This window comes from Temnothorax nylanderi, unplaced genomic scaffold, assembly GCF_030848795.1.
Source record: "Temnothorax nylanderi isolate EJ_2023f unplaced genomic scaffold, tnyl_v1.0 TNYL_tig0316_pilon, whole genome shotgun sequence".
Lineage (NCBI taxonomy): Eukaryota > Metazoa > Arthropoda > Insecta > Hymenoptera > Formicidae > Temnothorax > Temnothorax nylanderi.
Genome location: NW_027249378.1, coordinates 2,701 through 74,789, shown reverse-complemented (window position 1 = coordinate 74,789; position 72,089 = coordinate 2,701). Strand labels below are relative to the sequence as shown.

The 72,089-nt window shown below is 38.5% G+C and overlaps 3 protein-coding genes and 1 long non-coding RNA gene across 7 annotated transcripts; 2 read left to right on the top strand and 2 right to left on the bottom strand.

Annotated features, from left to right (window-relative positions):
- Positions 1-27,280: 27,280 nt before the first annotated feature.
- On the top strand, positions 27,281-31,501 carry LOC139781101 (venom carboxylesterase-6-like). The gene is made up of 8 exons (XM_071719918.1): positions 27,281-27,556; positions 27,843-28,146; positions 28,555-28,752; positions 28,848-29,026; positions 29,129-29,297; positions 29,380-29,715; positions 30,782-30,908; positions 30,993-31,501. The coding sequence occupies exons 1-8, from the start codon at positions 27,296-27,298 to the stop codon at positions 31,189-31,191; spliced, it is 1,773 nt and encodes a 590-aa protein (XP_071576019.1). The 5' UTR covers positions 27,281-27,295; the 3' UTR covers positions 31,192-31,501.
- Positions 31,502-41,939: 10,438 nt separating this feature from the next.
- Positions 41,940-46,728, top strand: LOC139781116 (venom carboxylesterase-6-like). 2 transcript variants are annotated; one of them, XM_071719939.1, is made up of 8 exons: positions 41,940-42,197; positions 44,374-44,677; positions 44,884-45,081; positions 45,177-45,355; positions 45,457-45,625; positions 45,690-46,025; positions 46,122-46,248; positions 46,329-46,728. In XM_071719939.1, exons 1-8 carry the CDS (start codon positions 42,000-42,002, stop codon positions 46,525-46,527), a joined length of 1,710 nt encoding a protein of 569 aa, XP_071576040.1. In that variant the 5' UTR covers positions 41,940-41,999; the 3' UTR covers positions 46,528-46,728. The 2 variants fall into 2 exon arrangements, with proteins under 2 accessions (XP_071576040.1, XP_071576041.1); XM_071719940.1 differs by lacking the exon at positions 41,940-42,197 and adding an exon at positions 43,799-43,918.
- Positions 46,729-48,427: 1,699 nt separating this feature from the next.
- Mu2 (mutator 2) lies at positions 48,428-56,164 on the bottom strand. Of its 3 annotated transcripts, none has more exons than XM_071719936.1 (7): positions 55,765-56,164; positions 55,394-55,492; positions 54,912-55,010; positions 54,408-54,590; positions 49,651-54,325; positions 49,252-49,563; positions 48,428-48,928 (listed from the first exon to the last, which is right to left on the bottom strand). In XM_071719936.1, exons 1-7 carry the CDS (start codon positions 55,855-55,857, stop codon positions 48,714-48,716), a joined length of 5,676 nt encoding a protein of 1,891 aa, XP_071576037.1. In that variant the 5' UTR covers positions 55,858-56,164; the 3' UTR covers positions 48,428-48,713. The 3 variants fall into 3 exon arrangements, with proteins under 3 accessions (XP_071576037.1, XP_071576038.1, XP_071576039.1); XM_071719937.1 differs by lacking the exon at positions 55,765-56,164 and adding an exon at positions 55,656-55,753; XM_071719938.1 differs by lacking the exon at positions 55,394-55,492.
- Positions 56,165-68,666: 12,502 nt separating this feature from the next.
- LOC139781100 (uncharacterized) lies at positions 68,667-70,526 on the bottom strand. Its single transcript, XR_011720428.1, has 3 exons — positions 70,181-70,526; positions 69,440-69,756; positions 68,667-69,349 (listed from the first exon to the last, which is right to left on the bottom strand). It is a non-coding gene; the product is annotated as an uncharacterized lncRNA (long non-coding RNA).
- Between the last annotated feature and the right edge of the window lie 1,563 nt (positions 70,527-72,089).

Below are 72,089 nucleotides of genomic sequence, written 5' to 3'. Positions count from 1 at the left end.
TAATAAGTCAACATACAGTGTCGATTACATCATAAGCTCCGTCTTATTAAAGAATTTCGCAGACATACATTGATTCCTGACTACTAACTTTGGTTTCGAGATGTATTTTTGATAGGTAGGGGAGACCGGGGCTAGACCGTTAGTTTTTTTTCGGTGCCGATTTTTAACAACAAAATAAATAATTGTAGTTAAATGTAGTATACCACTGTAAAGAGTGAACCTTTAGCTACAAAATTTATACAGAAAATTTTTATCTACGTCGCTTTGTTTAACCGGTAGAGGAGACCGGGGCTAAAACGTCTACGGGGTAAATACGTCTAATCAAATATCTCGGAACCTGTATATTGTGCGAACTCGCTATTAACATTGTAAACGCTGCTTATAGTACCCATGTGACCAACGGAGTTTCGGCAGGTTACCTGCCGTGTTATGATTTTTACGAGGGCAAACGTGTTTTCGAAAGGTGAAAGTTACATTTTCTGCGCGTGGAAATTTTGTAATATCTGCAATAATATTTGCTTTCCAAATCTCGAGGTACGTGATTATAAAGAGTAATGCATGCTGAACACGAATCCAGTGTAGTTTTTTCATTATCGTTGATGTCTAATATTTCGTGGGCGATCAAACCTGAAACTTGTGTTTGGGGCTAATCGGTCAGTAAGCAGTCCGGGTGCATTTCCAAGGCATTTTCGGGCTCACTGCATATGGAATATGGATGAGACGGGAATTACAACCGTTCAGACACCGAATAGAGTCATCGGACGTCGAGGAGTGAAACAAGTCGGGCGAGTGACTTCTGCGGAAAGAGGAACCCTCGTAACTATTTTTTAATAATGTTTCGCATAAAAATTTTAAATAAATTTTTATATTTTTCTCTTAAAAAACAATTATTGCATATATCCTATTATTTTTTAGAATTAGATGTACGTATATGTATTGAAAATGCAGTGCAGACTGTTATACCCCGGCATTTTTGAGATTTCAATTTTTCCACCGTTGTCGTTTTTGCTCTATACCGGTTAAACAAAGCGACGTAGACAAAAATTTCCTATATAAATTTTGTAGCTAAAGGTTTACTCTTTACAGTGGTATACCACATTTAACTACAATTATTTATTTTGTTGTTAAAAATCGGCACCGAAAAAAAACGGACTGTTTAGCCCCGGTCTCCCCTATGTCAAATTAAGGGGATGCTGGAGCCGCAGGCGAACTCGATCAGCGTCGATAAAGAAGTGCTCACCGACTATATCTGTCCTTGTATAGACAAAGATATAGACAAGGATAGCACGCTACATTGCACGCACACATACGTACGATACACATCGAAATTATACTTTTATATTACGCTTCCAAATCTTGATTTGGGGGGTTTATCGATGTTTTTATTGTTGTACAATTCAGGGGAACTTGTTTTCGCGTTCGTACCAATGGTATATCTCTTATATGAAATACATCTTGTGACGAGCTGACAGCTCGCCGCAACTCGAGACGCCATATTGGGATAAAAGTAGATAAGGAAATCTGTACTTCTGTAATTTTTTCTCGTTTTCTATATAAAATCGGAGTTCCCCTGAAACTCCAAATGATTGATCCTCTTATTGATTTTCCAATATACAGAATGTTCTAAATCTAGATATTTCGTGATAGTTATTAACAAGGCACGCCTACTTGAAAGCGTTAAGGAAACATGCACTTGTGGGATGTTTTATGTAAAAAATTGTAAACTTTATTTGATAAATGTTTTCTTATTTTAAAAAATACATTTTTTAGAAATAGTAAGAATTTTTTTATTAAAACACAAAATTTCGTCGGCCTAACTGGCAATAATTTTAATCTCAATAAAACAACGTTTCGACCTCTACTTTAGGTCCTTATCAAGTTATAAGTTATTTAGCATTGCTGGAACAACACAAAAAGTCGGTATTACACAAAAATTAATACGCATTGGTGCAAGTATAAATGCAAAACTTACAATAATCTGCGCGTCAAGTTTTGAAACATATTATCATCGTTACACTATGTGGTCAGGAGATATAACAGAGCGAACGTTAGAGACATGACCGTGCCGTGCAAAGCCCGGAGAACGACTGGTAAATACATAATAAACAATCGCAAACTACCGTGAATTATCTATACTATTATTATAAAGCAACAGAGTTTGCAGCCTTTTTTGTTCGCTATGATCTCGGAAATTATTTGACCGAATTTTTACCAAAAGTATATGAAATAGGGGTAGAATTTTCCGGGGAATGTTATAGAGTGTATATTTTTGCGTTACCGATTTTCTGGAAACCGGTTTTTTTAATTTTTCTAATTTTTTGAGAAATAATTGACCGAATTTTAAAGAATTGTACATAAAACAGGGGTAGAATTTTCCGGGGAGTGCCATAAAGTGTATAATTTTTTGTTACCGATCTTTTTGGAAACCGGTATCAGAAGTTTTTCGAATTAGCCTTTTTTTTGTTCGCTATGATCTCGGAAACCAATGGACCGAATTTTTACTAAAAGTATATGAAATAGGGGTAGAATTTCCCGGGGAGTGTTATAGAGTGTATAGTTTTTTGTTACCGATTTTCTGGAAACCGGTTTTTTTAATTTTTCTAATTTTTCGAGAAATAATTGACCGAATTTTAAAGAATTGTATATAAAATAGGGGTAGAATTTCCCGGGGAGTGCTATAAACTGTATAGTTTTTCGTTACCGATCTTTTTAGGAACCGGTATCTTTTTGGAAATTGGTTATGAAATTTTTCCAATGTTTTAGGAAATAATTGAGTGAATCTCAAAGTATTGTATACGACGGAATTGCATTTCAGTCGATAAAAAAGTAATATTTTTCAATTTATAGCATTTTAGAGAGAGAGAGAGGGGGGAAGAGGAGAGAGAGGGAGAGAGAGGGAGAGGGGGAGAGAAAGAGAGAAAGGGAAAGAGAGAGGGAGAGAGAGGAAGAGAGAGAGAGAGAGAGAGAGAGAGAGAGAGAGAGGGGGGGAAGAGAGGGAGAGAGAGAGAGAGAGGGGGGGAAGAGAGAGGGGGGAGAGGGCGAGAGGGAGAGGGAGAGGGAGAAAGAGAGAGGGAGAGGGCGAGAGGGAGAGGGAGGGGGAGGGGGAAAAGGAGAGAGAGAGTCTTATTACATATGTCCTCCGGGGCGAAGCCCGGGTAACCAGCTAGTATATAATAAAGGTAAAGTCTAAAGCGAAACTATAATTCGGTCGTAGACTAATGGTAGATTTTCGGTATCTTTCTGCGAATTGATGGCATCAGTATGCTTTTTAATGAACAACATTTCCGCAATTTCACGTTTTTTAAGGTTTTGTTCTTTGTGTAAAATTTTGGCATCTTGCCATTTAAAGTTATGGTCGAAATCTAATCTATGCTTGCTAACGACGGAGTGCTGGTTGGAGCGCCTGCTAATGTCAGCGCAATGCTCTTTTACACGGGTTTCCAAGTGTCTTTTGGTCTGACCAATATAACAAGCGCTACAATCAGCACACTCGAGTTTGTAGACAACACCCGTACATTTCTTGTTCTCCAGTCTGTCCTTCCCTTTTTTAATTAATGTGTCTAATTTCTTAGGAACGGTGTATAGGGTGCTTACGCCGTAATTACTGAAGGTCCTTCGCAAGCCTAAAGGTTTTTAGATAGGGAATTGGCACGTAACTTCTAAGATCTGAGAAGTTATGTTCTCTATCGTCATTGTTAACGCTGTCGTCATTATTCGACCGCTTGTTAATTTCCGCAAGTCTTTTTCGAATATGTTTGTTCATGAACGCGTCAGGGAAACAATTGTTCGATAAAATGGATTTTACCAGGTTAATGTTTTCGTCATGAAAACGCTCGTCTGACAAGAGTATTGCGTGGTCAACTAAATTCAAAATGGTATTAATCTTGTATTTCAACTAATTTTTTTATTAAAAAAATAATAAAGAATATAAAAAATGTATGCCCGTTTTCACCAACGTCGTTTAACTTTAACCTTAGTTTAACTCACTCTTTCTAATGCCCATTTCTACCAATGTAAATTAACTTTAATCTTGGTTTAACTGACTTTCTATCTTTTTCTAACTTTTACAACTAGGAAAAGATGACAGCTGGTAAGTTAAACCAAGATTAAAATTAACCTGCGTTGATAGAAATGGACATAAGGGGGACTATTAGAAAGAGACAAAGAGAGAATTAAACTAAGGTTAAAGTTAAACGACGTTGGTGAAAACGTGCATTAGTCTATCTTTTGTTCTTTAGAAGCATTTTGTGGAGCTGAATTATCTAAAATCAAAAAGAAGACGATTTTTAGATAAATATACTCTGTTAAATTCGTAGTTTTAAATTATATTCAATTTGAGTCATTTTTAACCATTCCTATAGGTTGCCACTGCTACTCAACATGTCGTTAATTTAACTAAAACAATGTTAATTTAACTAAATCAATAAAATTAAAATAATGTTAAAATAATAAATTTTGATATGGTAGTTAAAAATAATAAAATGTTATTTAACTCAAGGTATTGATTTAAATTTCATCCTTTAATATTTAACAGTGTCTATATAGGCCGGTATTCATAGGCGGTTCTTATTTCAAGACCGTCTTAAGTAATGTCTTAAGATGCTAATACGGCTCTGTGATTGGTTCATGACGTCTTAAGATTATACTTAAGACGGTCTTAAATATAAGAACCGACTATGAATACCGGCCCTAGTCTCTATCATAAGCGTTTTTGAAAAAGTTAATTTTTAACAAAATGTTAGCTGAAATTTTAAGTAACGCTTTTTGGCCGAAAAATTGTACGTAGAAAGAAAAAAAGAAGAAAACAAATTCTATGATAAAGACTAGATATATTTATAAATAAAATAAAATGCCACAGAGCCACAACAAGATGTTCGTGTCGTAATCTGTAATAAATATAAAAACTTAAAAAACATTTCGGCCTATCATTAGACCATCCTCAGTGTGAGAAATTAAGGAAAATACATGTATTAAAAATTAAACATTAGAACCGTAGTATATATGTATACATAATATACATATGCCTTGGTTGCACTAGAAGAGAATATTTTAGAGATGGTTGAGAAAGATCCTACGACTAGCACACGTATGATAGGCGGCGCATTAAATATTAGTCACGTAACTGTTCATAGGGTATTGAAAATTGTTATACCCGTTTTATCGTACAAAAGTACAAGAATTACATGTGAGAGAACATCGTGCTAGAGAAAATTTCTGTCGTTGGCTTCTACGTAATAATGAAGCCGGCGAAAATCTGGCAAATATTATGTGGACCGACGAATCATTATTTACGCACACGGGTATGTTTAACTGTCATAATGAGCATTATTATGACGTTATTAACCCACGCGTAACCCGCACGCGTATAACTTTCAACATAGATGGAAGCTGAACTACTGAGCAGGCATTTTGGATGATAGAGTTATCGGTCCTACTCTTCTACCAGATATTTTGACAGTAAAAATGTTTTAAAAACCTCCTGATCTATTTGCAATATGTATCGATAAGTTATACAGATATTTCTTTTATAAAGAAGAAGTTACGCGGATTATATAATGCAACAGCTTCTTCCAGATCTTCTGAAAGAAATTCCTTTCCTGCAAAGAAGAGTTATGTTTTTCCAGCATGACGGGGCACCACCGCATGCATACAAAGCTGTTACCAATTTTTTAAATAAACGTTTTCCCGGTCGTTGGATAGCGCAACATGGACCAATCAGATGGCGGTATGAGAAGATTTTAATTTAGAAAAATAGGAAAAGGAGAAAGATGTGGAAAAAAGTGCTTCAATATTTTTCATATTGATTCTTAACAGTTCACCCGAGCTGACATCGTGAGATTTTTTCTTTAGGGTCATTTGAAGAAAATTTTATACGCAACAGAGCCCGCGCTTTACCCGAAGAAGTTCGCAAGAATACAACAGCTGTCCAAACTGTCGATGGACCAATACTTCGACGCATACGAGAGAAAATATAATTATTCGTGCGGAAGCATGCATATCAAGGCTCATGGGGCTCATTTTGAAAACATTCCTCATTTAACAAGTCCTTTTAGGACTAAAAAAACAGTTTTTTTTTAAGCTAACAATTTCATGCATAACAGTCCTTTTCAGGGCTAAATAACGGCTCTTTTCAAAGCTAGCAGTTTACTGCAAAACAGTCCTTTTCAGGACTACTAATATTTCAAAACGTCAGGAAATTTCTCATTCGTAAAAATAAATAAAACATTCCTTCCCTACCTTCCCCTAATTTGTAAAATATTAAACGGAAAATTTTCATTCTCTCATATTCAATCTTATATAAAGAGGATAAATCTTTTCGAAACTTAAGGCAAATGAGAGCAAAACGTCGATTTTATAGCGAATAAATAATAACACATTTAATAACTTGAAACAAAATACAATACAAATGTTTCGATCTTAGTTTAGACTTTCTTCAGTGTAATATTTCGCAATTATCTTAAATCTAATCGTAAAAAACGCATAAATAAAAATGAAAGTCATGTGAAATGTAGTCATATTCGTAAAACAAAGGTCGGAATAGTTTAGTTATTAGAAAAGGTTTTATTTATTAACTTAATTTTATTTATTTACTAGTGTTATTTTATTATACATATAATGTTTCATGATATTTGTCTGTACTCATTTAACCTTGCACTTGAGTCTAGGCCTTCCCCAGTGAGAAATAAGAAGTCAAAATAATATCGAAATGATATCGAAATATGGTCATCGAAATCCAACATCGATTCGAGATTCAGACGGGTTTGGTTTCGAGAAATTTTCGAAATCAGCTCGATTTTCGACATATCACGGTGCAGATGCTGTAGATGGGCCTCTCAATTGCAGATTAATGTGGGGACTGTAAAACTTGGAAAAATTTGCAGCATTTCCAGAAATCCATTAATTTTTTAGTTTCCATACAGTACAGAAAGATTGCAGAAATATTTCATTGCAAGATTGCAAAAAAAAAGAATGTTATAGCAAAGGAGTGGCTGTCTATCATTTTATGTCAGTTTATTTAAGACTACTCGAAAATATGTCGAAGGTCAAACGAACGTCGAGTTTTTTATCTTTGCCAGCGTTATCGAACTAATTTCGACGTTTAAGCTAATTTCGACGTCGTTTCAACATCGTTTCGATCAGTCCGTGCGTTGATGTTAACTCATAAGCATTGTTTCGTTACTGAAACCAGACTATCACAAGATTGATCGTCTGCAATAGTAAGTGAATTTTACATCTTCATGAAAAAACTTATACGCATTGCAGCTAATTTTGTAATCTCATTTTATTTAAAAGGCAGCAGTTAGTCACGTAATTTACCTTATGTTCAACCTTTTCTAACAACTACACCGCCGACCAGCTATGTTTTACGAATATGACTACATTTCATTTTTATTTATGCGTTGTTGGCGATTAGATTTAAGATAATTGCGAAATATTACACTGAAGAAGGTCTAGACTAACACAAGACCAAAACATTTATATTGTATTTTAATGTGTTATTATTTATTATTCGCTATAAAATCGGCGTTTTGCTCTCATTTGCCTTAAGTTTCAAACTAATTGTACATTAAAAAAACGTTATTCTTGACTTAAGATAAATCTTTTTCTCATAAAGAAAGAAATCTTTTTTTATTTTTTAATACGCTTTACGTATTTTCTTTTAAGCAGGTAGTCCTTTCGCAGCAGCACCTAGTCAAGTAACAGTCCGTCATGAGGTAATTGAAAACAAACATTGCAACATCCCAATAATTATAATAATATAAAATATGATTTTACACGCACGATTTAATTGTATTTAATTATTTACTAATTTAAAAAATATCACAATAGTAGTTCGGTTGGACTCGATTTAGGCTCGATTTAGGTTAGGTTGTAGCCGGACGGGACTACAGGGGCCTCTAATTCCAATGAATGTCCTAGATTCAACGGTCGCCACTCGGTTTAACCTCGAATAACCGAGAAGGTAAGCATGTATGTTTCCTCGAATTGGCAATTTCAGAACAATTACAACGCGTCACCGAATTAATTAATCCTTCTTTCTTTTCAGGTTTCCGCCACGGATGGACGATCTCCAGCATCAATCCTCGGATCACCGCTAGCAATCACCACTCTACATCAACGCCGGACGAAGATGGCCGGCCACCGCCTCACTGGGTAAGTATCAGAACAACGGCCAAATAAGTCAATTAATTTATTAATTTTTTCAGGTTCCCGCACCGGATGGATCATCTGCACCGCCGCCCCGTGGATCATAGACGACAATCACCGACCGGGATCAACGTATGAGCAAGATGGCTGACCGTCACGCACCTCAGGTAAGTATACGTATCGCGGTAAAATAACTTATTAACGACTGCACGTTAATAAGTGCAGTCGTTAATAATCCTGTTAATAATACGACTGCACGTCGATTTTTAGGTTCCCGCTACGAATGGCTCCTCTCCGTCTCCCACTGATGCATCATCGATGATAATCTTCGATCCGGATCAACGGCTGTTCAAGATGGCGGGCATCCGCTTGATCAGGTAAGTAGAAGGTAAGTAACCGATAACTCCTTATATATTTTACAAATAATTGTTTATTCATAGGCTTGGTATCACACAGGTGGTTGTTTAACAATATCCAAATTGCACAATTTGTTGGTCACAAGTAACGCTGGGCACAAGCGCCAGTTCGCCTAACGGCGGACAATTATCTTTGGCAATGCAATGCCGTTCGCTATTATATTAACGAAAGTTAACGCGTTTCGCGGGCGTTCCCGGTTGTTATGGATGTCGAAAAATTATTAACTGCGCACTCGATAACGTTCGCGGGACTTACGTGGTGGGACGTACGTGTGGTTTCTCCAACGATCCCCGAGAGACTGCCTCGAGCGCCGTGGCTCGCAGTGGCTCCCCACTTTCGGCCGCTACCCCCACTACCGCGTTACGGCCGCTTTCTCCTTCGGAATGCCGCTTTCTCCTTCCGGAATGTTCGCCGCGACGCAATAACAAGTTGTTTTTCTGCTTGCGAACGTTCCAGAGGCTTCCCGTGGAAAATTCCAACGGCCCCCCCCTTCCGGATGAGGTACTCTATTCGCGCCCAGGTAGTGGTTTTTCACCTTTTTTGTTTATCGACTTTTCACGGCGCCGACCTGCGCGCACGTCTTCTATTACGCCCTCGTATAAGCTTCCGGACCGACTTCCCGGAGAAGACGTCCGGGTCTACCTCGCGGTACTCGCCGTTGACGGCGACCTCCCTGACTTACGTTCGGGACCTAGTACGCTCGTTCCCCGAGAATCTCCACGCGGAAAATGCTTAGTTTTCAAGATCGTGGGCGGTTCCCTATCTTCTCTCCCGGTCGTCGGATTTCGACGCCGACCGGTCCTGCACCCTTCTCGGGTGGCGCGCTCGCGTTATGGGTGGTTTGTTCCCGCGAGTGACGCACGGTTTACAAGATGGCGGGCGGCCCCGCACTTTGCGCCTGCGCTATCGGATCGGGGTTACGACCCCCGGTGCCTTGTTATTTGACCTCGCCCTTTCGTCGGGGATATCTACTTTCCGCGGATGACTCGTATTTACGCGTCCCTCGGGCGGCCCTCGACCTCGCGATCTATCGTTCGGATTTCGGCAATGCTTTGTCCCGACCGTCTATTCGGGCGCGGTGGTCCGTCATGTTATCACCTCCTCTTCCGGGCGGTGCTATTTGTCCTACTCTTCGCGCGCGCGCGCCTACTCTTCGTCATGCATTGGTTACTACGCCAAGCCCCGCATGTCCGATTAAAGAAAATGATATAGCTGCCTGAGCCGTCAAACGAAAAGAAAATAAACTGAAAATGGACTCGGCGGTGATACTTAATATTAACCTAATTTTGCCGCTATTCGGCGTGCCTTAACGCTATCTTAAACTAATCAATGCGCCGGATGGGACCGCTACACAGGGGCTCGTCCCCTCCATCCTCGGAACGCCTCCCCTTATCCGACTACTCGAACTCCTTCTGGTCCATGCCTCCGTCGTCGGACGTCTCGGTCGCGTGACTATGGAACCCCTTGGGCGCCAGCCCGCTGCTCTCCGCCGTTGCCGGCATCGCCTCCTGGGTGCCCGCCCGCTCCCTTTCGAGTTCTGCTGCCAGGGCTTGCACAGCTAGGAGCCCGTCCCACGCTTCCCTGACCGGCGTTTGGGCCGCCTGCTCATCGGCAGCCTCGGATACTACGCTCGACCCAGTTTCTGACTTCGGCGTCTCCGTCGCTCCCCCCGGTGTTTCACTGGAATCACCGGCGGCCGCTCCCGAGCCTCCGCCCGGCATGCCCCTGTCGTCGACATTCCTGGCCGGATTCGTTGTCGCTCCTTCCCATCGCTCTTCCGCCGGCTCCGTCAGTCGGCATATTGGCTGCGCCGCCCCCTTTGACAAGCGGCACAGGACCACCCTGGGCGATCCGACCAACGCTGGGTGCGGGGACTTAGTGAGCGGCTTCAAGGTTGTGACCGAACGGTACCTCAGGGGGCCACGGATCGCGTTGAATGTCCTCTTAGTTCAACTGTCGCCACTCGGTTTCACCTTTAATCACCGAGAAGGTAAGTATGTATGATTCCGCGGATTCTCAATCTAATTAATTTTCTCCCTTTTCAGGTCCCACCATGGATGTATCATCGCCGTCGCCGACACTAGGATCACCGTTATTCTCGCCGTCCAGGATCAACGAGGGACTTCGATGAATGACCGCCGATGGATCAGGTAAGTGTAAGGTAAGTCAATCAGATAAATCCGGGAATATTTTATACTTTGATTGAACAATTTATTCAATGCTCTCATTTCCCACAGATGGTGTTTCACAATATGTCGATTTACGCAAGATGGTGTTCGCACGCTTCGTCAAATCGCACGCAAGTCACTATTGGTATCACAATACCGTTCGCCTTTTGTATCGACGACAATTAACGCGTTTCGCGGGCGTTCCCGATTGTTATGGATGTCGGGGTACTATAATCTAGACACTCGAATTATGTTCGCGGGACTTAACGCGATCACGGGTGCTGCTAGTAAAGTCAAGTTACCGCTCCGACGATCCTCGAGAGACTGCCACGAGTATCGTCATTCGCTGTGGCTCCCCACTTTCGGTATCTACCCCCACTACGACGTCACGGCCGCTTTCTCTTTCTGGAATGTTCGCCGCGACGCAATAACACATGTTGTTTTCTATTGGCGAACGTTCCAGATGTTTATCACGAAAAATTCCGCTGGCCACGCCCTCCGGACGACGCACTTTCTCCTCGCCCGGGTAGTGGTTTTCCACCCCTTTGATTTCTCGGTTTTTTATGGCGCCGACCTACGCGCACGTCCTATCCTACGCCCCGATCTACGCTTCCGGACAGACTTCCTAGAGAAGATGTCCAGGTATACCTCGCGGTATCCGCCGTTGACGTCGACCCCCCCCTGATCACTTCGGGTGACCTTCTTAGCTTAGTTTCGCGCCCTGTTCCAGGCAAAGATGCTCGGGTAGCGAGATCGTGGACGGTCCCGCTATTCTGCCTCCACGTTGCCGGGCTTTATCGCCGACCTGATTTGAGTCATGGGTGACTCTGCTTCGCGTGGGGCCTACGGTCTCCGAACTCGCTGCTACTACCGCGCTCTGGTGTGGTAACGGTATGGTCGTTACCTCCGGGCTCCTTGATTGCTAGCGCGACGCATACGGCTGCATACTCCCCGTCAGCCCTGAGTTTCGAGTCGCGCCTCGCTCAGGGTTCTGCTCCTCATGCAGTCGTGGGTGTCCTTGAGGATTATGTAGAGTTGCTGGTCGATCATTTCGCCCTCGTCGCTCGTCCAATTTCTTTCCTCTTCGTGTCGGAAGAAATTTCGATTACGCTCTCGCGTTCCCCTCGGTCCTCGTCCGTCGTTGTTTGAAGATACCGGTCGACTATCTCGCGCCATCGCCGATCCTCCCCTATTTCTGGTGGTTCGTCCGCCTGTTGCCGGTCTCGGTTTCTACCATCGGTCTCCTCGTCGTCAGATTGCATCCATCGTTCCATTATTCTCCGCCACGGTTCTCCGTCAGGTTCCGATTGATCGGGACCCGTGCTTCGTCGGTTCTCGTCCTCATCCGTGGTTGTTTCGAGGTAGCGGTTGATTATTTCGCGCCACGGCTCTTTGCCGCGTTCCTCCCCATCGGGTTGCGGCTCTTCCCCGTTCTCGTCTTCTTCCGATCTTGTCGCGTCGCTTATCTCAATTATTTCGCCTAGGCGCTCTCGTCGGCTGGGCGAAACGTGGATTTCGTCTTCGCTTGGTTCGCGCACTTCCAATCCCCCTGGTGATCGTTCCAGGTCCTCCTCGACGTCCTCTCTTTCGTCATCCGCGTCGGGGTCGTACTCGTTTGTCTCTTCGACCCCTCCGCTCGGGTCCGTGTCTACATCGCTGGACTCATGCGCCTCCCCGTCATCCCCGGCTTCCTCCCTTTCGCTAATTTCCGCCTCAGCGTCGCTGGGCAGGTTTTCTTCTCCTTCCGCAGTCCCCTCGCGGTCAGGTTGCTCCCCGTCATTCCTATTATTTTCCCCGTCGTTACTCTCCATTTCGACGTCACTGATCGGGTTTTCATCCTCTTCCGCGCTCCACTCGTGGTCGGGTTGCTCCCCGTCATTCTCTCCCCTTTGCATCTCTGGGTTTTTCAGGCCTTAGGACACCTGCGTTATTCTTTGACAGATGTACCGCCCCAGTCAAACTCCCCGCCTGGCAGTGTCCTCGAATCGGATCACGCGGGAGTATTAACCGCGATCGGCCGCGAGGCCTCACGCCACTCTGACACGCTTGGCTCTAGAACACCGTGACCGCCGGGGCACGAAGCCCTCGGGGCACGCGCTCCGCCTAACCGAGTAAGTAAGGAAACGATGAAAGTAGTGGTATTTCACCGGCGATGTTGCCATCTCCCACTTATGCTACACCTCTCATGTCTCCTTACAGTGTCAGACTAGAGTCAAGCTCAACAGGGTCTTCTTTCCCCGCTAATTTTTCCAAGCCCGTCCCCTTCCGAGTCCGGTTCCTCCTCGGGCCGTTCCTCGTTCTCCGGCAACTCGTCCGCTTCCTCGTTCAGCAGCGCCCTCCGGTTAGGTTTAATTTGCCTAGCACTGAATACCCCTCGCGCATGTCCTTCGAGGGTCTCAAGGAGGTACGCGTTGGGCCGCACGACCCGCTGGACTCGGTATGGTCCATCGTATACGAGGTGAATTTTCCTCGTTAGTCGTCTATTTGCGTCGGACCGCCGGTGTAGTTTCACCCACACCTCTTGCCCTACTTGGTATTCTGCCGTGCCGTGTTTCTCGGCCTGTCTTCTCCGTTTGACCGCGGCTTCCCTCAGCTTTTCTCGGGCGATGTCAATTTTTTCCTCCCAGGGCAGCTCTTCCGTCACGAGTGGCTGTAGTCGTGGGTCGATGTTCAGGCGTCCGACCTCCCCGTCATTCAACTCGCACGGCGCGTATCCTGTTGACGCATGCGTCGTATTGTTGATTACGGATTCGGCCCTAGGTATGATCCGGGACCAGGTATATTGCCGGTCGCTGGCATAGGTTCTCACGATCCTCCCCAGTTTGCGCATCACCCGCTCCATCGGGTTGGATTGCGGGTTGTATGGGGACGTTCGGCGGACCCCGAATCCCTTTTCACGGGCAAACTCTCTCCATCTCTCCGTGAGGAATTGTCCTCCATTGTCCGTCAGGATCATTTGTGGTATTCCGATTTCGGCGAAGAAACCGTTCTCCAGCGCCTCGGCAATTGTATCCAATTTTTGGTCTCTCAGGGGGTATAACTTCACGTATTTGGAGAACTGGTCCATTACCACCAACACGTATTTCTCCCCCCCCCCCCCCCGAGCGGTCCGTGGCAGTGGTCCAAAAATGTCGAGCGACAATATCTCTCCCGGTGCGTCCGGAAGTTCATAGTACTCACTTCCCACGGTGGCCCTGGTGTAATATTTAGTGGCCTGGCACACCTCACACGAGGCCACCACGTCTCTGGCTATCCGGGCAAAGTTTGGCCCGTGGAAGTGTTTCTTCAGGAAATCATGTACCTTGTCTGTGCCAAAGTGGATTAGTAGCTTGTGCGCCCCCTGTGTGATTCTCCAGACTGCCCTCTGAGGCAGGGCGATTCGATCCCCATCGGGGTATTTGATCCTTATCATTCCTTCCCTCTCATATACGTTTTGTGGGTCCTCCCGCTTCGCCTCCTGCAATGTGTTTTCGGTTTCCTGCGCATTTTTTATTATCTCGATCCACGGAGTCGTTTCCGCCCCTTCTCTTGCATCATGGATGACCGCAATGCGCTTGTCCTCCGCTTCTCCATCCCCGGACGCTCCCCTCCTCGAGAGGGTATCCGCAATCACGTTCTCCTTGCCCGGTAAATGGTGAATCTCGAGGTCAAACTCTTGGAGGAACGCGAACCACCTGGCGATTCTGCCATTGTTCTGTACACACGTGCTCAGGAATTTTAGTGCCTGGTGATCCGTGTAGACCTTGACATGCCGCCCCAGCAGCAGCGTGTGCCACTTCCGGAGTGCCCACACCAACGCCAGGCATTCCAACTCCGTTACCGTGTAGTTGATCTCAGCGCCTTTCAGGCTTCGGCTCACGTATCCTACTGTCTGCTTCTCGTCCGACCCCTCGACGTATTGAAATAGTCGGGCTCCGAGTCCCGACCTTGCAGCATCTACGTAAATGCCGAAGCGCCATCCCGGTCGAATCAGGTAAAGGTCCGGTGCCTCTCTGAACGCTAATTTTATCTCGTTGAAGGCGTTCTGTTGTTCCGCCGCCCATTCGAACTTTCGCCCCTTTTTTAGCAGGACTTCCAGCGGCTTAGTCATGCGCGCCATGTTTTTGATGAACCGCCGATCCCAGTTCACCAGCCCTAGAAACGATTGAATTTGCCTTTTGTTTCTTGGGCGTTCAAAGTCCGCTATTGCATTGCGGGTTTCTTCATTAATCTCCGCCTTAATTTCATTGAAGGTGTGTCCCAAGAACTTGATCTCCTCACGCAGGAACTCACACTTGTCACGGTTTAACTTGAACCCGACGGCCTCCATTCTTTCCAACACCCAGTCGATATGGTCAAGGTGTTCCTCGAGGGTATCTGACGCGATCAGCACGTCGTCCAGGTACTGGATTATAAAGTCCATTGGGGCGAGTGCTCCGTCCATCGCTCGTGTAAATGATGCGCCGGCCGTCTTGAGGCCGAACGGCATCCGTTTAAACACATAGGTCTGCCCGTCGAACAGGAACCCGGTGTACTGTTGGGATTCCTCGTCCAATGGGACTTGCCAAAACGCATTGGTCACGTCCAACGTGGTAAAGTATTTCTTGCGGCCGATGCGCCGGAACACCTCCTCTATGGTTGGTGGCTGCGCATGGTCGTTGGTCATGTATTTATTCAGCTCGCGGGCATCAAGGCACAGGCGAATGTCCCCATTTTTCTTGATAACCACGACCAGCGGGTTTATATATTGTGTGGCTTGCTTCGCGATGATTCCCTTTTTCTCCAGTTCGTGTAGGTAATCTCTCACCCGCTCTTTATGTATCTCTGGGATAGGGTAGGTCTTCTTCTTGTACGGTTTTGCCGTATTCATCTCGATTTTGTGTTTGTAGTGTTTCACCCTTCCAATCTGTCCGTCAAAGACTTTCGCGTGCTTCGCTATGATCTCCTGGAGTTTCTCTGTGGCTTCCTCCATGGTAATTGCGTTCATGATTCTGGTGGGTTCGGTAGGTTCTTGAAATTGTATCGTTACTCCCCGCTCGCATTCCATCCGCATTCGGTGCTTGATCTGGAAATCAATCCCCAGGACAATATCGTACGCCAGGGTATCCACGATACAATATTCGTGTGTGAACTCTTCTTTCTTGTAGCGTCCCGTGATACGGGCCTTACTCGTCACGGCTGTGCCCCTTTCCGCGAACGCTCCCCTCAGTCGGAAACGTTTGATTGGCACCATCTCGATTTCCTCGCCGGCGCACAGTGGGACATTTTGACGATCTAGGCGCTCAAAAGTCCAAAAATGAACTTTTTTTAAAACATTTAGCGCTATAACAAATGTTATTATTAAGGTTCAACATTTGCAAAAACAAATTTCTTTACGCTTTATGACGCCTACAGCGGATATGAGAGAGGTTCAAACTGTTCACTATCGAGCGAGTGAACCGGAGGCTCGGCGCGTCATAAGTATTAGTTGCTTTTATTCGCCGATTTTAAGCAAACAGCTGTGACCATAATTATTACACCTGACACCATGTATACTCCATGATTAAAGGTAACTAAACATATATATAAAGTTTAGTTTTAGTAATCCTGATGGTTCGTTTTTTATAGATCAAGATACAGTTCAGAAAATGAAAAATTGATATATATCTTGCCTAAATGTAAACTTTTATATTGTTATAGCACAAAATAGCGGATTAATCTTTTCATAGATCGAAAGTAGAAGTATTTAGGTCTTCAAAACATTAAAGACATTTTGCGATTTTTTGCGATCTTTCAAATAGTGCGTGTTTTTGTAAATGTATGTGCTTACGATCTGGCAGGCGCGCGCCGAGGCGCACCGTGTAGACTTTTACTTTGTTATACCATAAAATAACGGATTGATTTTTCATATATCGAAAGTATGTAGAAGTATTTAAGTTTTCAAAACATTAAATTTTACGTTATGGCTGAACTAGCTGGAGCTGTACTGCTGCTGTACGGACAGCTCTGCCGCGGAGTGCGACTTAACGATATTAGTACCGTGATCGGTGTTTCGATGTCTTCAACTATTTCGTCGTATCTACGTTATAATTGTAGGGCCCGGATGTTCGGTCGAACTTTCCGTAAAGATATTGTGAAAAATATCGTGTGCACCTCGGGGCGAAAGCTTTTTCAGACTCGTGTGATTTGCCGCCCTGCCTCGCCTTCGCGCTTCGGCTCGGGCGGCAAACTTCACACTTGTCTGAAAAACGCTACTTTCGCCCCTTGCACAAGTATGTACACGCACGCACACAACTCGCATGTAGCGGTGCTCCACACGCGACCCGAGAAATCGCTTAAACATCCGGGCCCTAATTATAACGTAACAGCTAAATAAGTTATTATACGATATAAGTTATTATACGGCAATAGTGGCTTTTCGTCCTTAAAACGTGAGTGTTCGTGAAATTTGTAACGCCATAAATTCCAGAAGATTTCACCGATACACGACGCGACATTCTTGTAATCTACAATTTTAGTATCTGATTTATTGGCCGAATTCCTGTGTAGTAGGCAACAGGTAATGAAATCTGCATTTGGCGTCTAATATTAGTAATGCGATTTTATATCGCGCGGACTTAGTACTTCGCGAAATTGCACATCAAAACATCCATTTCTTTCCTTCTGAACAGGATGAGTAACAGCTTGAAGCGGAGAACAATTTTTAACATTTGGGTTGAGAATGACGGTAGTAAGAAGTTTGATGCTGTTTTGACATACGTGTTGCAGCAGATTGGAAATCCAGATTCCCATGAACAATGTAATAAGATCAAAATGACATTGAGAGCTCTTTGCCAATCCTTTGAAAGGCGTTGGGCGAAGATTGGACGACATCGTGAGCGCTTTGTAAACGCTAATGTGACGTGGCTTGAAGGATCTCAAAATTTTCCAAATACTGCAAGTGGGACAAGTTCATCGCCAAGTGTTGAAGATGTCAACAAAGGAAGACCATTGAAGGAATTCGCGAAGTGTAGTTCCTATACACAGAGGCGAAAAACGGATGATTTGGTGACGTTTAAATCTCAAGAAGAGCTAACTACTGCGCTTGTACGAAAACTTCACCAGTCTGGAAAAAGAAATTCAGCTTCTTTAGTCAAAGAGCTTTCATTTGCTTCTCCAGATCTTGGAACCAAGATGAAAAAAGCACGTTATCAAAAAATGCCGCAAAGCCTTTCTAGTGACCAAGCTCTTGCTTTGATGATTGATACTAGCCTTTCGAGACACAAATACAACGCAATGCGATTTCATATCTATCACATCAATTCCAAACTGTACCCACCTTATTATCTTGTACGCGAGGCCAAAAAAAAGTGCTACCCACTTGAGGCCATCGTCACTGAAAGTTCCGCGGAAATAGACTTACAGTCACTAATTGACCATACGGTTCGACGTTTATGTTTAGCCCAGAACGAAGTTTTTCTATTTTTGCCTGCTCTGTCAGATGGAATCATCAAGATGATATTTAAGTGGGGATGTGACGGATCTGATCAAAATAGATACAAACAGAGGTTAAGTGACGACATCGACAATTTTACTGATGAAAGTCTGTTCAGTTTATCTATAGTTCCCATTGAAATGTATTTCCAATCCAATAATGGTACTAAGAGCATGATTTGGAAAAACCCAGCTCCGTCTTCCACAAGGTATTGCCGCCCCATAAAGTTTGCTTTCGTAAAAGAAACCCAAGACGTAATTAACAGAGAGGTAAATAACGTTAAGGATAAGATTGAGACCCTTACTCCTACTACAGTAATTGTCAATGGCATCGACGTACTTGTTGAATCTTCCCTAATTTTGTGTATGATAGATGGGAAAGTATGCAATGCTTTGGCATCATGTTCATCGACACAAAGTTGTTATATATGTGGCGCTACTCCACGAGAAATGAATCAACCAAGTATTATTTCCCGTAAGACAGTTGACAAGAACTATTTGTCGTTTGGACTATCCCCCTTACATGCTTGGATTCGTTTTCTAGAATGTGTCTTACACATAGCGTACAAACTTGATATAAAAATGTGGCAGGCGCGCGGTCCTGAAAATAAGAGTAAAGTTGCACAGAGGAAAAAATACTTGCAAGATAAATTTAAAAACGACATGGGTCTGTTGATAGATATGCCGAAACAAAAATCCGGCAATTGTAATGACGGGAATACAGCTCGTAGGTTTTTCAGAAATGCAGAAAAATCTGCTGCAATAACAGGAATTAATGTTGAAATTATAAAGCGTTTTTGTGTAATCTTAGAATGTTTCGGTTCTGGCTTTGAAATTAATTGTGACGAATTTGAAAAGTACGCTAAGGAAACACGTGAACTGTACCTGAGGGAATATCCGTGGTACAACATGCCAGTTACTGTGCACAAAGTGTTGTTCCACGGAACAGAAATAATTGCCTCTTGTATTATTCCAATAGGTCAAATGTCGGAAGAAGCACAAGAAGCCAGAAACAAAGACAATAGACGCTATAGAGAATTATTCACTCGTAAAAATTCCAGAATAAACACAAATACAGACTTGTTGCATAGATTGCTAGTTACATCTGATCCGTTTATAGCGAGTTTGAGGAAGCCAGTTTTAACAAAACAAAACGTGCTCTCATCCGAAATATTGCCGTTATTACGATCACCCTCTCTCTCTCGGGAAAACGTCGAGAGTGAGGCGAATTCTAATGAAAGCTGTGATTCAGATTCAGAGTAATATGCAAATATTATGTCAAAGTTTATGTTTATGTTTACATTTAGTTTATGTTTAGGTTTAGGTTTATTTCAATTTTTTTCTTCAGAAAATCACCTTTGTTCATAAAATCGTTTTTTTATCCATAAATAACTAGTAAACACACTACTTTCTCATTCAAAAACGTTTTCTAGTATCATTCCACGTCAGCTTGAACGAAAAAAAATACAAACTGGAGTAGATATTTTGTTTGAGACTTTTGAGCGCCTAGATCGTCAAAATGTCCCACTGTGCGGCGGCTATCAATCGCTGGTAGCACTCCCGTGTGATCGCAGTTATTTGCGACCCTGTGTCGACTAGTGCTTTCACTCTGCATACCCCGAACTCCATTGTTATCATCGGCACATCGGGACAGTTCACATCCGCCTGTTGTGATTGCTCGATGTCTCGGTCGATTTCTTCAATGATCTCCCGGGTTCTCATGATGTTGCATGGCCTCTCCATATTTTTCTTCTCTTCCCCCGCGCGTGTCATCACACAGCATCCTCGCCCGTCTCTCTCCCTTATGGTGCTGTCAGCAGTTGTCTCCGCGCGTTTTCTCTTTCTTCCTTGGCCAGTGCGTTCGGTTACCTGATTGTTTATCCTTAGCGGGCCTCTGCTCGCCTCGTTCCCGCGTTCCGGTGTGATTGCGAAGCACGCCTTGTCGGTTTCATCCGATTCGGTGCTCTCCGCTGCTGTCTCATCGTTGTTCTCATACTCCGCTTCCTTCGCCGTGATGGCCGCCAATTTTCTCCCGCGGTCCTCCGGCTTCGTTGTCCTCTTGTCAGGGGAATATCCCGACTTGATCACTTCCTTCTTCGGGTTGTTGTTCCCGTCTCTAGTGTAACGCGTTACTCGGGGCTTCGTCTGACTGTCGTCGCTGTCCGGCTCTTCCACGATGTCGACCGCTCCGCCTCTCCTTGTCGCGGGACCGTCCGCCTTTCGCCAGCTGTTCGATTTGTTTTGCGGCGAGGTTCTAGTCGCATCGCGTCTGGCGAAATTGTTTGGGCGTACGCCTTCCCTCGCATCGTTGCTGCGGTTAGTCGTCGTATCGTTGCCGTAATTCGCGCGGCTCGTCGGCCCGTCGTTCGCTCTTCGCGCTCCTGCACGCAGTTTTCGAGCTTCTCGTTCGTTTTCTAGCGTGTCCAACATCTCGATCATCTCGTTGACCGTTCTCGTTACCGATGGCCGCAGTTCCCTCGCGATGTCACCGTCAAAGTGCTCGCGGAGCGTCTGCACCACTTCCTCATCGGTCATCGGCGGTCTCAGCGTTTTAGCTTGTCGCGCCATGTTCAAGGCGTACTCCGTCATCGACATCTCTCCGGGTTTGTACTTGCCGAAATACACTGTTTGTCGAAACCTCATCTGAGCTTGGCATCCCCAGAAGTGTTTCTTAAAATTTTCTTTGATTTCATGTATGTCTTCCGCTCGCTGTAGCTCAAACCACTGGCTTGCGGCTCCCTTCATGCACCTTCCAAAGTAGAAGTGTTGCTCTTCCTCCGAGACGTTTTCATATCTCGCCAGCTTCTCGAACTTTTCAATGAACCGTATAGGGTTCTGTTTGTCTGATTTTCCCTTGTACGAAATCTCGTCAAATGGGTTCTTAATCCAGCCTCCCCTCGGCAGTCGGACTTGCAGCGGGATCATTTGCAGCCTTTTCTCCTCGCGTGGATCCTCGTCGCCGTACGCGCGCTCGACCGGTTGTTCTTCGGGAATCCTTCCCGCCGGACCGCGCTCCGTATTTATTGTTGCGACGGAATCACGCCTCTGTCGCTGAATGGCCCGCATCTCCTCCAACTGTGCCGTTAGTTCCTGGATCTGTAGCATCATTCGTTGTTTGTTCTCTGTCATATGCTTTATGTTCTCCATGGTTTTCTCCCGACTCAGGTTGAGTACCTTTATTTGCTGGTTCTCGTTCGGAACCGTCAATACTTGTTGCTCGTTGAGCTGCTGGTTTTCGATTTCCTTCTGAATCTCCCGCTCGTCTAGCGCCGGTCCTTGAGACCTGGTCGTCACTCGCGGTGGAGTTCGTCCCACTGTGGCCATCCGTCCCGATCGCACACAGTTCGTTCTTCCTCTCGTTCTCACTTTTGGCCCTATTTTGACCGCTCTGCTTTACGCTCTCGTGCGGTGAACCTCGATTTGGCCCCCGTCCGTCCGTTTGACACCTCAACACGGTTGTTAAGGACCGTGCGCGTTACGTGCGTTACGCCCCCGTGTTCCTCTGTCGCACGTTGTATCGACGTCGTTGACCGTTTCTTTGCTCCCGCGATGCTCCTCTTCGCACTTGTATGCTTCTTCTTTCTTGACGCTTCTGCGCCGTTGCTTCTTCTTGATGTATTGGCTGTTTGGCCCTCGACTGTTTCCCGCACTCCGCGATCGTACACTTTTCGTACGAGTTGTTATATCGCGTTGGCTAATTTGCCTTACGATCTCGCACTTTTCGAGCACGTTGTTAACACACAGATATGCACTTGTCTTCACGGTGCCTTGCCGAATACTCTCGAAGTGTTCTTCGATTATCACGTGGCGCGCCGTAATTTTACGCGCACGCCCGTTTAATCACCGTTGACACGTACGTGTCCTGTCACGGTCGCCATTTTGTTTAAGGTCACGAAGATTTTAACCCCGCCGAAGCATTGAGGTATCTCCTACCCTGGCTTCTCCGCTTCGTTTGACGTGGAAAGCCGCAGATTCTTTCACGTGTGACGTGTCAATCGAATGTGATTACGCGCCTCGTGCACCTTACACTGTGACCGAACGGTACCTCAGGGGGCCACGGATCGCGTTGAATGTCCTCTTAGTTCAACGGTCGCCACTCGGTTTCACCTTTAATCACCGAGAAGGTAAGTATGTATGATTCCGCGGATTCTCAATCTAATTAATTTTCTCCCTTTTCAGGTTCCCACCATGGATGTATCATCGCCGTCGCCGACACTAGGATCACCGTTATTCTCGCCGTCCAGGATCAACGAGGGACTTCGATGGATGACCGCCGATGGATCAGATAAGTGTAAGGTAAGTCAATCAGATAAATCCGGGAATATTTTATACTTAGATTGAACAATTTATTCAATGCTCTCATTTCCCACAGATGGTGTTTCACAATATGTCGATTTACGCAAGATGGTGTTCGCACGCTTCGTCAAATCGCACGCAAGTCACTATTGGTATCACAGTACCGTTCGCCTTTTGTATCGACGACAATTAACGCGTTTCGCGGGCGTTCCCGATTGTTATGGATGTCGGGGTACTATAATCTAGACACTCGAATTATGTTCGCGGGACTTAACGCGATCACGGGTGCTGCTAGTAAAGTCAAGTTACCGCTCCGACGATCCTCAAGAGACTGCCACGAGTATCGTCATTCGCTGTGGCTCCCCACTTTCGGTATCTACCCCCACTACGACGTCACGGCCGCTTTCTCTTTCTGGAATGTTCGCCGCGACGCAATAATACATGTTGTTTTCTACTGGCGAACGTTCCAGATGTTTATCACGAAAAATTCCGCTGGCCACGCCCTCCGGACGACGCACTTTCTCCTCGCCCGGGTAGTGGTTTTCCACCCCTTTGATTTCTCGGTTTTTTATGGCGCCGACCTACGCGCACGTCCTATCCTACGCCCCGATCTACGCTTCCGGACAGACTTCCTAGAGAAGATGTCCAGGTATACCTCGCGGTATCCGCCGTTGACGTCGACCCCCCCCCCCCTGATCACTTCGGGTGACCTTCTTAGCTTAGTTTCGCGCCCTGTTCCAGGCGAAGATGCTCGGGTAGCGAGATCGTGGACGGTCCCGCTATTCTGCCTCCACGTTGCCGGGCTTTATCGCCGACCTGATTTTCGGGTATACCAGGTGTGGTACTTCGGTCAGGGACCGTCTGTCCCTGCAGATGGTGTCCCGTCGCGATTTCCTCACCCAGCCGTCTGGCCGCGACGCCGACCTTACCTGACCACTCAGTCAGTCGCGTGGGTGAGTCATGGGTGACTCCGCTTCGCGGGCAGTGCGCAGTTTTCTAATTCGCGGACGCCTTGTCGGACTTCGACGCCGACCTCCCCTGACCTCTCAGTCGGTCGCGCAGGTGAGTCATGGGTGACTCCGCTTCGCGTGAGACATGCGGTCTCTTAATTCGCGGATGCTTTGTCGGATCTCGACGCCGACCTCCCCTGACTACTCAGTAGGTCTCGCGGGTGAGTCATTGGTGACTCTGCTTCGCGTGGAATCTCCGGTCTCCTACTTTGCGAACGCTTTGTCGGACTTCGACGCCGATCTCCCGTGACTCTTCGGCGGGTCTCGCGGGTGAGTCATGGGTGACCCTGCTTCTCGCGGAGCCTACGGTTTCCTAATTATCGAACGCTTTGTCGGGCTTCGATGCCGACCTCCCCTGACTCTTCAATGGGTCTCGCGGGTGAGTCATGGGTGACTCTGCTTTGCGTGGGGCCTACGGCCTCCGAACTCGCTGCTACTACCGCGCTCTGGTGTGGTAACGGTATGGTCGTTACCTCCGGGCTCCTTGATTGCCAGCGCGACGCATACGGCTGCAAGGTCAGGCATGACGGTACGAGTAAAGCAATATGCGATTGGATCCACTACTTATTTAACCTCATATATCAGAGCAAAACATTCGACAAGCCCTTATTTTCAAGGTACGTACGAAATCCGGAAACTTCAGGGAATATTTTAAGACATTAATAATGTATTCATCTGGTCGCTAAGTACATGTATTATTCGTTGAAAACCTCGGCCGTGGCGATTTGCATCATTCTATCTTTCTTTTTCATTAGACGTAAACAAGGATAGAATGACAATAGCACGCTCCACGAACGCACATTTAGAATGACTTATTTCTTGTAAAGTGTCGATAACCTCACCTGATTTTTCGTACACATGCCCCTTATTACTGTATATTTAACATATATCAAATTTAGGTATCTATCTAATACTTATTCTCATGAAAGGACTACCTTAAACATAAAATTATTTAAATATCTAATTGTTATAGTAAATTTTTCCTAAAAATTTTATTACTTCTGAGTAACTAGGTGAAACTCGTAGAAAGATTTAATAAGTGCTTTGTTCCAAAATTTAATTTCAATTAACGCAAAGATATCTAACAAAACAGATTGTTTAAAAAATAATTCTTGTAAAATAGTTTATTTTTTTGTATTTAAATCTTTATATGTTGAAAATGGTTATGTCTTGGCGAGAGTTCTATTTGTTATCGAAATTTTCTGTAACGAGGTACTTCTGACAGAAGTAACATGTAATTCTTAGTGCAAGAAAAAATTATTTTTATTATTACGATGCGTAAGAATATTCCACGCGACGCGCGCGAGCCGCGAAGACATATAGCACCGCCGCCGCACCACACGTTGATTGCATGGACTGACTTTAATTAATAATTACAGCTTTTGTTAAGCATTATTTTAAAAAATGGTTTAGGACTTTTTTGACTCAATTTTTGATAAGAAATAACGCTATGTATTTAGTGCGTGGTCTTTAAGAAACACCATATGAAAACCTTGAAAAAGAACGGCGCAAAAACTGTGAATACGATAGCAGATCAAGGTAAGATTTATCTTATCTTGCTTGATAACAAAATAAACAATTACACATATGCGGAAAATACGTTATATATTCCCAGATAGCCAAGCATTCCTTGGCATAAAAAGGAAATAGTGTTTGGCATAAGTTTCCCTTCAGTTGTCATCATTTGCTGTCACCGGACAACAGTAATTTCGTTTAGAGCAACTTAAAAGCATTATGCAGACAACGATTACCTTACGCAAACAAGCGGAAAGCTCGTAGCATACTTATTGCTATAAAAGTTGCCACAATCTGTTGGCAAAACCGTTTTGGTGGCAATAAAAGTCGGCAATCCAATAGGCAAAATCGGAAACCGCTTTCCTCAATATTGAAGGCAACTTAGCAGAGCAGTTTTAAGCAAATTGACAGCAACCTGCGGACAACTTGCTATCTGGGTTATAATATTCTCGAGTAAAATTACACTTCTTGTTTATATTTCACAAGATATTTTAATATGAGTCGTTAAATTCATCTTCATTATAAGAGTTAAAACTAAACTCTTTCCTATTCTCACATATCCTATTCATTCGATAGATAGAAATTTAAGAAAAAATGTCCACCCTCTTAGACAACGAATTATTATATTTCTGTCACTAACTAGCTTTTCTCGAAATACAGCTGTTACACAGGTAGCACATATTAGTTTCATATACGTTTTTTTGAACGTATACAATAGTTTCATAACCGTAAAGAACCATTAAGAAACGTTTGAACAAAAATGTTTTTGAAACCATGATTTAAGAAACGTATTTTTTACAGTTACATATTTCTACAGTTAACAAAAATACCTATTTGTTAAATTTTTCCTTCCAAAATTATAATTTGCTTTATCTATATATATATATATATATATATATATATAATAGTTTTAATAGCCTTTTTTAAAACATTTAAATTTATATTGCACTAATTATTGCACAAAATAAATCATTTTATTTATGCACGTATATCCATTTATTTCCTTAAATTAATTTTGTCCTACCGGTCTTAAACTATTTGTCATCGGACAAATCTGAGCTTAGAAAACTTCCAACAGTTGCAAAATAAACGTTCTGCTAAACGTGGCCATTGAAAGAACATTTATACGTGTGTTCCGTTTTGAAGAACTTCCTGAACTGGTGCACATCAGTAATGCAATTAAGTTAGAGTGAGACAAGTATATTTTGTTTCACTTTAACTTATTGCACGAATGTGCACCAGTTCAGGAATTTCTTCGAAAAAGAATGTCATAGATGGTATATGCATAAAGCTTCTAGAACATTCTCAAGCATGTCTCAAAGACGTCATAAACACGTACAAAAGACGTGAAAAGTAGGAATTTTAAATGTCTTTATCTAAAATGTCTTTATCATTAAAACAAACCCAGATAGCCAAGCGTGATAGAGCATATTGAGCAAACTAATGCATTGCATGTGTTTTCATATATTTGCTGTAAATTTGCTGACATCGAAATAGAACACATTACAAATACAGCTACATGACTGCTTATACATGCAATCAGTTGACGCAATTTCAAGAGCAAACAGTCCACAATATTGGTACGTTTGTTACTGCAACATGTCAGCAACATGACAGCAATGAATGATTAATTGTTCCATCTTGAGCATCATGATGCAAACATGACGACAACAACACATATATAATGATTTCCATCCATTATTGTGTATATGTCATCAAGTTATGAAGTTTTTTAATTGTATCTCGTTGCTAACGAAGTGTTGACAATATGAAATTGTCACAAATCCCTCACAAATTGATGCTGTCACGTTGGAATCAATTTGCTGTTAATAGAAATATAATTCATATGAGTTCAACCCGACAAGCATAATGCTTGTCCCGAGTTTGTCAAAATTGGTTGCATTAACGGCAAGCTGCCTGTTGGCAACATGGCAGCAAACTCACAGCATTTGGGTATCTGGGACGTTTCTATAATAGTTTTTTAAACGTTATTTTATCGGAAAGAAACGCTCCATCAAACGTTTTTCGAATGGACATTTTTACTCATGAGAAACGTTTCTAGAAATCGGTTATAAAACGTTTCGGAAAAACGCTTATAAAACATTTCTGAACCGTGTATGTGCTACCTGGGTATTTATAGACAAGCTATAAAACAAGCGAGTAATATAAACATGAGATAATAACATGCACAAATATCGTAACATGTTATCAGACTTGAGATAAACACATTTTGCTCTAAAGAGGTTTTATCTAATACATGTGTATTGACGTGTGCATCCGTAAAAGTGTTTATTGATATGATAAAAACTGATGTCAGTTGTCAACGAAAAAGTGTCAGTTTGCAGTAGTCTGAGGAAAGAGCAACTGAGAGTCATGCTGCTGAAGCTACTGGTTGTTCTGCTCTGTTTCGGCTTTGCCGTTCATGCGAATACAGATGAGACTGCTCCGAGGGTCAAAACACCTTTGGGAGGACTGAGGGGCTATTACAAGATCTCGCAAAATGGTAGGAAGTATGAAGCGTACGAAGGGATCCCTTACGCATTGCCACCTATTGGGAAATTACGATTTAAGGTACATAGTGAGAATAAATTATCGACGTTAATATCTTTAAAGCTATATTTCTTGAAATGACACTTCTTACTATTTCTAAAAAATGTATTTTTAAAAATAAGGAAACATTTATGAAATATAACGTGATAAACGGAAGTAGATTCTTACAATAGATGCTATAGTAGTACAAGCTTTAGATCAAAGATATTCCGTTAATTATAGTCCGTTACTTCAAAACCATATTTTCATAAAACCTTTCTAGCGTAAAAATATTCGCAAAAGATCTTTTCTCATTTTTCGTGTGTAGCCACCACGACCGACACCGGCATGGATTGGCGATCTATCGGCTACAAAATTCAGTTCCGTGTGTATTCAATACGATCAAGTTCCAGAAATGCCTCCGGAGAAGGTTGTGGGTGCCGAAGATTGTTTATACTTAAACATTTACGTGCCAGCGCGCGAAAAGGGGAGAAATATAACCCCATTGCCGATATTATTCTGGATTCATGGCGGCGCGTTCCAATTTGGTAGCGGCATGTTATATGACGCCAAATATCTAATGGATCACGACGTTATATTTGTCACATTTAACTATCGGGTGGGACCAATGGGTATGTAATATTTGAACTATATAATTTATGTTAAACCAGGAGAGAGAGAGAGAGAGAGAGAGAGAGAGAGAGAGAGAGAGAGAGAGAGAGAGAGAGAGAGAGAGAGAGAGAGAGAGAGAGAGAGAGAGAGAGAGAGCATATTATTCCCAGACAGCCGAGCTTGCAGCCGAGTCTGTCGAGAACAGATCTTGCAAAGTATCTGCTACAAAACTTGTCGACAGAAAGACTACAGATTTGATGCCGATTCTGATATATCACACGATTAATAATTTAAATGTTGATTAAAATTTATCTGGTCAAGTGTTTTGAAACAGATAAGATTTGACTTAGTCAATTTTAAATTAGATATACAAGTTTGTTTTGATTGCCTTATGCTTTCGATATTTTAAAACAATTTTTTAAAAACAGGTTTTCTCAGCACGGAAGATGAAGTAGTTCCTGGCAACATGGGTCTGAAAGATCAAAGTATGGCACTTCGCTGGGTATCGGAGAACATCGAATGGTTCGGTGGCGACCCGAAGAAAGTGACCTTGGTCGGTTTGAGTGCCGGTGGTGCAAGTGTGCATTATCACTACTTATCGCAACTGAGCGCGAATCTCTTTAAAGGTATTTTTCCAAGACGACACAAAAATCAATGAGAAGACTAAAAGGCATTTCGCCTATTACGTTAAACAACTATGTAACAATTTTATATGATATAGGTGGCATATCATTCAGCGGTACAGCGTTTGATTGTTGGACGCAAACTGAGAACTCCTTAGACAAGGCCAAGAAATTGAGCGCTTTGATGGGATGCCCTACAACCAGTTCCAGAGATATGATACGTTGTTTGAGATATCGTCCAGCCCGCGCGATCGTCCAGGCTACAAGTGAATTTATGGTGAAATTTGCTGCTCTTTTTATTGTCTTGAAACAAGAACAACAAATGTGACCCTAGAATGTGAAAAATTTTTTAGAAATCTGATTGATTTTATGATTTTAGCCGTTCTTATACAATCCCTTCACTCCTTTCGGTCCGGTAGTTGAGAAGATTGGTGATGAAGCACCCTTCATCGACAGAACGCCCGTTGAAATCATCAATAGCGGAGACGTTCAAGACGTACCCTGGGTTACGGGAGTAACGAGTGAAGAAGGCCTCTATCCCGTAGCTGGTAAACTAATGCGCAGAATAATACAAAAATTGTCCTCCCCTTAATAAATATGCAGGTAGTTATGAATACTAATTTATCGCAGAGTTTATTGCCGTGGATCAAAATTTGAAAGAGCTAAACGACAATTGGGATATTCTTGGGCCGCACTTCCTTGATTTTAACTATACCATCCCCAAAGAGAAACATATCGAAATTGCTCGTCTCATCAAGACACATTACTTTGGTACAAAACCGATCGATCGACAGAGTACAAAAGAACTGATACAAATGTCGAGTGATCGCTTCTTCGTGGTCGACAGCGAGAAGGCCGCGCGAATGCAAGCTGGAGTAAATCAAAATCCAGTCTGGTATTATTACTTCAGTTACAGAGGAGCGCAAAGCTTAAGCGATTCTTTCAGCGGTACCACTGAGAATTATGGTAAGTCTATGTGGAATACCAATGTTTATGTGTATTAAATTTACAATATACTAAAATACAGACATACACATATACATATTGTCACGAACTGACAAAAAGAATTCTACCCGTTTTTGGATCAATGCATTTAAGTACTTTACCCGGGATTGAACTAGGCCTTGTGATTATTTTGAGCCGAAAATATATCGTAATTTATAAACTTTATAACGAAAATCAAATTTATTAATTGAATTAAAATTAGGGTAATCAACTTTAGAATCTAAAGAAATGAGCTTATAACGCGGAACTTCTTGAATTAGATAACTTTGAATTTCGGTTTCTAATTCTTTTAGTTTTATGAAAAACGGGAAGGGATCCTAGTTGGATTAGATCGCTTGTTTGATCTGGAATTTAATTTTTTTAAATTGAGTTTTTTTGCCCCCTTTCCTAGATATGAAATTAGGATTTACTATAAATTTTCTGTTGCCACACTTTTTGGCAGCGACAGTTTTAAATGGACTTTTCTATTGCCACTCACTTTGGCAGCGACAGATCTGGATAGGTATTCAGGGAAATGGTTAAGTGTGTCTAGGCAAAATATATTTCAGAATTTTAAAGGTATTACCTTTATTTCGAGAGATTTCCTTATTACAATTGTTAAATTGAAATTAGATTTTGAATAAAACAAAAGTTTGAGAATTAAATATCGTTAATGACTAAAATCGCCGAAACTAAACCGAGGTTGAGCGACAAAGAGCGATAAGGTTTGAAAAACTTTAAGCTTAAAAAGAGCACCGTGACAGTTTTTCACGCCTATTTATACTCAAGTAGTAACCCCACGCGTGAGCTTCTCTACTTAGTGGAGGTAGAAGGTCTTGTCTCTAAGTGTAATTCTATGCCTGTAAGGCCCGCGGCTTAGCAACAGCGTCGCCTGGTACCATCAGAAATCGGATAAATAATCAATATATTGCTCTACTGATAATTACATTCCTGGCTACTGAAAGATTCTAAATTTAAATTTTGTCCGCTCGTAACAATATTCCAAAGTGCTTTAATTAAAAATTTACACACTTATTCGTTTTACTAGGGGTCTCTCATGGCGACGACGTATTCTACGTATTAAATACTCCCTGGGTAAACCCAACAACAACGCAAAAGGACCGTGATATGCAGAAACAGTTAATTGACTTTTGGGTATTGTTTGCCACAGAAGGGTAAGCAGGAAATACTGGCATACTGCACATGAAATTGAACGTAAAATCACATAACACAAATACTAATTCTTCAAATTTTTTCAGAATTCCAAAAGTAGCTAATGTGGAATGGCCAAAATTAGATTCTTCAAAGAAAGAACTTCATTATTTACATATAGCTAGTCCTGATCAAATTAACATGGACAGCAATGCTAATCTTGGAGAGAAAGAATTCTGGAATTCGATTAATTTCAACGAGAATATATTGAAGCACACAATTGGAATCAATAAAGAAGAGCTTTAAATAGTATTGGAACAAAATATCAACGTTTTTTTCTAAACTAGAGAGATTTAACTTAGGATAAGACTTAAATTTAATATTTGCTCAGTTTTATACTTATATCAAATTGAAATTGTTTATTATCTTCGACGACAATTAGCAACCAATGTAATGAAATGACTTTATAACGTTTCGACCCTTAGGATTGGGTCCTTATCAAGTAATCTGATAACAAACAATTCGAATAACAATGATTTGGTCAACGTGATAAAATAAATTGTCAAAGATATAAAAGCGTTACCTAATAAAAATCAATTCTTTGTCCCGACTTACACATCTGGTGTTTATGAAAATTTTAACAGAAAAATTCACAAGTTTACCACTGATAAACAAACTGATAAGCGAGGTTTAAAAGCGTATTTAAACCTCGGAATTAAAACAGAGACAATGAAATTGGTTCTTTACATATAATAAGTCGGTGATGACCATGGAAACATCCTATCTGTAGAGTGTGACCACCGCGAAGAGGTGCTATCATTAACGAGCACCGGAGAATTTCAGATACCATCACGGAACGACAACACGCGCGCGCTCACATGCCGGAGCTAAGAGATGTACTGTACAACAGTATATCTCTTGTTTTTTCCAGCGGGAAACTTGTGAATTTTTCTTATATGCTCATATATAAATTTTGGCCTGATAAGAGCTTATATGGTCATATATGATTATATAAGATTATATAAAAGGACGTATATATTTATAAGTTTCAGAAAATTGTTTTTTTCAAATGTTATTTTTTAAGTGTGCCACTTTATTATAAGAGTGGACTCGATAAAACTGACACAAAAATTGTGCCGTTTTATAGAGGGCGAGATACTGTCGTGTCTTTTGATACCGTTCTTATACCACTGTTCGTCAAATTTTTAATGTGCGAGAAACAGGGAGACTGGGGCTAAAACGTCTATGGGGTAAAACTGTCAAATCAAATATCTCGGAACCTGTATATTGTGCGAACTCGCTATTAACATTGTAAACGCTGCTTATGGTACCCATGTGACCAACGGAGTTTCGGCAGGTTACCTGCCGTGTTATGATTTTTACGAGGGCAAACGTGTTTTCGGAAGGTAAAAGTGAAATTTTCTGCGCGTGGAAATTTTGTAATATCTGCAATAATATTAGCTCTCCAAATCTCGAGGTACGTGATTATAAAGAGTAATGCATGCTGAACACGAATCCAGTGTAGTTTTTTCATTATCGTTGATGGCTAATATTTCGTGGGCGATCAAACCTGAAACTTGTGTTTGGGGCTAATCCGTCAGTAAGCACCCGGGGCAAGTCCGGGAGTCTCGTCACTGTGGCACGCCGGGCGCACGACTTCAGCTCACGGCGATTTCAGGTTAGGTTTCCCTCGAGCGTGATTCTGTCTTCCCTTACACGTGCGTCAGTTTGTATAGGAGGGAAATGGTACGCACGTATCGTCGCAAAACGACTCCCGTCAACAAGGAGCAACTCAAGAAGGCAGTTCTTGCGGTGAGAAAAGATAAAATGAGCGCTTACGCAGCCGCAAAACAATTCGATGTCCGGAGAACCACGTTGAACGACTGGTTGAAGAAGAACAACGATGAGATAGAAAACTTGGATGACGTGGTCGTACTACACAAAGGACACTTCTCGGTGAGTACTTAACGATTATTAATTTTTAAAAGCATGCACTCTGCTCAGCAAAGTTTATATTCATGCAACGTCTTAATTTCAAATGTAGGTTATGGACTCTGAAACTGAAAAGACTTTGATGGAATACTTAGTACATTGCAACGATATGTACTTTGGGCTATCTGCGAAGGAAACCCGTGGTTTAGCCTTTGATTTAGCCAAAAAATTGAATCTGAATAAGGTACCAGCATCGTGGGAAGCCGCTCGCATGGCCGGTGAAGATTGGCTAAGCAGCTTTCTCAAACGACATCCAATATTATCCATACGCAAACCAGAAGCGACAAGTTTAGCATGTGCCACCAGTTTCAATCGAACAAATGTAGAAAGGTTCTTTGCGCTGCTAAGATCTCTGATGGATAAACATCATTTCCAGGTGTGTTAACTTATGAATAAATGTTGCCAGTTTTGGTCAAAAATAACGTTTCTCATCATTTCCAGGCTCACTGCATATGGAATATGGATGAGACGGAAATTACAACCGTTCAGACACCGAATAGAGTCATCGGACGTCGAGGAGTGAAACAAGTCGGGCGAGTGACTTCTGCGGAAAGAGGAACCCTCGTAACTTTGGCGATGGCGGTGTCAGCGACCGGGCATTTTCTACCTCCATTTTTTATTTTTCCTTGTAAAAATTTCAAGCAACATTTCCTTAACGGCGGACCACCAGGCTGCACAGGTGTAGCGAATTCAAGTGGCTGGATGAATGTGGAGCATTTTATCCAGTTTTTACAGTTCTTCCAGTCCCATGTGCGTACTTCCGTCGACGCCCCAGTTTTACTGATACTCGACAATCACGAATCACATTTGTCCATCGCTGGTCTCGAATTTTTTAAAGCGAATGGAATCATTCTTCTATCATTACCGCCGCATTGCTCGCACAAAATGCAACCGCTGGATCGCACCATCTTTGGCCCGTTAAAGAAAAGTGTACACGCACAGTGTGATAACTGGATGACGTCGCATCCTGGTAGAACAATGACGATATACGATATCCCCGGAATCGTGGCTAAGTCACTGCCACTTGCCGTAACGCATCAATTAAAATATTGTGTCCGGGTTTGAATGCACTGGAATTTCTCCATTCAACCCGGACATTTTCCAGGAATACGAATTTTTGCCGAGCAGTGTTACGGATAGGGAGATGCCTTCTACTTCCGCTCATCCCGAAGAAGTCAACCTCAACGCAGCCGACCCGGACACAGCCAATTCGGAGACAACCGAACCCGACGCAGCCGACCAGAACGAATTCGATCCCCTCGGCTTCTTCCATGTCTCGTCCTGGTGATACACAGAACTTGAGCACGACACTTCAAAGTATTCGAGCATTTCCTAAAGCCGCTCCGAGGCAACAGACTCGTAAAGAACGAAAACGAAGAAAGAGCGCCGTTCTTACTGACTCGCCTGAAATGGTGGAATTGGCGGCTGAGCAGGCGGAGTCCATGTGGAAAAAAAAAGAAAAACCTGCTACGAGAAAGACGTCAAAATCTACACCTGCCACTGCGCCGAGAAAGAGAGGCCGGCCCAAAAAAAATGCCACACAAACAGAACCGCAGCCTTCGACGAGCAGTGGGCGTAAATCGAAATCAAGAAAGCAGCAGCGGTCGGATTCTGACGAAGACTTGGATAATACGTGCTACGTGTGCTCAGAGAAGTTGACAATAAACAGAGCATATGGGAAACAGTGCATTGCGTGCGAACGTAGGGCACACAACACATGCGTGCGCTTGTCAGGATCTGTATTCACGTGCCTAAATTGTTTTATGGAATAGGTAAAACAATTATTTTTTAATAATGTTTCGCATAAAAATTTTAAATAAATTTTTATATTTTTCTCTTAAAAAACAATTATTAAAATGTATCCTATCATTTTTCAGGATTGGATGTACGTATATGTATTAAAAATGCAGTGTGACGGATTTGCCCCGGCATTTTTGAGATTTCAATTTTTCCACCGTTGTCGTTTTTGCTCTATACCGGTTAAACAAAGCGACGTAGACAAAAATTTTCTATATAAATTTTGTAGCTAAAGGTTCACTCTTTACAGTGGTATACCATATTTAACTAAAATTATTTATTTTGTTGTTAAAAATTGGCACCGAAAAAAAATTGACGGTTTAGCCCCGGTCTCCCCTACTTTGAGATGCAATATTCTGATCTGATCATATATAATCTTATATGATTATATAAGTTCATATATGATTATATTATTTTCAGTTTAAATTATAAGGCATGTCTGCAAAATAATACGATTAATATATTTATTTATAAGAACTATAATAAATATGTATGTTGTGAGCGCACAACGTATTCACGATAAAGTATGGCACCTGGCAACACCGAGGGCCGGATTACTGGGTAATCCGACCCTAGCGACGAGGACCGATGACGCGAAAGCCAGCACGCGTCGCGGTAATGACCATGTATGGTCATTCGGGATATCACCAGCCCGCTAGGACGTTGATCGCGAAGTCAAAATTGCTGACTGCTAAGTCAGCAATGCCGAGGCGATAAAAAGCCCGCCCTTCCAAGGAACGGCGGGCAGTCTAAGAATCGAGAGCGTACCGCGAGTCAACTAAACATTAATTGTAACCCGCAAGTCAGGGTAGTGCAAATCTGCAAGTGTATCAATAAAACTATCTTTTATTAAACGCGACTGCAAACTACATATCGCCAGTGTCCTCTCTCCCTCTAATCGGCGGATCCAAAGAACTCGGTGCCGGCCCTGATCTCCAATTCAAGGCGGCGGCACAACATGTATTATATAACAGTTATTTTCACGAATTATTACAGGTAATATTACTGTTTACGAAAATATTTAATAAAATTAATGTCAATTAAAAAAAATTAAGTATCTTATGCAAAATTAGAAAAAAAAGAAAACTTAAAATAACATAAGCAATGAGAAGTGCCATTTTCGGTCGAAGCGGATTTGGAAGAAGCGAAATACATATCCATAAATTATCGTTTCAATTATTATTTCCTTACTTACTGACATCGTGATTTTGAATATTAATTAGAAACAAACAGAACATGAACGATGATTTTCCCCTTCTCAGAATCTTTTTTATTACACAAAATATACAAAATTTGTTTTCAAAGGAAATCGATCGAAGAGGGTGCCATTATACTACATATTTACTAAAATTTATTTTGTTGTTATTGCTAATTTCGTGAATAATTAATATTTCCAGACACCATGGTATAAAATCAACGTCTATCATAATAATGCTAAAATGGGTGGAATCACTTCCTTAGATTTTTGGAAGTAATATTTAGTCGATTCCAACCAAAACGGAAGTATATTTGGAGCTCTACCGGCATATATATATATGTGTATATAGATATATAACTGAATTAATTAATATACTCAATACAAAGGATGAAAAGACTTCAGTCTGATCAAATGTACTTTGAATCAGATTCTGAAGTCATTATCATGTGTTTTATATTATATATATATACTAGCTGGTTACCCGGGCTTCGCCCCGGAGGACATATGTAATAAGACACGCAAATCTCTCTCTCTCTCTCTCCCCCCCTCTCTCCCACCCCGTAAAATTCTATCCTTACTTTATATACAATTTTTTAAGATTTGGTCATTTAATTCCCGAAAAATTGAAAAAATTTCGGTACCGGCTTCCAAAAAGATCGGTAACGAAAAATTATACACTTTATAGCACTCCCCGGAAAATTCTACCCCTGTTTGATCTATTAGGAGTATAAAAAAGTTCTCGGCTTTAGATTTCATGAAATCGAAACTACATTTTAAATTTTAGTTATTCTCCCGCTCTTTTGCGGTTTGAAAGTGCTGACATATAGCTTTTCAAAATGCCACACAGTTTGGCATTTGATGCATATAACTTTACAAATCGGTGGTGTTTACAATGGCAATGACAAAAGAGCATATTCGATTTTCCATCCACTTTGCGTTTCATTTGAAGAAAAACGCTGCTGAAGCCACTAAAATGATTTGTGCTGCATATGGTGAGAATGTCGTAACACATTCTACGTGTAAAAGATGGTATCAACGATTTCGCGAAAGAAATTTCGATCTTGAAGACCATTCGCGTGCTGGACGCCCTCCCCAATTTGAAACGGACGAACTGCAAGCATTACTCGATCAAAACACCGCACAAACTGAAAAGGAGCTTGCACAGCAGCTCTTTCTGTAAGTTTTCAAATAAAAATTAAATTTTGTGAAAAATAGCCGAGAACTTTTTTATACTCCTAATATAATTCTTTGAGATTTGGTCAATTATTTCCCGAAAAATTAGAGAAATTAAAAAAATCGATTTCCAAAAAATCGGTAACGAAAAACTACACACTCTATAGCACTCCTCGGAAAATTCTACCCCTATTTTATATGGTTTTAATACAAATTCGGTCCAATAGTTTTTAAGTTAAAAACGCACAAACATACACCACCCGTAAAAATTAAAAAAATTAAAAAAATCAGTTTCCAGAAAATCGGTAACGAAAAACTACACACTCTATAGCACTCCCCGGAAAATTCTACCCCTATTTTATATGTTTTAATACAAATTCGGTCCAACAGTTTTTAAGTTAAAAACGCACAAACATACACCACCCGTAAGAATTAAAAAAATTAAAAAAATCAGTTTCCAGAAAATCGGTAACGAAAAACTACACACTCTATAGCACTTTCCGGAAAATTCTACCCCTATTTTATATACTTGTGGTAAAAATTCGGTCCAATAGTTTTTAAGTTAAAAACGCACAAACATACATCACCCGTAAGGATTTTATATATTAGTATAGATAGACCGAATTTGTATTAAAACCATATAAAATAGGGGTAGAATTTTCCGGGGAGTGCTATAGAGTGTATAGTTTTTCGTTATCTATTTTCTGGAAACTGATTTTTTTAATTCTTTTAATTTCACCACCCATAAGAATTAAAAAAATCGGTTTCCAGAAAATAGATAACGAAAAACTACACACTCTATAGCACTTTCCGGAAAATTCTACCCCTATTTTATATACTTGTGGTAAAAATTCGGTCCAATAGTTTTTAAGTTAATAACGCACAAACATACACCACCCGTAAGGATTTTATATAATATAGTATAGAAGATATATAACGCACGCATATATATAATATATATGCGTGCGTCTGCTGTCAGATATTATATTGGCAGACTCGTTGAGAAAACACAATGCAGGCACATATGATATCGGATCTGTTGCAAGATCTGAGCAAGTCTGCTGCCAATCTTATGAGACTAAACAAAACTCTCAGAATCTTGTCTTACGACTGACTCGTCTGCGTTTCTGTTTCTTTTGTCTGAATTAACTTATTTTTCTTTCTATTTTTATCCACCATATTACATCATCGACATGTGCCGTGACTTGACTGTCATTATAATTATACATCTGACTCGTTTAACATTGAATCTTTCAGGATCGACATTTCCATCTGTTCTCGTATTGAAGGAGTTCTTTCAAGTTTCTTCCAATTCAATTTCAGATGCTGCCTTATTATCTTCGTATTCTCAATTATCGGAAAGCTGTAATGTGAGCCAGTTTTAATAAAATACTTAAACATTCAGGGATTGCTTGCAGGGGGTTACGGTTTTCATTGTACTTCTTTGATCGCGACTGAACTGTACATTCTTCAGTAATTTGATGAGCTGTTTTACGTTTCTTCAAAGTAATCTGCTCTATGTTTTCTTTTATCATACTCGAAGATATCTTTCTTCTAGCGACGGTAGATTTCGTATCTAACTCCATACATCATCTGTCTCCATAGGCTGTACTTTTCACGCAAGCTTTTCTCTGAAGATCTCGTCACTTTATCTGCTGAAATGTCGTATCATTCTTGAACTGGTTCGCGCAGGACTCTTCGATTCGACATCCGTAATAGGTACTTTGCTTCGGATCTTGGATCCATTGTCTAATACATCCTAAAACGCGCATATTTCTCCTGCTTCCTTTCCTGCCGTTTTTTTTTTTTTTTTCCAGACAACTACTGAGCTCATTAAGCTTTTAACATATTCTATCTGCCATTTGTTGGAATCGAATATATTTGAGATCGCTATCTTAATCCTCAGAGGCGAGATTCTGTAACTCTTTAACGACAGTTTCGGTATCATTGCGCAGCTTTTTTACCATATATAATATCTGCGCAACGATACCGAAACTGTCGTTAAGGAGTTACAGAATCCCGCTACAGAAATATCTGCAAGGCCAGAGCCGCGATTCTGTAATTCCCCAGATAGCAAAATGTGTCCGTTCTGAGTACATATTGTACTCACGTTTATTAAAAACATGATGGCAAGAATAGACACAGATGCGGGCTCATATGTTGCTCAGAATGCAGACATGTTATGAAATCAATAAAAGTTTACAAAATAGTGACATAATGAACACATAAATGTTCAATGAAACACTGCATATTGTGTGCATATAAAGCTTAAGAAATGACAACAATTTTAAATATTTCATGCTTAATAAAATTAACAGATTCTTTTCTTCGTCAGTAAAAAATTAACCAGAGATATATATTTTTTGACCAAACTGACTTTAATATCAAAGATTCTTACATTAACTTAACTCGACGTTTCGACGACTTAATAAAATTATTTAAAAACATGTAAATAAATAAGTAAGACGTATCCAACAATTTATCAAAAATTGCTTCGCAGACTTCTGCACTATGTGATACCAGAGGTATCACTTAAGCTGATCTGCAGCAAAGAACATTATTGTATAATTAGGCTTCTCACAAGCTCGCCTCTTATACTAGCGCGTGATGATATTTGATTACGAGAAAGTGACGCGTGGTATAGCCGCGTCGCGGCAGCGTGAGGTACTAGCGCTCGCGGTAATTGTTGTAAAATTATTTCCACCAGGATCAGCATGTGATTATCATGAGTTGGCTAAGTAACGTCAATATCTGAGCTCATATATTTCCTCATATACATGTTAACTTGTACTCATGATGTGTATCATCACAATATGATCACAAGACATACATCACATTTCGATCAATATCAGAAGATCATGACGTGATGAAATCTGATCATCAGGCATTGCTATCTGGGTCGTTATGCAGTATCGTTATCGTTATATGTATTGTTGCGCAGCGTTTCTACCATATATGGTATACCTACGCAACTGTCGTTATGAGCACATAACGAGTTACAGAATCGCACTACTGATGTTTTAACAGTGTCAAGAACAGAACTTGGACGATGTTTTTTTTAATCCTCTGGTATATCGAGTAAACTAAGGGTACTTTTTTTGTTTCTTCTGCTATTTCAAGCAAATGAACTCATTATTTAACATTCTGTTGTTAGAGTTGTGTAATTGGTTTCGCTATCAGGTTTGTATAAAAATGGGTCACAATTAATATTAGCTGCCCGGGAAAAAATGTTTATATACAATTTTATCTAATTATATCATATTATATATAATCATATATAATAAGATCTATTTATGTATTCATTTATATGCAATTTTATCAAAATATTTATAACTCCATATCAAATTATGCAACATTATATTACAATTCTTTTCTGAGTAAATAATTACATGTAATTATATCAAGATATGTATAACTCCACATCGAATTATACAATATTATATTAAAACTCTTTTTTGAGTAAATCATTATATGTAATTATATCAAAATATTTATAACTCCATATCAAATTATGTAAAATTATATTAAAAGTCTTTTTCGAGTAAATAATTATATGTAATTATATCAAAATATTTATAACTCTATCAAATTATGCAAAGTTATATTAGAATTTTTTTTCGAGTTGAGATACATCAAATTATATACAAACTTATATATAATTACGCCAAATTAGATATAATTATATATATTTTTTTAATGTTTGATTGAAATAATAAATAATAAATTCGCGTAAAAATACCATTTTTCTAGTATAAAATAATGTAATTTTATTTTTATATGTATGCGTACATATATATTTTATTGTTCACATAATAGAATTTATTAAATTTGGTGTGTTACAAATATAAAAAAAGATTATATATAATTATATCGGAGTCGGATGTCGGAACGTAGTCGATGGTCCAATGAGGAAAAATCGTTTTCAAAAAAGAAATTCCCTCATTAAGACCATCGGCTGCATTCCGACATACGACTGATTGTAGAATGGCCTAATCAAATTGATGAGAAAGAGAGAAAGAGAAAGAGAGAGAGAGAGAGAGAGAGAGAGGGGGGGGAGGGGGGGAGAAAGAGGCAGCAAAACTGGGAATTATATTAATTAATAGTAAAGATGTATAACATCTATTACATTACATTAAATTGTTTATTAGGAGAACTCAAATTGCAGATTTAAGTCAAATTTTTGTTTTTGCTTCGGTTTTGTGCATGTATAATATCTTCGGCACTGATAAAAAATCAAATCATTACAAATATCTCTGCTCATCGCAGTATATATATTAAATGTTTACGATCCTCTTTCAACGCGTACGACATGCTAATACGTATATAAAAAGTGTATAAAATAGGCGATGCAGAATGCAGAAATTATACGCGATAATGAACTAGTACATACAAGATTTATCTTATCTCGCTTAGTAACAGAATAAAAAATTATATGTGCGTAAAGTTATATGCATTGCAATATTCTCAGATGAAACTTTACTTCTTCTTCATGATATATTCACAGATATTTTAGACAAGTCATTAATTCTTGAAATTTAAAATCAATGTTTTTTCTATTCTCACATGATTTATACATTATGCATAAAAATTCATGAAACAATCGATCAAAATTCATAAAAATTTATAAAAAATCCATCCTCTATGATAATGAATTACTGGCACTTTCCTTAAAACACAATTGTCGATTAGTTCAACTATACTAAATATATAAAATAAAATGAAATAATTAATCGTATGCACAACAGTATCATACACAGTATTACATGTTATTATTAGTTTGGAATAAATAATCTGTTTTCCAACAGTTATCTAATTCATGCGTATGAATATGCGTACACCATATATTAGGTAACGATAATGACTATTCATTGCAGGATATAACAGGCAACTGGTACTGAAGACATGTCAGTTTGTGATTACCCGAACGAAGTGCAACAGGCTGATTGTGAGAATCATGTTGCTGAAGCTACTGGTCGTTCTGCTCGGCTTGAACTTTATCGTTCATGCGAGTACAGATGAGACTGCTCCAAAGGTCAAAACACCTTTGGGAGGACTGAAGGGCTATTACAAGATCTCGCAAAACGGTAGAAAGTACGAGGCGTACGAAGGAGTCCCTTACGCGTTGCCACCTGTTGGGAAATTACGATTCAAAGTACATAATCAATTAATTATTGATTGTAAATCGTTAAGTATGATATGTTAATATTATACCTTTAAAGCTGTCCCAGGTAGCAAGGTGACGTCTATTTAACGTCATTTTTTGGTCATGTTCTGACGATTGCGACGTTATGAAATGACGTCAAAGTGCCGTAAAAAGAACGTACTTTTGTCTCATCTCCGTGACGTCATATATTGACGTCACTAATACGTAATTAATGACGTCGCCGGGACGAAATAAAAGTACGTCAGATTTTGAACATTTGGACGTCATCTTGGAATGGCAGTCACAAGACTGACCATAAAATGTCGTCAAATAGACGACAACTTTTTAATCTACATTATTTTTTATGAAATTAAAATTTTAAAATGTCCACTTGATAAACGTTTATAAAAAAACGTTTTTCTTCTTTATCTATGAAAAAAAAAACGCTTTTTTAACTGTTTCTTTACGTATCATGTGCATATAGCCCCGCTCTCTCAAGGCGGTCACCCATCCTAGTACAGTACCGCGCCCGTGTTGCTTGACTTCGATGATCCAGTGAACAGTGACGATCTTCTGACCCTGATGCTTCCTTAGTAACTGTACTTGTCTATAACAAGTACATCTTTAAAGTGTTCAAAAATCTTGTAATGATATCTTCTTGATAGCTATAACACTGCATGAAATAGTTATCATTGTCTTATAAACGTCCATTATCAGTCGCCGACGTCATAGACCAAAAATGACTAAAAATAGACGTCATTATGTCGATGTCGTCTTCTGACGTCACTTTGCTACTTGGGTTGGGTCTACAAACTGACGAACCAGATACGTCGTGTTAAAGTCAGTCAACTAACGTCTTTTATTAGTCTAAAGTCTGACGTCTCAGGTACGTCGTGTTAACGTCAGTTAACTAACATCTTTTATTAGTCTAAAGTCTGACGTCTCAGGTACGTCGTATTAACGTCAGTTAACTAACATCTTTTATTAGTCTAAAGTCTGACGTCTCGGGTACGTCGTATTAACGTCAGTTAACTAACATCATTTATTGGTCTATAATCTGACGAACCAGGAACGTCGTATTAAAGCGATTTAACTAACGTCTTTTATTGGTCTAAAGTCTGACGTCTCAGGTACGTCGTATTAACGTCAGTTAACTAACATCTTTTAGGGGCAATTTCACCAACCACGGTTAGCTTAACCGACGGTTAAAGTTAGCAGGATTGACCAATAGAAATGAATCCACCCTGCTTTCTATTGGTCAATCCTGCTAACTTTAACCGTCGGTTAAGCTAACCGTGGTTGGTGAAATTGGCCCTTATTAGTCTAAAGTCTGACGTCTCAGGTACGTCGTATTAACGTCAGTTAACTAACATCATTTATTGGTCTACAATCTGACGAACCAGGAACGTCGTATTAAAGTGATTTAACTAACGTCTTTTATTGGTCGAAATTCTGACGTCTCAGATACGTCGTACAATGGATAAATAACTAACGTCATTAAGGCCCAGTTCAACAGTGGCCAGTTAGCTTAACTAGTAGTTAACTCTCACTCTCTGTCTCTTTCTAACCTCAAAGGTTAGAAAGAGAAGGAGAGTGAGAGTTAACTACTAGTTAAGCTAACTGGCCACTGTTGAACTGGGCCTAAATGGGCACTAATCTAACGTTACTTGGACGTTATAGTTTGGTTAAATTGTCGAAGTGTTTTTATGGTTATACAAATGACGTCAATGGTACGTTATAATGAGGTCATTCTACGATTAGTTATTATTTCGTCAAAAAAGTCACGACATTTATACGTCTTATGCTGCGGTCCATTTGATGCTACAAATGCTTCGAAGCATTCTTCTTCTCCTTTCTTTCAATGAAGAAAGAAGAAGAAAAAGAACGCTTCGAAGCACTTGTAACATCAAATGGACCGCAGCCTTAAGTTGGTAAAATGACGTCGTACCCAAAAAATGACGAATTATTGACGTCATATTAACGTCACCTTGCTACCTGGGGTGTTTCTCGAAATGACACTTCTAATGTAATAAAACTATAAAGTTTGATTCTTACGCATTAGATGCTAATAGTTTTTAATAAAAGTTAAGTTAATAAAAAAACATTTCGTTAAAAACTAAATTTTCACAAAACCTTTCTAGCGAAAAATATTGTAAAATATGTAGTTGAGTTTTTTCCTGTGTAGCCTCCTCGACCGATACCGGCATGGATTGGCAATCTATCGGCTACAAAATTCAGTTCCGTGTGTATTCAATACGATCAAGTTCCAGAAATGCCTCCGGAGAAGGTTGTGGGTGCCGAAGATTGTTTATATTTAAACATTTACGTGCCTGCACGCGAAAAGGGGGGAAATAAAACTCCAATGCCGGTAATATTTTGGATCCATGGCGGTGCATTCCAATGTGGTAGCGGCATATTATATGGACCTAAGTATTTAATGGATCACGACGTTATACTTGTCACAATTAACTATCGGTTGGGACCAATGGGTATGTAATATTTGCACTCTATACTTATATAAGATTAGTATAGTATATTATTGAAATTAATAATTTCAGTATTCAATGTTAAAATTCATCTAGTCAAGTGTTTTGATACAGATAAGACTTGGCCTAGTCAGTTTTAGATTAAATATACAAGTTTTTTTTTATTATCTCAAGCTCTCGATTTTTTACACCCTCTTAAAAAATACCAGGTTTCCTTAGCACAGAAGATGAAGTAGTTCCTGGCAACATGGGTCTGAAGGATCAAAATATGGCACTTCGCTGGGTGTCGCAGAACATCGAATGGTTCGGTGGCGACCCGAAGAAAGTGACCTTGGTCGGTTTGAGTGCCGGTGGTGCAAGTGTGCATTATCACTACTTATCGCAACTGAGCGCGAATCTCTTTAAAGGTATTTTTCCAAGACGACACAAAAATCAATGAGAAGACTAAAAGGCATTTCGCCTATTACGTTAAACAACTATGTAACAATTTTATATGATATAGGTGGCATATCATTCAGCGGTACAGCGTTTGATTGTTGGACGCAAACTGAGAACTCCTTAGACAAGGCCAAGAAATTGAGCGCTTTGATGGGATGCCCTACAACCAGCTCCAGAGATATGATACGTTGTTTGAAATATCGTCCAGCCCGCGCGATCGTCCAGGCTACAAGTGAATTTATGGTGAAATTTGTTCCCTCCTTTATGATCTTGAAACAAGAACAACGAATCCTTGGACGTTGTAAAAAGATAGTTTTGATTTGTCCTATTTGTTTTGACTTCAGCCATTCTTCTACAATCCCTTCACTCCTTTCGGGCCGGTGGCCGAGAGATTTGGCGATGAAACACCCTTCATCGACAGGACGCCTATTGAAATCATCAATAGCGGAGACGTCCAGGACTTACCCTGGGTTACGGGAGTGACGAGCGAGGAAGGCCTCTATCCCGTAGCTGGTAAAATAATGCGGAAAATAATTAATAATTAATGCAGGTAGTTATGAATACTAACTTATCGTAGAGTTTATCGCCGACGATCGGAATCTTAAGCAGTTGAATGACAACTGGGATATTCTCGGACCGGACTACCTTGATTTTAATTATACCATCCCCAAAGAAAAACACGTCGAGATTGCTCGTCTCGTTAAGAAACATTACTTTGGTACAAAACCGATCGATCGACAGAGTACGAAGGAACTGATACAAATGTCGAGTGATCGCTTCTTCGTGGTGGATAGCGAGAAGGCCGCGCGAATGCAAGCCAAAGTAAATAGGAATCCAGTCTGGTACCACTATTTCAGTTACAGAGGAGCGCAAAGTTTAAGCGATGCGTACAGCGGTACCACTGTAGATTATGGTAAGTCTGTGAAATATTAATGTTTAGGACAAATTTACAATATAGATATACCTATATTCTAAAGAGCTTTCATTAAAAATATATTTATTTCATTAGGAGTCTCTCACGGTGACGACGTAGTCTACGTATTAAATACTTCCTGGGTAGACCCAACGACAACACAAAAGGATCGCAATATGCAGAAACAGTTAATTGACTTTTGGGTATTGTTTGCTACGGAAGGGTAAGCATGAAACTGCACATGAAATGAATTGAACGTAAAATCACATAAAGCGAAATTACTAATTCTTCCAAATTTTTCAGAATTCCAAAAATAGCCAATGTGGAATGGCCAAAATTAAATCCTTCGAAGAAAGAACTTCATTATTTGCATATAGCTGGCCCTGATCAAATTAACATGGACAGCAATGCTAATCTTGGAGAGAAGGAATTCTGGAATTCGATTAATTTCAACGAGAATATATTGAAGCACAAAACTCGAATTAATAAAGAAGAGCTTTAAATAATAATTTACAGAACAGAACACAAATGTTTTTTCTAAACTAGATTTAAATTTTGTTCAAGATTTTGTTTAAAAATTTTAGGTTATTTACTTTTAATACTTTTATATATAAATTTATATTAAGTTTCTCTTTATTCCCAAAATGTATAAAAATAATTATCAACTAATTTCCTACAAATAATAAAAAATGTTATACTGAAACTTATTGCTTAACTTATAATATCGCAACTACCAAACATACTCGTAATCCCTTTCTTAATGTAATAATAACCAATGTAATTAATGCTTAATGTTCCAATCTTTTGAATTATATAATAAAATATAAATTTTGTTAAACTATTACTATACATAAACAATTATTTTAAAACTATAAAATATGATAAATATTTCAATATAAGGAATAAAAGAACTTAATAAATATTTAAAATCCTCCATTACTCTAAAGAAAGACGTGTCAAATATTTCATTCATATTACTGACTGGAATATGCATTTTATCTATTTGAAGTTTTATTAAAATGTATTATAAAATTGAAGAATGTATAAATACAGTTAAGATAATTATATTAAAGCTGACAAACTCTGCACTTCCGCGCGTCTACGTATTTTACGTAAGGCTCCTGGTCCCTGAGCCGAGAACTCCGCGTTGACGGTGGCGACACTGGCGACGTACCGTCGCAGTTCGCGGTAGAAATGAGAACTCTCTCCAATGGAGAATAAGCGAGAAATGTTGAGAATTGACACGTTGAGAATTCTTGCGTAGTATTTCCAAATAAAAAGATATTTGTTTAAAATAACACTACAGATCACTTCAGCACACTTCGAAAATACTTCGAGTTGAAGTTAAATCTACCCCTTTTTCTTGACAGTTAATAAACAGCCGTAAAATGAATGTGATACGAAATCTAGTCATGCGCCTGCGCACAAGCCTGCATCGTATCACATTCGTTTTACGGCTGTTTATTAAGGTGATGCTGGAGCCGTCTGTTTTACCGGCATTTTTTGTCGGCACGTAGCGTCGTATTAATTTGACAGAATTAAAAATCCTTTTCCAGAATTGCAGTACATACATTAATGATTCAGGGGAACTCCGATTTTATATAGAAAACGAGAAAAAATTACGAAAGTACAGATTTCCTTATCCTACTTTTATCCCAATATGGCGTCTCGAGTTGCGGCGAGCTGTCAGCTCGTCACAAGATTTATTTCATATAAAAGATATACTATTGGTACGAACGCGAAAACAAGTTCCCCTGAATTGCACAACAATAAAAACATCGATAAACCCCCCAAATCAAGATTTGGAAGCGTAATATAAAAGTATGATGTCGATGTGTATCGTGCGTATGTATGCGTGCAATGTAGCGTGCTATCCTTGTCTATATCTTTGTCTATACAAGGACAGATATAGTCGATAACATAGAAAATGATAATTTTGTCGGTTATACAGACGGCTCCAGCATCACCTTAATAGAGTTGGTAGAGTTGATTGGTAGAGTTGCAAGAATTTTCAACGTGTCATTTCTCGCTTCTTTCTCACATTCCAACATGGCCGCGACGAGTACCCAGGAGCCTTAATTATGAAATCGAGCAAATCCCCTGAATAAAACACAGCGCGTACTATAATTTGTTTAAAATGTTTAAAAATGTTTAAAATGGAGGATTAAATATATAAACAATTTCAAAGCAAATAAAGCATTAATAAACATAAAGTTCTCTCTTTTTCGAATTTCTTCATATTTATGTATTATATATTATCTTAGCATTATGTGTATGTGTATATATATATATATCATCTATATATATATAAAGAATTTGAATATTCACAATCTAATTAACGTGGAGCCATTTATACAATGTGATTTATATAAGTGTATAAATAATTCAACTTTATAAACATATTAATTTCAGAATTTAATTCTTTATCCTGCTTTAAAACGTTGAAAAGTTTGTGAAATTAATAAGACTGATAGTACAAGAGCAAAACTTACATAAGAAAGAACAGAGCAGATTTTCTTGAGTTTCATAAATACAATATAAAAGAAGTTTTAAAATCCCATTGCACCTAATTTTCATATACTAGAAATGTAACAGTACATAGCATTGTTAGTATAGACTAGTCTCTAAATTAATAACCGAAATATGGATACAACATTCATAATTTATAGCATTATCAAGGATCACTGGTTATAATTTTAACTTATACTTGTCAAAATCCGTTTCCTGCCTTAAGATACCCGTCAAGATAAATTCTGTAGATTGTACTGTAACAGTCTTCGGTGCTTTAGTGAGAAACTTTTTTGCATTTGGCAAATCTTCTTCACGAGACAAAACCACCGCTCTTTCGGGCCATTTGGTCGGTGGACGTACCAGAGCTTTTCCGCCGCAAGACAACACCATATCTATAAAAAATACAAATACGTCAAATATATTTTATATCCTTAGTCGTATTGTGCTTCGATTTCGAAGCGTCGTAACCCCTTCTACATACATATGGATCACGCGGATATATGGGACCTATAATTTAACACCGATTCCGAACGGCAATATAGAAGGGCATTCATCGCAAGATACTCTCGGTGAGTTGCCTCTTCCTTCCGGGAAGTGGCGATCGAATAAAAATCTCGACGATTTTAGTTGAATTTAATCTTTAACTCACTGGAGCAGCGCACAGCTCTCTGCACCACAGATTTTATATATTAATATAAAAAAAATTCTATCTCACCTTTCAATTCTTCTATAGGCGGTGGCGCGATGCTCGGCGTCAATACAACGATATAGCCATCCAGCAATTTTTTCTCCTTAGCTTTGTCAAGACTCTTCCTTAGTCTGAAACCGAACTTGGCTTCGGCAGCGGGATCCTTTAATATATAATTTTCCCAAGCTAGAAACCGCGCCGCCGCTTCACTATCCCTCAGCCAATCGATCGCCACTATGGGTAGACCCTTCGCTAACACACATAAAAATTTATACGTTCGGCGAACTTTGTCAGTAACCAAAATGGTGCACTTTGCCGGATCTTCCACTTTGCTTCCACCTGTAAAATAAAAATTGTCAACAACCAGGAAAACACTGTTAATAATATTGCGGAGAAATTGCACAATTTATTTAAACATATGCTCACCTAACGCTTTAACAATCTTACTATAATCTTCCGTTATATTATCCGTTATACCCGTAAACAAAACTTTATGTCTCATTGCAGATGGTGTGGAATTACTCAGGATAGACGCACTCCTGCGCGTTCTGGAAGGCGTTGAAAGAGATATAACTTCTCCACTTGTACTTGATCCTGAAGCACTCTCATCAATTAGTCTATGAGTATTTTGATTCAACTCCGTCTTCTCCTTCTTTTTCATGCTTGCCGCCTTCGATCTTGAAACTCTAGAGCTTGTCGAAGCGTCACTTTCCGTACTGCCTTGGCTACTTTCGCTAATCGTATTTTCTGTGGAAGAATCAAGAGTCAAATTTGAAGAATTCTTAACACGAGTAGGCCTTTTAAATGTTTCCTTCTTTTTCGAGGCTTGTGATTCTGGCAGCGAAAAGACGGAACTTTTAGCAGCTCTTCCACGTTTAGCTCTTGGCGCAGGATTGTCAAGTTGCGTATTATCAGAGTCTTCTAGCTCAGACGACATACCACTCTCAGTTAAAACAGATTCTGTTTCCATATCCGAATTAGATCGTTTCCTGCGACGGGTTCTTAATTCTCTTTGGAATATCTTTGCATTACTGCTTTCTCTGACTGATAAATTCTTATCTTGTACATTACTTGGACCTTCCGCCATGATTCTCTCGACCTCTTGGGATGCATCATGTACGGGACTCTTTATGGGAGTAAGCACAACTCTCAGAACCTTGTCTTGTGACTCACTCGCTTGCTCTTCTGTTACTTTTGTCTCAGCTGTTTTATCTCTCTTATTGCTTCCATTCGCAATTACATCACTGATATGTATCATGACTTGTTTGTCATAAATCATACGCCTGGTTCGTCTAACGTTGGATCCTTCAGAATCGACATTTCCCTCTGTTTCCGTATTTAAGGAAGTCTCTTGAGTTTTTTCCAGGGCAGTTTTAGATACTGCTTTGTTATCATCGGAACACTTCGTATTTTCAATCATCGAGGGACCTGCACGTGTACTCATTTTAGTAAAATTAAGGTTATTTGGGGATTGCCTATCTGTTGCCATTTTTATAGAACTTCTTAGACTACGCGTAGGAACTGGACATTCCTCATCGACTTGAGCTGTTTTATGTTTCTTCTTAGTAATCTGCTCCATGATTTCTTCTACCATACTCGGAGATGTCTTTCTTTTGGAGATAGTAAATTTCGTATCTGACTCCGTTGATTTGTCTCTGTAGGCTGTATTTTTCACGCGAGCTTCTCTCTGAAGATCAGGCGAACTATTGTCACTTTGTCTACCAGAATGTCGTGTCATCCTTGAACTGGTCCGTGCAGAATTATCCGATTCGACATCCATACTTTGCTTTGGATCCTCTGAGACATCTGGTGAAACACGGATTTTTTTCCTGCGTCTTTTATTTTGCCGTTTCAGACAACCAAGTTCATTACCTAACATTCTGTCTGCCATTTGTTGGAATCGCTTGTATTTGGTTTCGTTATCGGTTTCGCTATCAGTTTCGCTATCCTCAGAAGTGTCCACAAGGCTTGATATTTTAGCAGTCGTTGGAGTGTCGGGTACAGAATTTGAATGACTATCAACGGACGGCTCTCCGAAATCGTTTTTCTCCGAATTCCCAACATCCTGTTCGCATGGTGATTTTCCTGTCAAAGATGAACGTTTTTCCCCTTTATTTTTCGCGATATCTCGTTTGGATCTTGTACTCCGTACAGTCGATGTCGATGACGCAGAAGGACTCGCAGGATTTGAGACTGTTCCCGATATTCTAACTGCTGGTAACCGCGTTAGAATGTCATCGTCAATCTCATATAATGTATCCAACTTTTGCGCACGTTGTCCATCTGTTGATGGGCAAGGTATGCAAATCGATGTGTTCTCTTCTGCGTCATCGACTTTAGCTGAATCTTTTCCCAAGACTTCTTTGCTCGTTTCCGGTGCGGCTTCATCCTTCTGTCTTGTTGCTTTCGAACTTCGAAGACTTTTTTCGTTATTTCCGCTTGAGATGGTTTCATTTCTGTTATCATCGTTTAATGTTTCCATTATTCCATCGGATTTGTTTTTCGTCTTTGACAAAATTATTTTTCTTCTCTTATTAGATTCCACATCTGTATCATCATCCGTGGGTTTCTCATTGTCTGCTTTAGATGCCTGCAAAGAATCAACATTTTGACAAGAAATTACATTCTCCTCGAACTCTTGTGTATCTCTTAAAATATTTCTCTTTCGTCTTGTAGTAATAGTAGAAAAATAATTATCTTGCGAATCAGTTTCTGCCGTATTTACATCATTTACTTCAGTCTCTAATAAATTATGTGAATGTTGATCACAAGGTACATGACTCTTCTTTCTTAATTGCTTTCGTGACACGCTATTTGTACCTCTGTTGCCAGCGATGGATGTATTAGTAGGGTCATCGCATTGCGATGATTCCAGAATATTTTCCAGACACTGCGTCGACATGTTCGGTACCTCATGAATGTTACTTACATTATCGTTACTTACATTATTAAACATCTCATTGAGTTTTTGTTCGAGAGTGTCACTTAAATTTACCTGAGGAGAGTCTTTTTCGTGAGTGGAATTTCTCTTTTCTGTATCCTCAACTTCATCAATTACTTGTGTAGGTGCAAGCTCATAATCTATATTTTCACGATCAAGATTTTCTGTTGTACAACAATCGACCGATTTTGAGTTAATAATATGCGTGGTTGCCATATCATCCACATCATTTTGATTATTTTTTGTCGCAAAGTCTTTAGAATTAATAACCGTTTTTGGTGAAGTTTCACGCGATAAAATGAGTTGAGTAGGCGCCACATCATTAACGTCTAACATTTTTGTTCGAGTATCCTGATCAACGTTATTTATAATTTGCGTTGGCTCTATATCATCAACAGTCCTATCAATTTCATTAGTTTTTTGTGGTTGATTAATCGAAGAATCCAATGTATCCTTAGTCGCAGGATTGTCCAATCGTTGCGTTAGTACATCAAAAATATCTTCAGATTCGACACTTGTGCCAGGGTCATTTCTATTACTTGTATCTTCATTAGATAGCTTATTTAAAGTTCCTGAAGATTCATGCTGCTTTTTAGCAAGTTCTGCAACGTATTCCTCTGCATCCGTGTCTGAATCATCGTTGATTTGTTCCGATCGAGGCTTTCCACGCGTTTTCTTCGGAACTTTGCGCATTATAAGCGCATCTTCCTCGTTGGTCTCGGAATCGTCTGATATTAAAGCTTCGAATTTGCGACTGTTGCGTTGAGTGGGAGCTTCGAATATGTCTTCGTCGTTATTCTCTTCGCTGTTCACCGCATTTTGCATATTTACGACGTTACTATTTCTTTCCGATGTTACTTTCGTAAGCGATTTCGGCGTGGACGCATTAAATGCTTGCACTTTTTCTTGCTTATCAATATCTTCGCCAAAGAACTCTAATAAATACGTTGATTCAAGCAAATGGTCGCTCTGATTTAATGGCGAGGAAGTACGATCTTCAACTCCTGGTGAAGATAAATTCAAAGATCCGGGACTGCTGGATCTGGATGACTTCGTAATGTTCTCGTGATTCATCCCATCCTTAGTTGTTTCTACTGTACTGTCTTTATCTTTGTCCTTGTTGGCTCGATCATTTTTCTCATTTGCCGTATCACCCGTCACGAATTGAGTTTCCATGTCGGATATATCTCTGTTTTGCTTGCTTGTAATGCCGCCCAATTCAAGTTGAGTTTCCAAGTTAGATATATCTCTGCTTTGCTCGCTTGCAATGCCGCCCAATTCGAGTTGAGTTTCCAAGTCAGATATATCTCTGCTTTGCTCGTTTGCAATGCCGCCCAATTCAAGTTGAGTTTCCAAGTTAGATATATCTCTGCTTTGCTCGCTTGCAATGCCGCCCAATTCAAGTTGAGTTTCCAAGTTAGATATATCTCTGCTTTGCTCGCTTGCAATGCCATTCAATTCAAGTTGAGTTTCCAAGTTAGATACATCTTCTGCGATATAGTTATTATCAAACTTTTGTGTCTCTAAATCGTGAATATCGCGCCTGATCTGAGCTAAATTTTTCTCTCGACCATTATTCTTGCTAATTTCAGATTTCTGAGCATTGCTGCCACCTTTATCAGTATCGTCGGTATAAACTTGCCTTTTCATAGTATAAATATCCATTGTAACTTTCTTTTTTGTTACATTTTGAATATTAACTTTGCTCGGTCGAGTCTCCATTTCATTAATATCGTCTGTATAACTTTGCGTTTCTATATCGTGGATATCCATCACAGATCTGCCAGCTGTTTTATTAATATTTAGTTTTGACAGCTGCTTGTCAGCTTTAGTATTTGCTTCAACAAAATGCTCGGATGTATCTGTGAGGACTCCTTGCGTCTCCATATCATGAATGGAACTTGATGCCATTTTATATCCCTCCTCAAAATTCTGCGTTTCTGCATCAAATATATTGACTTGTTTTTTGCCAACGTTAATATCAGACGTGTTCAATGTAGCAATTCGCGAGTCATTGCTTTCATTCAGGGAGGTATTCTTTTTACTGCTTGTAGATTGACATTGTTGTGGAATCCGCGGCCGCCGAAAGACGCTGTTCTCGTCATCTTTCTGAGTTCCAAGAATGACGGATCCATCATCGTCCAAACTGAATGAATTGTTCTATGCAAATAAATAGATACATTGCTAATTTTAGTTCAATCAATGCAAATATTGTATGCTAATCGTATGCTAAGATACTTACGAGAGATGAGTCTGGCGTATTCGGAATTATTGTATTCCCAACTTTCTGCCGCGATGGTGCAGGCGTTTCTGGTATCACTATATCATCGGCTGGACGACATGTACGATAAGTCGCATGCACTGCGCCAAATTCAATAATACTTCCATCTTTGAGTTCGTACAAACGAGTGGGTCGTAATCTTGTCTGTACATATAAAAAAAGAAAAAATATTATTAATTTGTCTGGAAAACTGTCATAGTATTTTTGTCACAATTTCATCTTAAATAATGTGTTATACAATTTATAATATATGTATACATATATAAATATTTTGCGTTATTAGAAATAATTCTATCAACTAGTCACATTTATAGATATATAAATAATATGTAAATAATATAAATTTTCATATGTAAATAAGATTGTAACAAACATGTCAAACAATTCGCAAATCAAAATAATAAAGCACCATATATAATAATAAAGTAGCTATATTGATAAATAAAGATCTGTAGTGTCTATTACATTGTTAAGCTTAGTCCCGGGTGTAGAATTTAGATCTGAGATCCAGATCGATCCTTTGCCTCCGCTAGCTTCAATTTCTGCATGTAGTCTAGATACTGTCTAAAGAAAAAGAATCAAATTGTTATAAACATCTTCTCAATATTTGGATGCTTACTCTGATTGGTCTTTATATATATATATATATATATATATATATATAAAATATATGGAAAAAAGTGGTATAAAATCTGTGTACTACACAGCCAGAATTAATTTCAAAAAAGCTCTAAATAATATTGGGAGTAAAAACCAAATATTTCCTTCAAACTATCTTTAAACCATATTCAGATATGTTACTCAATTCTATACATCAATTTATGCCAAATTCTTATAAAAGAATTTGAACATTTTTATATTATACATTTTTATTTTATTAACCAACTTATAAAAATTATTTTCAATTAATTTCTCATACAAATAATAAAAGATATGTTAAAACTTACTTTGTCATTAATAACAATGTCGCAGCTACCAAGCCTACCAATTTTTACAATCCCTGCTTTAATCTGATAGTCTGTGGAACCAATACTTAACATTCCAACCTAAATTATTTAACAAAATATAAAACATTTTGTTAAACTGTTATGCATAAAGTATTATTTAAAAAATAAAATATTGAGGAATAATTCAATATAACGCTAAAACACTAAAAGAAAAGAATCTAATAATAAAGACTTATCAAATATATTAGCATTATAAATTCACCATAATAAAATGCAATTTGTGTAGATGTTTCTCTCTCCAATTTTACATTATCATTAAAAGTAACATTGTTAAAAATCTTATTTAAAAAAAGTATTTAATTATAATTAACCTGCACTGACTCTTCCTCCTCTAGTGCAATTTTCTGAGTGAATGATAAGTCCTCGTCCTCATCCTCATAAACTTGGGTGGCCGAGAGATCCATTATTATCAGTATTATTAAATATTATTTATTCGAGTAATTTATGTTTAATCGTCAGATCGCCACCGGCAAGATTCTTTTCTCGACATAACCTTTACTGATTCTAAAGTTCTCGAAATAATTACACGTGATACATATATAAACGAACAAATACTTTATAAACATAAAGACTTCACAATAACACTTAAGCAAACAAGCAATTGTTAACACAAAATGTAACAAATATTACATTTGTATTTTTCAAACAATCGACTACGCAGTAATTAATTGCGACTTCTGCCGCCAAACAGAAGCCCAACTCCGAGCTGCACGCTACACTTTTTCCTCGTGGCTCGTTGCAATTGAGACCTCCAATCAGAAGTTTAGATTTAAAACTTTTGAACTTAATTGGTCCGTCATTTTCTTTCTTTGCGCCAGTTTTCTCAGATTTCTATTTAACTACCTATTTAAATATATGATAAATAAATAAGATGTTATTAAAATTTAATTTTTTTTAATGCTGTCAAATAATATACAATTCTTTCATAATAACTTTTGCATACTGTAAAAAATACATAGAAAATAAAAAAAAATAAAATTCTTTTCCTTATATGTGTAATTAATAAATTCTATATAAATGATAAATAATTTTTGAATAAATTTATAATTTTATTGCAATAATAATAGTAATACCTACATTACAATTTCCGATAACAATAAATGTATTAGATTCATAAATAGAATGAGCAATAATGAATAATGATTCAATACATTGAATTAATTGTAATAAAATAAAATGAATTTTTAATATGATTGTTATAATAATCTTTTTTCTTTTCTTTTAAGCTTATATTACATATTATACATCATGTTATACATCATGGCGTGATGAGTGTTAGGCCGGGTCTATAATGACTACGTTTACACGGCTCGATTTACGCCGAAGTTATAACATCGATGTTATAACTACTGACGTTAAATGCCGTGTAAACGCTCTTTTACGACAAAGTTATTACATCGATGTGGTAACTTCGTCGTAAAAGAGCGTTTACACGGCATTTAACGTCAGGAGGTCGATTCTGTATTTTGAGACGAGGTGAAAATTACAAAAGTGAACAGATTTACTAGATTTCGACAAATGAAATTGTAGATTCTCTAGTAAATTTCCTCACTTTTGTAATTTTCACCTCGTCCCAAGATACAGAATCGACCCCCAGTAGTTATAACATCGATATTAGTTGCTTTCCATTTACATCAAAACTCAGATAAATCTCACTTCTGTCTTTCTTCAACATTCATGTTGAAGAAAGACAGAAGTGAGATTTATCTGAGTTTTGATGTAAATGGAAAGCAACTATTATAACTTTGGCGTAAGGCCCGGTCTACAATGGATGTCGTAACTGTCGTAAGTTGTGAGTCGTAAGAAATTGACCAATCATTAGTTGATTATTCTCTTCAAATTCGATTGTGATTGGTCAATTTCTTACGACTAACGATTTACGACAGTTACAACACCCATTGTAGACCGGGCCTAAATCGGGCCGTGTAAACGTAGTCAATGAGTCGCAGTCGTAAGAGTCGTAAGAAATTGACCAATTACAGTCTATTATTCTCCTTGCGGTTGAAGAATAATGAAGTGTCAAGGTGCGATTTCATGATGACGCTCGACGCTGGATTCGAGCGTCAAATCTGGTCACGTGATAGATTCAGAGGGACGCGAAATATAACCTAACCACTGGATTGGCTGAAATGAGCGTCGAGTGTCAAAGCTAAACACAGTTTAGCTTTTTGACGCTCGAATCCAGCGTCGAGCGTCATCGTGAAATCGCACCTTAACGCTAGGTCTACAATGCGAGTCGTAAAGTCGTGAGTCGTAAGAATTGACCAATCACAGTCGATTATTCTCCTCAAATTCGATTGTGATTGGTCTATTTTCTACAACTCAAGACCCACGACTCGCATTGTAGACCCCGCATATTGGTTAATTTCTTACGACTCTTACGACTGCGACTCATTGACCGCTGTTACACGGCGCCGTTAATCGGGTTTAATAACATCGATAGTTCTTAGACTAGCCAATCACACTCATTCTTCAGAAGAAGGGAATAGCTGTGATTTGCCAGCCTAAGAACTACCGATGTTATTAAACCCGACGTGTAACAGCGGTCATTGACTACGTTTACATGACACCGTTAATCGGGTTTTATAACATCGGTAGTTGTCAGGAAGACCAATCGTAATCATTCTTTAGAAGAATGGAATAGCTGTGATTGACCGGCCTAAGAACTACCGATGTTATAAAACCCGATTAACGGTGCCGTGTAAACGTAGTCATTGACCGCTGTTATGCTGGGTCTACAATGCGAGTCGCAAAGTCGTGAGTCGCAAGAATTGACCAATCACAGTTGATTGTTCTCCTCAAATTCGACTGTGATTGGTCAATTCTTGCGATTTACGACTTTGCGACTCGCATTGTAGACCCAGCATTACACGCCGCCCTTAATCGGGTTTAATAACATCGGTAGTTCTTAGGCTGGCAAATCACAGCTATTCCCTTCTTCTAAAGAATGAGTGTGATTGGCTAGTCTAAGTACTACCGATGTTATTAAACCCGATTAACGGCGCCGTGTAACAGCGGTCATTGTAGACCCAGCCTTAGATTAGATAGAAATAAAATAAAAATATTTTTTATCAAGAAGATATCGAAAGGATTAAGCCCCTTGCACAATGCCAGGCAACAGGCAATAGGAACAGGGAATAGAAATCAGAAATCATGTATAAATGCAGAATAAACAGTGACACAGGCAATAGGCACAAAGTTTCCGTCACGTTGGAAATTCTGTGCCTATTGCCTGTTGCCAACCAATCATAGCATTCGAATTTTTTAGGTTGTAATTAACGATTTTTTGGTTATTTCCTGTTCCTATTGCCTGTTGCCTGGCATTGTGCAAGGGGCTTTAGGGCCAATTTCACCAACTACGGTTAGCTTAACCGAAGGTTAAAGTTAACAAGATTGACCAATAGAAATAAATCCACCCTGCTAACTTTAACCGTCGGTTAAGTTAATGCTGGGTCTACAATAAACTCAGGTGCACTTTATGCACTAAGTGCACTTTAAACTGCACTTTAGCTCCGTATTTTATTTATTATAAATTTTTAAGAGCCAAAATGGAAAATCTGGCTATGTACCGGGTTGCGGCTAATTTTACTGATTAAAACGAGCATAAGTTTAATGAGATTCGTTAATTAATGTGGCTAAAATTTGGGAAAAACCATTTGTAGCCGTGAACTACAAATGGTTTTTCCCAAATTTTAGCCAAATTAATTAAGGCTCCTGGATGGTCACCGCGGCCATATTGGATTCTTACTATCGAGGCGAGGAAAACACCCAATTTTGTTGTGCATGCCATTTTCAAATAAAAAGACATTTCAATAAAACATCACTATAGATCGTTTCAGAACACTTCTGAAATTGGTCGAAAACTACCCTTTTCCCTCGACAATAAACAAACAGCCATAAAACGAAGCCTAAACATACGGGAAAAACAGCCGTTTAACGACTATCGAAAGGAGGTGAAAACGTTCCTTCCGCATGCAAATCTTACTTTTCGGTCAATTTTACGACTTTCACGAATACGTTAAACGTTAGAGCACAAGCACAGAACGAATAATAAAGAAATAGCATGCACAACAAAATAGGTTGTCAACATGTCACAAAGGACAGAATTCTCCATTGGAGAGGGTTCTGATTTCTGCCGCGACGGTACGTCGCCACCGTCAACGCAGAGTTCTCGGCTGACCATCCAGGAGCCTTAAGGGTCGACAGGAGTAAGAGTGGAGACCTCTGTCGGCCGGTCGGGAATTACGGATTCGCTTTTCCCAAAGTTTAGCCTCATTAATGAACGAATCTTATTAAACTTATGCTCGTTTTAATCAGTAAGATCAGCCGCAAGCTGGTACATAGCCGGATTTTGGAAAAAGGATCGAAATAAAATTTTTAATAAATGTGGGGAAACGCGCAGCTAGACACGGGTCAGGTTGGGTCAGCTGCGAGTCCGTATTTTATTTATAATAAATTTTTAAGAGCCAAAATGCAAAATCCGGCTATGTACCAGCCTGCGGCTGATCTTACTGATTAAAATGAGCCTAATTTTAATGAGATTCATTAATTTATTAGGCTAAACTTTGGGAAAAGCGATTCTCACTAGTAAGAGCAGCTCATGGGGAATTTTCGTGGTAACATACTGACAAGGGCTGTGTTCAGAGGTGCCAATGGTGCTGTTTTGCCCGCTGCCTGCGCGCCTGGTGGGGACACGCACACAGCTGACGGAGCCGTGTACGTGTGCGCTGGGCGCTCGGCGGCGACTCGGCGCGGCTCGGCCAGCTTCGGGCGGGTAGAAGAGCGCAGACATAAGCATAGCCATAGCCGGTTCGAAAGTCGTATGCGTTAGCGCGTCGGCTGACTTGGCTCGTCTATTATGTCTCGCGTATCCCTTCTGATGTTGATTTATGAATAAAATATATATTATGACATTGCAGATGACAATAAGATATCCCTTCCCAGTTCCCACACTAGGCGCGAAACACTATCGTGTGTCTCTTAATTATTTAAAAGTAATGAAACTAATAACAAAAAATGTTAGTAAAATTGATTAATTACATAAATGATATCTAATGAAATTATAATATCTTTATTTTGAAAATAAACTATATAAAAGAAATAAAAAACAGAAAAAGCGTAAATAATAGAAATCCACTCTTGGCCAATATGTACGCTTTCTTATAAAAAAATCTTGTTATTAATTTAGAAAATAAATTATTGTTAACACAAGAAAAGTGAAATAAAACATTAAATTATATATTGTTTGTTTTAGAAATATTCCCAAGTAGCAAAATGACGTCATAATGACGGCGAATTTTGGTCACAAAATGACCAATCTGACGTCCTACATAGGTCTCGTGAGACCCGAAAATGACGTCGATATGTCACATCCTCACGACGTCATTTTTTTGACGTCTTAATGACGGCAAAAATAGGACCAATATATGACTTAATTGACCAATATATGACGAAACTTTGACGTTTTAACAATCAACGTATGACATCAGTTTTAAACATCTTCTTGATAGTTATTACATAACCACTGTATACATAGTCACCATAAATCATGTTGAAAGGAATTTTTCCTTCCAACATGTTTTATGATAACTATTTCATGCAGTGGTCATGTTATAACTGTCAAGAAGATGTTTAAAACTGATATGTCATATTTTTGTTTTATTTGATCGTTGTGAAGGATTTATACATAATAAAACAGTATTTAGTTTTTCTTATAGAACTCATTTTAATAATTAAAGTCTAATACAAAAGGATCAAACAAAATATTATTTTAGTAAATAATTACATTGTTTTAACAAAACAATATTTAGATATTTTAATCTAGACTATTCATACAAAACAAATAAACTATACAAAATCAAATATATACTATATGAAATCAAATATAAATGTAAAAAATACATTTTACATAAAATGAACATTATTTTTAGTACAGAGATAAAAGGACATACGAGATACTAAAAAAATTAAATGTTTTAAAAAAAATTTGACCTGTATTATTAATTAAAATGCATTCTTTCAAAATAATTTTATTGTCGCTATGTAAAGTTTTGTGAATGCCGAAACTTAGCAAATGTCAATGAGTTCAAATGAGTCAAGAAAGAATTTGTTTATTCAACTTGATGTATTAAAGGAAAAGAAACCCAAAAATTATTTTCATCAGGAAGAACTATACATTTTGCTGTGACATTCTCAAATTGAACCATTACAAATTCATTTGACAAATCTTTTATACGAAATATATCCATAATCTCTGAATTAAAAGGATATACATAATATGAATAATAAAACAAAAATTGTTTTCCATAGAAAAATAGGATGTTATCATGGCATCTAAGTAAAATGTTATGAATTTGTATTACTAAAAATAGACGTCATTATGTCGTCTTCTGACGTCACTTTGCTACTTGGGTTGTTTTGATAGTATAATTACTTCGCTAATAGTAAATACATGTAATATAAAATTAAAAAGAGGAATAAATTATTTATGCAACAATATGATAAATTTATTGTAATATTTGTTCTCAAATAAATGCATGGACAACGTACATATTGTTGCTCAACGGAAACCGCGAGAAGGTGATGGTCTCTTCCGTCAAGAGGAAATGTAAAAATTTTTTTATTTAATATTAAAGAAAACAATTGTTTACATTTCCTACGAATGCAGATAGAACAGAGAGAGAGAGAGAGAGAGAGAGAGAGAGAGAGAGAGAGAGAGAGAGAGAGAGAGAGAAAGAGAGGCAGAATAGGTATAAAGGATAGACATAAAATAGATATAAAAGGATAGACAAGAATATACAGGACAGAACATAGAAAAAAGTGTGCAAGTAGAAACTTGCACATTGCTTCCTCATAGTTTTTAAGTGTACAAATTATAAATTTGAACATTATACTTTCTCACAATTTTCAAGTATGCGAATTATAAATTTGCACGTTGCTTAATCAACATTTTATTTCGCTCATAAAGCTTCCTCTTATGACGAAGCCTTTTTTTATGTATAATTATTAGTAGATATTTATTAATTTGGCTTCCCCATAGAGGAAGCTTTATAAGCGAAATAAAATGTTGATTAAGCAACGTGCAAATTTATAATTTGCATACTTGAAAATTGTGAGAAAGTAATGTTCAAATTTATAATTTGTACACTTAAAAATTATAAGGTTAAGCAATGTGCAAGTTTCTACTTGCACACTTAAAAACTATGAGGAAGCAATGTGCAAAAGTTTCTTTTTTATTGTGATAATCTCTATTGCGACTAATATTTGTTATACTATTATACAAAAATGAATTAAATAATTAATGTTTTTACTAAAATGATCCCTATTAATTTCGGATATTTCTTAATTTTTCCATTTTGTTCCATTTTTTTTATTTTTTCTAATTCTGTATCACGTTGCATTTTGGCACTCAAGTCAACTTTAACCCTTAAAGACTATACCTCAAGTCTCAATTTTGGACAATTTAGTATTAATTATAGGCAACTTTTTCTAATTCTGTTATATTCTTCAGTCTGTTCTACCCCTATTTCATATATAATTCTTTAAAATTTGGTTGATTAGACCAAACTTTATAAGGCTTCTATGTATGTACAAATTCTCCGAAATTTCAAACGTCTGTAACTCAAGAACTGATTAACCAAATCTTAAAAAATTATATATGAAATAGGGGTAGAAAAAACTGAAGAATATAATAGAATTAGAAATAGATCGATATCTCAAATATTGAGAAAGCTACAGCGTAAAACACACTTTTCCAAAAAATAAAAATCCCTTTAAAATCCATACCGGTCAACAGATTTTAATAAAATTAGAGGAGAACATACTTTCTATGATACTCTATTTGTGTGCAAAATTTCAACCCGGTATCTAAAAAATTGTAGAAGTAGATGCGTGTACAAAAAATCCGTATACACACACACACACACACATACATACATACATACATACTTCCGGACATTTTCTACTAATATGATTTCTTGACATTTTGGAACATTCTAAACCTATTTCCATCTAAATCTCGAAAAAAAATTTTTTTGACATCACAAAGCTTTCTCTATGAGGAAGCAAAAAGAAAAGATATTGAAATAAGAGTATTAGTTTTAAGGTCACTTTACACGATTTATAATTCACGACAGTTTGTGACAAAATTACATATATTAAAAAACATTAAAAAAATTAGAGGTACATGTAAAAAAATATGGTAAATTTTTACAATTAGGGCTCCAACGAGAAATCAATTGAAAAGAGGTAAGTTCTATGTATTTTTGCCCCCCGAATCCAAAACTGTTGATAAAATTTGGGGGTCGCTTGTATTTTTTAAGATACTAGACATTACAGACGCGCGCGCTTCGCGCGCGCCATTTAGCTTTAACATTATGCTATTACTATTACACTATTAACCCTTGATACACACAACTGTCAAAATATACAATGACAGCTGCAAATGAAGTAAGCGCATCGAGATAACCAATCGGCATCGCGGAAAAGAGGCTTCAATTTTTCGATACAAACGAAATTCACTCAGTTAACACGCCTTTTTTAAAAGTGGACTAGACATTACAGACGCGCGCGCTTCGCGCGCGCCATTTAGCTTTAACATTATGCTATTACTATTACACTATTAACCCTTGATACACACAACTGTCAAAATATACAATGACAGCTGCAAATAACTCGCACAACGCATCGAGATAACCAATCGGCATCGCGGAAAAGAGGCTTCAATTTTTCGATACAAACGAAATTCACTCAGTTAACACGCCTTTTTTAAAAGTGGATCGTTAAGAAAATGAAAAAAAACACTAAACTCGGATATTTGGTTTTTTTATTTATCAAATACGGATTAATTATTACTCATTGTCAAGAGTGACATAATTTATATTATATTAAAAGGAGAGTAATAATCGCCCTACGATAAAAAAGATGAAAAGAAAGTATAAAGTATAAAATGCCAAGTTTAAATAACTTACAAGTTTGCGCGTCATATGTAAAAGAAGTGTTATATGAGGGAAAAGCATGTCAGCAACCCACGAGTGACAAAAGGCACACTGATCACGATCGACGTTAAATGTTCTTTATTATTATATCATATGCCCCGGTCAAATTATCAGTGTTTTTCTGTAGGTTAATTGTATTGTTGTTTTGTTTTATGAAGAACATTTCTGCGATCTCGCGTTTCCTAACTTGTTTTTTGCAATGTAATATCTCTGTTTTATGCCATTCGAATTCGTGATCATAAGAGGTACGGTGCCTACTAACAACGGAATGATTGCTGACATGTTTCTTGAGATATAATAAATTTATATATTGCCAGTCAGCGTCGATTATTACTCTCCTTTTATTTATTCACTAGCGAAGAAAAGGTCTATTAATTAAAGTAATTTAAATCGACCGTGACTGGCAATATATAACGTCTTTCCGATGTGAACATAGAAAAACTGTGAGCCAACTTGATTTGTCGGATTCACACAGCACTTTTCCGGACAATCATCGAGACATTATTAATTTCGACCATGGGTTTTGGTCCGTTGATGTAATTTCTAATTTAAATAGTTTAAATTTTTTCACATCGGAAAGACGTTATATATTGCCAGTCACGGTCGATTTAAATTACTTTAATTGTTATTCTATACTGGCGTAAGAAATTTATTAAAAGGTCTATTCTTTCTTGGTTTATATTATATTATTTATTATATTTCTTTATTTTATAAACACATAAAATATACAAATATAATATATAATATATATATAAAAAAGCAATATAAAGAATAAAATGAATAATAAAATAAAAGAAATTATATAATACTGTTTTAGAATTTATAATATAAAGTATTATGTGTGGAACTTGTATTAAAACTAGCTGGTTACCCGGGGCTTCGCCCGGGCGTCTTTTTTTACAACTTTATTATATCTAGCTAATCTAATTCATAAACACATATTGTCAATAACTTTTTTACATCGCTCATGATCCTCACCGAATTCAATAACAACCTTCCTTAAATGATAATCAATCCATCAAATAACTTATACATTTTTTAGACATAAATCGGCAACCCCTTCACCGATTCTCGCCAAATTCAATACCACCAACCTACCTTTAATGATACTCCATCTATAAAAAAAATTAGCTCGATATCTCAAAATTTACGGAAATTAGAGCAATCACGTAGATTTTTTTAAGACAGAAATCGGTAACCCCTTTATTATTAACAATTTTTTGAATTCTATTATATTCGTCAGTTTTTCTACCCCTATTTCATATATAATACTTTAAGATTTTTGGTTGATTAGTTTTTAAGAATAACGTTCAAACATACACCACCCGTAAGAATTTTATATATTAGTACATCATTCCCGAAAAGTTAGACAAATTTTGGCACCGGTTTCCAATAAATCGGTCCATTAATAAATGAGTAGTTCGCAGTCAGTCAGACAGACTGTCACAGACATTAGGAAAATTTTGGAACCGATATCCTAAAAAATCGGTGATGATGCGGTTCTCAAAATACGTCTACGGTCTAAGTTAGAGTATCATGAGATAGTATACCAAATTTGGTTTTCTAATTTGAAAACTGTAGATTTGCATAGCGGACAAACATACATACATTCATTTATATAGAGATAGAGATAAAAATATGAATTTATTACAATTATATGTATTTCTTGTGCTAATAATATAATAATTTGTAACAAGTTTAATCGCTTATCCATTCTTATTAGTAAGCTCAATTTTTTTAAAATGTATGGATGCAAATTTAGTAGCTTCGGTCACTGCTTTTTCTATCAAAATCTTGTGACACATGTGTAGATTTTATACTGGCAATAACATGGATTTGAATCCTTTAATATAGGTCTTTGATTTGCATTAAAAATTTGTAGAACAACATCCATCCAGATTTGTGCATTGAATGCATTAGAAACCATCTCCTACATAGTTCCTAATAATTTTTTTCGTTTTTTTTGTTCCTTGCCTATTTATTTAAATTCAAATAAAATGAATGATGTTTTACATCATTCATTTATATTACAAGGAAAAAAATTATTAGAGGTGCAAGAGATGCAGTAACTCTTTACATACATTATAATTAGTATGCAGGAAATAAATAAAAACATAGATGAATTTTGTGTTTCGCTAATATATTTAGAAAATCCGCAATAAACTTGAATGATTTATCAAAATGATTTTATATCATATCATACTTACTAAGGAATCTTTGAGAATACTTTCATTCAAATACAATTATACATACAATGGAAGTAATTATAAATTTTCAACACCAAACTCCTTGGCATTATTATCAATGGTAAGATTAAAGTAAATGCTATAAATATATCTGTCATATTCTCTGTGATTAAAATATGATGTAACTTGAAAATAATATCTATTTTATATATTATAGGTGAATTAGTTATAAATAAAAATTCCAAAACTACAAAATTTAATAATAGAAAAGCAGTAAACATCAATAAGATATTAAATAGTACCAATGAAGTTGGTATTATATTGGATAAGACTGTGTGCTATGCATTAGAAGGTGGCCAGAGAGGTGCAGTATCTCAACATACATTAATTAGTATGCAAGAAATAAATGAAAACCTAGATGAATTTTGTGTTTTGCTGATGTATTTAGAAAATCCACAATAAACTAGAATGATTTATCAAAATGATTTTATATCAGCGGTGCACACGTAGTTTTGTTGTTAAAATTTTGCAGCAAATATTGAGATCCTGATGTATTTAAAAATTATATGGATAATAATGTTGATTACACTCCGTTTTTTGTTTTTTTTTTATATGTAAGTTACATCACATATGTCATAATTATATATATATACATACTTATTGCAAAGTGTTCTCATAATAATATGTTTCTAATTCTCATTTATTTAACATTTCTGATATTGTCGTATTTTAGAGAGTGACTATAGAAACTATAGCAAGTAAAAAAGTCGTTATTTTATTTTTCTTCTAATTTTTTCCAATATAGAACTACCTAATTGCGTAGTTTTGTAATAAAATTATTTTAAAAATTATTTGACGAAAAATTGTCACATTACTTGCATGATTGCATCTGTTCCTGCAATCTATGATGAAATCAAGTTTTTTCTTATGCTTCTTTAATTTATTTTTTATGACTCAATGTAATTTTCATTGAAATAGTATGTAGTTTAAATTTTGATCTTATACATTAGGTACTGTCTAATATAGATTAGAGAAGCATAAGAAAGGACTTAATTTCATCATAGATTGCAGGAACAGATGCAATCATGCAAGTATTAAAATGTGACAATTTTTCGTCAAATAATTTTTAAAATAATTTTATTACAAAACTACGCAATTAGGCAGTTCTTTATTGGAAAAAATTAGAAGAAAAATAAAATAACGACTTTTTTACTTGCTATAGTTTCTATAGTCATTCTCTAAAATACGACAATATCAGAAATGTTAAATAAATGAGAATTAGAAACATATTATTATGAGAACACTTTGCAATAAGTATATGTATATATATAATTATGACATATGTGATATAACTTACATGTAATATTACAGAAATAAAATTTATTGTAAAATATTTTCGTATAATGTGAAATAAAGTTTTATAACATTAAAAAAAAAGAACAAAAAACGGAGTGTTTAATCAACAATATTATCCATCTAATTTTTAAATACATCAGGATCTCAATATTTGCTGCAAAATTTTAACAACAAAACTACGTGTGCACCGCTGATATAAAATCATTTTGATAAATCATTCTAGTTTATTGTGGATTTTCTAAATACATCAGCAAAACACAAAATTCATCTAAAGCGGGTGCTTGTTAGCCTTGGTACGTTACTGCCTTCTGCTACGGACGGCCAGAAAGCATTTTCAGGCCGTATTGCTAAAGCGGGGAGCACGCGGCAACGCCGCACAGACGCGGCAACGCCGCAGTCTTAGCATTTGTCTCTCTACCGTGCGTCCGCGTGAGCAATTCAATGGTGTGTGTTTTCTCGACGTTGGCAACACTGAAACGAAGTTTCGCATTGTCACCGCGCGAGGTCTCCAATATCAATTCGGAGTTCGGCCGTGACTCCTGTCGACCCTTAACAAATCTCATTAAACTTATACTCGTTTTAATCAGTAAGATCAGCCGCAACCCGGTACAGAGCCAAATTTTTCATTTTGGCTCTTAAAAATTTATAATAAATTCTTAAGAAATTGTGCAAACATACAGTTGCCAAAATATATTTATTGATATTTTCAGAAATCGCAGCGATCGGTCTGTTATAAATACTCCACTTTTTTACCAAAATTCCAAATGTATTTTCTATTATACGCCGGGCTCGCGAAAGTCTATAATTAAATATGTTTTTGCGTTCCCCCAAATACCGTCCAGAATATGGCCGCATCAAATGCTTTTCAATTGGAAATGCTTCATCTCCAATAAAAAAATAAGGCACTTGTATATCGGTTCCGCTTAAGCAACTGGTTCCTTCTGGAATATCCAGCATCTCATTCATCACATTCAAGTCGCTGTTTCCATAAATTCCCGCATCACAGTTCTTCCCCATTGACCAATATCGACCAAAGTAAATTTATAATTGTGATCACACAGCCAAAAGTACGATGCTGTATCGTTTGTGATAATTAAAGTACAGCGTACCAGAATTAGGGGGACATTGAGCATCGACGTGTTTTCCGTCAAGTGCCCCCAAGCAATGTGGGAAATTCCATAATTTCCAAAAAACCCTCAGCAATTTGTAAATATTCTTCTCTCGAAGGAGCTCGTAGATAGATAGGACCAAGAAATCTTCCAAATACGTCACACGTCTCTTTAATTATTTTATGTACTGTTGATAGACCAACACGATAGGCAAAAGCAACTGCTGGAACTTTGTCTCCAATCAGAAATCTGTAACATCATTATCAATATTATGATATTAATTGCCAAACTGTTTTTACACATATGTATTGTTAGACTACGAGTAATCTGAACATATACCGCAATGTTAAAGCAACTCTTTGCTCTGGTTCAAGTGCCCGTGGACTTCGTTTCATTAAGCTTGGATTAACAATGTCCATCAAGTGCTGGAATGTTGGCAGTGTCATGCGTGTATACTTGTGGAACATTTGCTCATCTGTTTTTATCTCTTGAAAAAGATAGTTAAAACGCTCCTTGCTGTCTTCTCCTTGTGTTAATTGGTCGTACCCAGACACGCCGACGGCGACGATGACGTTCACGGTTGATCCTACGACGTTGCACCAAAAATGCTCCCATGTTGACCAGAGCAATTAACAACAAATCGAAATCATCCATTTCTGTGAAAAGACTCATGTAATTCAATCTAATGCAGTCTTCTCGAATTAAAATCACATTCAGAATTGTATGAACTAATTGCAAAAACGTTAAAGAATGGCCAAACAGCGCAAACATCAAATATCAAAATGAGTAAAAAATATTCAATGATACATAAAAAATAATAAAGTATTATTCGAGAAAATTAACCAAATCAAGAGTGTTTTAATAATGAATTTTACACCTAAACTGTATATAAAACTAACTGAAAATTATGAGAAGATGCGTTTATTTTGCAATAAATTACAATTTCAGAAATTTGCACACAAAATCAAATTAACCTCAAAACACTATGTTTACGAAACTGAGACAATTCACACTAATAATTATATACGGTCATTGTTCGTATTTTCATTACGTTTATAATTAAATAATGAGAATACTTACGTGTTAATAAATCCGTTCATTGTTCTTAATTCTCTTTAAAAATGCGAATTACTTTTCTACCGGCTACAATTAGTTATGCCTTATGCCCATGGCTATGCACAAGGTCGGTAAATGGCGCGCTACATAAGGTCTTCCGCTGCACTTCGAGCTATTTGGATCCAAATGGCGACCACAACGCTCAGCGTACACCATCAGCGCGAATGGCGAACTACGCACACAGGCTACGGTCAACGTGACGCTACAAATGCTTCGAAGCATTCCTCTTCTCTTTTCTTTCAATGAAGAAAGAAGGAGAAGAAGAACGCTCCAAAGCATTTGTAGCGTCACGTTGACCGTAGCCACAGTAACAACTATTGTACGACGTGCACTAATACACAGTCACTGGATCCAAAATGGCGGCCGTCGGAAGACCTTATGTAGCGTCGCTACCGACGCGCCATTTACCGACCTTGGCTATGCATTAAGCCCCTTGCACAATGCCAGGCAACAGGCAATAGGAACAGGAAATAACCAAAAAATCGTTAATTACAACCTAAAAAATTCGAATACTATGATTGGTTGGCAACAGGCAATAGGCACAGAATTTCCAACGTGATGGAAACTCTGTGTCTATTGCCTGTGTCACTGTTTATTCTGCATTTATACATGATTTCTGATTTCTATTCCCTGTTCCTATTGCCTGTTGCCTGGCATTGTGCAAGGGGCTTTATGTATTTTTATGTAGGCTGCGTTCGGGGAGCACGCTATTAGCGCTATTGCATCATTCTATCTTTATCGCTCATCAAGTGTAGAACAAGGATAGAATAAGCAAATAGCGCTAATAGCGCGCCTCCCGAACGCAGCCGTAGATTGGAAATTCAGAAGCCATGGGCAGAATGCAGAAACCATAGCGCATGCGCTTTGATATCTGCCCATTTTGCCAGGGCAGATAAGTAATACCATAGCGCATGCGCTATGGCTTCTGCATTCTGCCTATGGCTCCTGCAATTTATGTGCTTCCACCAAATTCAGCCAGTGCAGCTAAAAGAAACAGACCCTAGGCTAGGTTATGTATACAATGTATGTACATACATACATACATACACATTTCATATATTAAACTGTGTCCAAGCTGTGTCCAAATGTGAATTATCTACATCGATACGTTGTCAAAGCAGTCCCTCAACGACATAAAATAGCTCGCAATTAAAATGCGCTCTGTAAATCATCCGAAATACTTTAAATCATTTTTCTGCGAAAGCCGTCTGTTGAGGTTAGAATGTGATGAATGTTCATAAAGAGGCCTAACAAGCGATCGTGGCTGCTTTCAGGGTCATTTTGAACCGCTCGAACTAATTGATCCAAAGACTCAATTTCAAAACCACGCCACGAGCTGATTACAAAAACTACCAATTCTCCATCACATGAATACAAGAAGTATGTGATCGAAGAAGTGAGGAGCATTCTTGTATTTAAAAAGAAAAGGAAAAGTTGCTCTTGTCACTCGAAAATATTTTCACATCTTAGCTTAGTGCCTGCTACATCCTTGGCTAAGTATGAAGCATAGTTCTCAGTCAGAATCAATAGTATGAAGCTACACACTGTTTACTATATGTCTCCTTGTACTTTCGCTCTGCGTTCTTTATGGATCGAGCCGTAATTATCCAAACAGCAGCTCTGAAAAACATGACGATAATGATTGTATCGCAGAATCTCCACTGTGTAAAACACATGTGTCTTTAGGCCCATCCTGTCACGATACTCAAGAAGTTCAAGTCGCATTTTCTTCTAGTGTAGTCGAAAATGATATATAATCAAATTCAATGGTTACTATAGAGCATGTACACGAGAAAATTATATAAGAGCTGCTTTAAACTCGTCTAACATTGAGAACTGGAAGATCATATTGCGCAACAATGCAGCATCTGTG

Coding starts and splice junctions, on each gene's coding strand:
- Mu2 (XM_071719936.1), bottom strand. CDS start 55,857: ATGGATCTCTCGGCCACCCAAGTTTATGAGGATGAGGACGAGGACTTA. Junction 54,591..54,911: donor CCGGGACTAAGCTTAACAAT/GTAATAGACACT, acceptor TTATATGTACAG/ACAAGATTACGACCCACTCG. Junction 49,564..49,650: donor TAAGATTGTTAAAGCGTTAG/GTGAGCATATGT, acceptor TTTATTTTACAG/GTGGAAGCAAAGTGGAAGAT.
- LOC139781101 (XM_071719918.1), top strand. CDS start 27,296: ATGTCAGTTGTCAACGAAAAAGTGTCAGTTTGCAGTAGTCTGAGGAAA. Junction 29,027..29,128: donor AGGCTACAAGTGAATTTATG/GTGAAATTTGCT, acceptor TTATGATTTTAG/CCGTTCTTATACAATCCCTT. Junction 30,909..30,992: donor GTATTGTTTGCCACAGAAGG/GTAAGCAGGAAA, acceptor AAATTTTTTCAG/AATTCCAAAAGTAGCTAATG.
- LOC139781116 (XM_071719939.1), top strand. CDS start 42,000: ATGTTGCTGAAGCTACTGGTCGTTCTGCTCGGCTTGAACTTTATCGTT. Junction 45,356..45,456: donor AGGCTACAAGTGAATTTATG/GTGAAATTTGTT, acceptor TTTTGACTTCAG/CCATTCTTCTACAATCCCTT. Junction 46,249..46,328: donor GTATTGTTTGCTACGGAAGG/GTAAGCATGAAA, acceptor CAAATTTTTCAG/AATTCCAAAAATAGCCAATG.